The following is a 72,089-nucleotide window of genomic DNA, read 5'->3' on the forward strand; positions in this document are numbered from 1 at the left end:
GTTTTGGTTCAGCAAGCCATCCCCCCCAGTGTGTGTGTGTGTGTGTGTACATTGATTCTCAAACTGTGTGTATGATGCCGTCATTGTTTTTGTCTGAATGAGTGTTAAGGATTCAGCATGCTTCAGTTCGGCTGGCGCCTAGCCAAACTCGGCTAGGCGAACCGAATGAGTGTGCTCGCATACTCACTTAAAAGACCTTTGCTTGAAAACTTCAAAAAGCAGCAATAGTACTGTTTGTCAATTTGAGGTGCCATAGCCAGTACACACTTCCTTAAAATAGTCGGAATTAATCAAAGATAATTCAAGAAATCTGTCATTAATTGAGACTTTTTTGCAGAGGAGATCTTAGTCATGCAATTTTACATAGAAGATTTTTGGTGCAGTATTTCTCAATGAATACATGTGCATGAAAACGAGTCGTCTATGATTAAATAACAATAAAGACTTTATTGAAGAATCCCTACGGTTGACCAATCACTGATGAATGGGGGTTAACTTTGTCTCAGAACTTCGGCTTGCCTCTAGAATTTTTTGGATGTGTCAGAACAGCCGAAAAAACCCCACCGAAGTCCAAAACGAACAAAAACGTCTCATAAAGTCTTCATAATATATGCACAAACTCTTCCGAGCTGTTTCGGCTGGGAAGCATGCGGACGCCTTGAGTGTGTATGTTTTTCTGTCAGTTTTTTCTACAGAGTAACGTTATGCTATAGCAATATTGTCTTCACCCACTATTTACACAAATGACTGATGATTGGCTGAGAGAAATTGATGATAAAATTATTGTAGATTCTGTTTTGTTATGAGGCTTTTGACATTATCGATCATAGTCTGCTGCTGGAAAAACGTATGTGTTATGGCTTTACATCCCCTGCTATATCGTGGATAAATAGTTACCTATCTAACAGAACACAGAGGGTGTTTTAATGGAAGCCTCTCAAGCATAATCCAGGTAGAATCAGGAATTCCCCAGGGGGGCCCGTTACTTTTTTCAATCTTTAGTAACGACATGCCACTGGCTTTACTCAATTGCGGATGACTCAAGACTATACACGTCAGCTACTACAGTGACTGAAATGACTGCAACACTTAACAAAGAGCTGTAGTTAGTTTCAGGATGGGTGGCAAGGAATAAGATCGTCCTACATTTTTCTTAAACTTAAAGCATTGTATTTGGGACAAATCATTTACTAAACCCTAAACCTCAACTAAATCTTGTAATAAATAATGTGGAAATTGAGCAAGTTGAGGTGACCTAACTGCTTGGAGTAACCCTGGATTGTAAACTGTCATGGTCAAAACATATTGATAGAACAGAAGCTAAGATGGGGAAAAGTCTGTCCATAACAAACCGTTGCTCTGCCTTCGTAATAACAACACTATCAACAAGGCAGGTCCTACATGCCCTAGTTTGTCGCACTTGGACTACTGTTCAGTCGTGTGGTCAGGTGCCACAGAGAGGGACTTAGGAAAATGACAATTGGCTCAGAACAGGGCAGCATGGCTGGCCCTTGGATGTACACAGAGAGCTAACATTAATAATATGCATGTCAGTCTCTCCTGGCTCAAAGTGGAGATTGACTGCACCACTACTTGTATTTGTGAGGGGTATTGACATGTTGAATGCACCGAGCTGTCTGTTTGAACTAATGGAGCACAGCTCGGACACAGTTCGGACACCCATGCACAAGACATGCCACAAGAGGTCTCTTCAGAGACCCCAAGTCCAGAACAGACTATGGGAGGTGCACAATACTACATAGAGCCATGACTACATGGAACTCTATTCAACATCAAGTAACTGATGGAAGTAGTCAAATTTGATGTAAAAAACAGATAAAGTACACCTTATGGAACAGCAGGGACTGTGAAGCAACACAAACATAGGCACATACACTTTCATACACACACACAATAACATACGCACTATACACACACATAAACAGGGACTTTGTATTGTAGATATGTGGTAGGGGAGTAGGAGCCTGAGGGCACACAGTATGTTGAGAAATCTGTTATGAATGTATTGTAATGTTTTTAAAATTGTTTAACTACATAAATTTTGCTGGACTCCAGTAAGAATAGCTGCTGTTTGGCAGCAGCTAATGGGGATTAATAGTAAATACAAATGCACATTTAGAACTGATTTAGCCAAAAATAAGACCACATTTATTATACAGACTCAACTCTCAAAGGTGGGTTCTATTCTTGGAGAAAGACAAGCTTCTTACAGCTAGACAATCAAATTGTGTGATCAAACTATGAAGCAGTTTTGCTTTGGAGGACCTAGTGTCTTTCAGAGTAGCTTCAATCAAAAGAGTCACTAGTCAACACAGTGTCTAAGTGGTCTTGATCCTTGTCCTTTGTGTGGTGGCACTACAGAATTATTCACAAAATATAGCTGGGATGTTGAAAAAGTGATAATAGCCTTACTATCTTTTATTTCATGTGCTGTATTGATAAAACATATTTACCATGCCCTTTTCTCTGTTGAATAAACTGTCACTTATTTTAAAAAAAGTACTTCTTTGTCTTGCGTCTTCCCTCTACAGTATTCTTTTTTGAATGTTCCAAAAACATTCCCTGAGCCTGGTGATTCTTGGACCGATTTTAAGTCCAATAATGCTTTTTCTTGAAGTATATTATCACCCTGTGAGAACAGCTGGTTGCCACTTTACTGTGTTCTCTCTCTGTATTCCAGTGTGTGAAAATCCCCCATGGAGGCTCTCTCATATTGTCTTCAGGAGGCAGCTTTCACACAGTCACAGCTAGCCAGCCACTCCTCCTCCGGGCTGCCTAGCCCACCCCAGCATGCCTCTGTGGAGTGATAGACAGGTGACTGGGGCTATGAATTTGGTCCTTGATTGCAGTAATCATAGCGTAGTGTGATTACTACCACAGCGTGTTTGACACATGCAGAGCCCTTAATATTCACAACGCTGAAAAGCGCCTGTGATTAACAACCCACTTCAAACTGTGAGGAGCACTTCAACAACAATGTCCATTCAAGAAAGCATACTTTCAAGATGCCAGATTGTCAAAAACATTTTTACATCATAAGTATAATATTTGTAACTTTTTGTAATGGTCAAAATGTCCACAAGTTGACAATAATCTATCCAGGAAATTAAATATTAAATGGTGTCTAATGACTTGGGTAATAGCAACTTTATATTATCAGATAGTGGCATTTTTGTGAGAAATCATCTGGTTGAATGACTTATAATATAAATAAATCAGGGTATATGTACAGTACCAGTCAAAAGTTTGGACACACCTACTCATTCAAGGGTTTTTATTTATTTTTGACTAGTTTCTACATTGTAGAATAATAGTGAAGAAATCAAACTATGAAATAACACATATGGAATCATGTAGTAACCAAAAAAAGTGTTAAATAAATACAAAATCTATTTTAGATTTTAGATTCTTCAAAGTAGCCACCCTTTGCCTTGATTACAGCTTAGCACACTCTTGGCATTCTCTCAACCAGCTTCATGAGGAATGCTTTTCCCGGCAATATTGAAGGAGTTCCCACATATGCTGAGCACTTGTTGGCTGCTTTTCCTTCACTATGCGGTTCGACTCATCCCAAATCATCTCAGTTGAGGTTGGGTGATTGTGGAGGCCAGGTCATCCGATGCAGCACTCCATCACTATCCTTCTTGGTAAAATAGCCCTTACACAGCCTGGAGGTGTGTTTAGGGTCATTGTCCTGTTGAAAAACAAATGATAGTCCCACTAAACACAAATCAGATGGGATGGTGTATCGCTGCAGAAGGCTGTGGTAGCCATGCTGGTTAAGTTTGCCTTGAATTGTAAATAAACCACGGACAGTGTCAGTAGCAAAGCACTCCCACACCATCACACGTTGTCCTCCATGCTTCATGGTGGGAACCACACATGCAGAGATCCGTTCACCTACTCTGCGTCTCACAAAGACATGGCGGTTGGAACCAAAAATCTCAAATTTGGACTCATCAGACCAAAGGACAGATTTCCTCCGGTCTGATGTCCATTGCTCGTGTTTCTTGGTCCCAGCAAGTCTCTTCTTCACATTGGTGTCTTTTAGTTCTGGTTTCTTTGCAGCAATTTGACCATGAAGGCCTGATTCACACAGTCTCCTCTGAACAGATGTTGAGATGTGTCATTTACTTGAACTCTGTGAAGCATTTGTGACGACCCTCCCACTCTGTCTGCCGTATTCTCTCTTTGCTCTTGTTTCCTTATTAGGATGCTGGTGGGCAGAGTTGGGAGGGTCGTCAGCTACATGGGAAACACCTGGGCCCGGGTGTGTCCCAGGATAAATAGATCTCTGCCACATTCATGGAAGAGACTCTCTCCATGCAGACACACTATGTTTATTTGTATATAGGTTACCTTAGTTAATAAATATATATTTTGTTATTCCTTGTCTCCACGTTGTCTCCCTTTTGTTACGAACTTTGAGCCGGTTCGTGACAAGTGGGAGCTCATCCGGGATATTTGAACGTATGGTGTTGGGGGAGAACGTGGAGTTAATGTTAAATTCTGTAGGTGCTCTGTTTGCATATTTTGTTAGTTTGTTTGCATTTGATAGGCCCAGTATTGGTTGTGTTTGTTTGTTTGGTTTGTGTACTGCGTTGGAGAGTACATTGGTTAGTTTCCAGGCCCCTGCCCAGCCTGGAAACGCTTGTTCTACTCGCTGTTGGGACATCGGTCTGAGGTGAGTACAGTCAGCTGTGTACCTCGGTGGGAGATTTGGGTAGGGTAGTGAAACTTACTACCTGGAGCTATAGCCTTTCTTTTTCCCCTGATAGGCTTAGCGACGTGTTTCATTTTGGAATACGTTGGGCATGGGTTAATGTTTTTGTGTGGTGTCTGTGGACTGAGCAGTTGTCTTGGGGGCACATCCGTGGCTTGGTGGAATCTGCCAGCGTGCTGGGGGGTTTACTTCCTTGGCAGTGGGCTACAGTGCAAAATTACCAACCATGAATCCACACGAAGACTAGGGTTGAGTTATTGTAGGTTTTGGGGAAGCTCCATATCTCATCTCTTTTCTGTGGTGCCCAGTGATTTTCATTTCTCTTGTGGTCCGGTGTGCTCAGCAGAGGGGTTGAGCGAAATAATTTTTCAGTATTTACTAGTGACTATGAACCGTTGAGAAGTGACTATGAACCGTTGAGAGGTGACTTTGAACCGTTGAGAGGTGACTATGAACCGTTGAGAAGTGACTATGAACCGTTGAGAAGTGACTATGAACCGTTGAGAAGTGACTGTGAACCGTTGAGAAGTGACTATGAACTGTTGAGAAGTGACTATGAACCGTTGAGAAGTGACTATGAACCGTTGAGAAGTGACTATGAACCGTTGAGAGGTGACTATGAACCGTTGAGAAGTGACTATGAACTGTTGAGAAGTGACTATGAACCGTTGAGAAGTGACTATGAACCGTTGAGAAGTGACTATGAACCGTTGAGAGGTGACTATGAACCGTTGAGAAGTGACTATGAACCGTTGAGAAGTGACTATGAACCGTTGAGAAGTGACTATGAACCGTTGAGAAGTGACTATGAACCGTTGAGAAGTGACTATGAACCGTTGAGAAGTGACTATGAACCGTTGAGAAGTGACTATGAACCGTTGAGAAGTGACTATGAACCGTTGAGAGGTGACTATGAACCGTTGAGAGGTGACTATGAACCGTTGAGAGGTGACTATGAACCGTTGAGAGGTGACTTTGAACCGTTGAGAGGTGACTATGAACCGTTGAGAAGTGACTATGAACCGTTGAGAAGTGACTATGAACCGTTGAGAAGTGACTATGAACTGTTGAGAAGTGACTGTCATTGGGAGATGTAAAAATTAGGAAGGACCCTGAGATGTTCTTTTCGTTGGAGCTTGTAGTTGACGGTCTCTTGTGTGCCCTGTTCCTGAATGTTTACGTGACTGACCATTGTTTGGTAGTGTCAGGTTGTATCTCTCCTGTTTGTTCCCTCCTGGTCTCATTTTCTTCTTTCCTCTTAAACATTTCTTCCTGTGCGCAAAGGTTGCTGAAGTCTGGGGAGGAGGTTGGCTGGGGCAAGTGGAAGGTGAACATGTAACCCCTCGTCAATTTGGGAGGCAGAGGCTGTGTCAATTTGGGAGGCAGAGGCTGTGTCAATTTGGGAGGCAGAGGCTGTGTCAATTTGGGAGGCAGAGGCTGTGTCAATTTGGGAGGCAGAGGCTGGTACGTTGTTCCGGGGTCCTTGTTGGTCCCCGGTTTTATGGTGGGGGGTGTGACCCTCCCACTCTGTCTGCCGTATTCTCTCTCTTTGTTCTTGTTTCCTTATTAGGATGCCGGTGGGCGGAGTTGGGAGGGTCGTCAGCTACATGGGAAACACCTGGGCCCGTGTGTGTCCCAGGATAAATAGATCTCTGCCACATTCATGGAAGAGACTCTCTCCATGCAGACACACTATGTTTATTTGGATATAGGTTACCTTAGTTAGTAAATATATATTTTGTTATTCCTTGTCTCCCTTTTGTTACGAACTTTGAGCCGGTTCGTGACACATTTATTTGGGCTGCAATTTCTGAGGCTGGCAACTCCAATGAATTTATCCTCTGCAGCAGAGGTAACTCTGGGTCTTCCTTTCCTGTAGCGGTCCTCATGACAGCCAGTTTCATCATAGCGCTTGATAGAACGACTGCACTTGAAGAAACTTTAAAAGTTCTTAATTTTCCCGCATAAACTGGCTTAAATTAATGATGGACTGTCGTTTCTCTTTGCTTATTTGAGCTGTTCTTTCACCAAATAGGGCTATCTACTGTATAACACCCCTACCTTGTCACAACAACTGATTGGCTCAAACGCATTAAGGAAAGACATCGCACAAATTAACTTTAAACAAGGCACACCTGTTAATTGAAATGCATTCCATGTGACTATCTCATGAAGCTGGTTGAGAGAATGCCAAGATAGTGCAAAGCTGTCATCAAGGCAAAGGGTAACTACTTTGAAGAATATCGAATATATTTTGATTTGTTTAACACTGTTTTTTGGTTAATACATGATTCCACATGTATTTCATAGTTTTGATGTTTTCACCATTATACAATGTGGAAAATAGTTAAATTAAATAAAAACCATTTAATGAGTTGGTGTGTCCAAACTTTTGACTGGTACTGTATATAAGTACACTTCTTTAGAATAATAGTGTCCAAGGCATAAAGAATCAGAAGACTCTTGGGTCCAAAAGCTGGTTCTAGCATGGGCTCCCCATTGAGGACTTTCATTTTTGAAGTTGTCAACGGGGTGGGACTTCCTATGGGTTAAGGAAGGATCTTGTAATTGAATTGAGGTCATCAGAAGGGATCAGCCAATGAATTATACCCATGAGAACATTCCAGAACTGCTGGTGGCAGTAAATCATCAACCTTGGCTTCATACCTGTTTAAACACACTCCAGGTGGCAGTATGCACCCTTTAGTTTGTTTACCAACTCAGAAGTAGTAGAATAAGAACTTTGACTATGTCAAAAGGGAGATGGTCTCAATGGCGCTGCCTGTGTGCACACAGGCAGCATAATGGGACAGAGTGCTCTATCATGGTCCAAGGTCCCCCCACCTGCCATGTCTTATCATATTTTATTCTTAGTGTTTAACAGCAGGGGGCAGTAACGCCCCAGGTAAGGCAGATGCAAATAAGCCTGGCCTGCTTAGATCACACTCTCTTCTGGTCGTGATAGCTCAACTGCTTGGTCATAACCCACTGGGCACACACTGGTTGAATCAACATTGTTTCCACGTCATTTCAATGAAATGACATCGAACCAACGTGGAATAGACGTTGAATTGACATCTGTGCCCAATGGGAAAGGTGTGATTGGTTAGCCAGGTTAGGTATTAGGTCAGAATAAGACCATGCTGTTCTCCTGGACTGATGTGCCCTCCCATCCCTACACACATTCCAGGGCAAGGTCTGCAACACTCCTAATAAGAATGATAGTACTGTCATTTTATCTTGAACACAATTTCTATAGATGGCGCCTAAAGTGATTATATAATATATTATGATTGGGCAATACCATTTTGACCAAGCACTGCATGTACTTTGGGGATTTGTGTGAATTTATACACAATTATGACTTAAGAAAGCTATATTTTACTCAATTTTTAATCCCATTACATGAGTCATTTATTCCACTTTAAAAATATTTTTATCCTGGGTTAAGTCAGCCACCTGGGATGTGAAGGACAAATATGATCTGAAATCACATGGCCTTAAAAGGCTATACAAATCATAATAGCAGGAGATCTCGCACACACACACGCACACACACTCCTTTTAAGGGAAAAGTGCAGGGTATATTGTGGTCTTTGTGAATCCCTCTGGCAGTGGTGCAATTGTACAGATGTAGGACCTTAATTTGATCACCCTGTTGTAGGACAACTTTCCTGCAATGCAGAACATTTAAAACTTATAATGTATTTGAAGTTTAAAAATACTCCTGATGTTTGTCATTTCCACTTTGAAATTTAAGACTTGATTTTCCCTTACAAAAAATGTATCAATACCTTCAAAAATGTCCAATAAGTATATGCAACATGATTATTTTCCTGCTGTTGCGATCTGGCTCAAATTAAGATCCAACATCTGTACATTGACCAGTACTCTCTGGGCTCTTGATTATAATAAGGATTTTACATTTTCCTGGATCATGCTCTTACAGTAAGTGCTCCAAAGCTCTTTGGCTCAGTTTGAGCCAATAAGCTGAAAATCACATATACTTTTCACCCTCATACAGATATGGTTAAAACAGTAGTCATACAGATCAATGTACAGATGTAGGATCTTAATTTGAAGCAGTGTGCTCTAATTAATGGGTTGATACATTTTTTACAAGGGAAATTAAAGTGGAAATTATTTTTAAACCTCATACACTACAAGTTTAAAAGTTATTCTGCATCAGGGTGATCAAATTAAGATCCAACATCTGTAGGTACTAGGGAACCTACACCCCACATCTGTGTCTCACGCAGGAGTTAGTCACAACAAGTCACTCACTCATTTCTTTCCACATCTCCCTCCCTCCCTCCCTCTCTCTGTCTTTCTCTCTTTCTCTCTCTCTCTCTCTCTCTCCCACCCTCCCTCTCTTTCTCTCTTTCTTTCTCTCTCTCTCTCTCTCTCTCTCTCTCTCTCTCTCTCTCTCTCTCCCCCTCTCTCTCTCTCCCTCACTCTCTCTCCCTCCCTCCCTCTCTCTCCCCCTCTCTCTCTCTCTCTCTCTCCCTCCCTCTCTCTCTCCCCCCCCTCTCTCTCTCTGACACACACACCCACATAGCCCTCATTATTGTAACTCATCAAAGAGCTGTAGCTAATTGCGACCATTTGCAAAACATTTTTTTTTCATTGATGTAGATTATCATAATTTGTTCATACTCTGACTTTTCTGACAATGGTGATAATAGACATTGTGAGATGATTTATTGATTTATGAAAAACAGTTCAGGAGTGCTCACAAAAACAGAGCTCCTGGAACACTTTTTCCTGCCATCATTGTTGCCATGGAGACCACAGTCTTTTACCTTTCTGTTAAAGGCTGTGGGACTGAGAAACTCTCTCTCTAATGGTAAAGCTATCCAGCCACCATGTGTACAGTGGTAACCAATATCAAATTAATCACAGAGACTTCTGCACTACTTATTTGCACTTCATTTCTTTGCTTGGGGTAAATAGAGCTTTGGTACTTGCACACCATTTTAAATATTGACTGGGTTTAAGGACACACCTGCCTCTCATTCTCGATTCTGATAATGTGACTGGAAAGTGTGTGTGTGTGTGTGTGTGTGTGTGTGTGTGTGTGTGTGTGTGTGTGTGTGTGTGTGTGTGTGTGTGCATGCATGCGTGTGTGTGTGTGTGAATTTCACTACACCCACAATAACATCTGCTAAATATGTGTATGTGACCAATAAACTGTGATTTTGATTTGATTTGATTAGAAAGAGGCAAGGTATTGTATTGCACATTGACACATATACAGACAGGCTTGAGTAGAAGCACCAGTGTCCCCACCCGGCTCCCTCCTGGTAGAACTCTGTTCCCACCGCCCCTCTCCCTGTCTCAGACAAAGGGGTTCTGCTCTCCGTTTTAGCCCAATGTGATCCAGATGACGCTGGGTTTCCATAGGTCACCGCTAATTCACCACAGAGCTCAGCACACAGAGTCAAAACACACAGGACCCCTTCACAGAACAGCCCAGGAATGGATTTACACGCTACACCTTTATTCATTACCATATCATAGCGGCAACTCAGCTTACAAAATATCATTTTCATTTGCAGTACTGTTTGAAGTTTAATTTGTAAGCACGCAAATGCATATTCATCAGAGTTTCTTGTATATTTTTTTTGCACAGTAAACTTGACTTTTTAGGTATTCACTCTGATACCTGTCATTTTGCCAGGCCGTCATTGTAAATAAGAATTCTTAATTGACCTGACTGGTAAAATACAGATTCGATAAATAAAATAAAATAAATATGCTGTATGGATTGGAGTCCTACATCAGTTATGCATATGAGTGGTGTAGGGAGGGAGACATAGAGGAGAAAGACTAAAAAAGGAAAAGCATGTGGGCTAGAAATAATTATTAACATTGTCCAAATGATCTCATCTTGCAAGAATGTTTAAGATTTGACCAATTATTTTTCTTTCTCAGCTCCCTCCTTTTCTGCTTCTCTCCTCTTCTCTCCTCTTCTCTTCTCGGAATGCTTGTGTGTGTGTGTGTGTTTGTGTCTGTGTGTGAAGTGCAGGAGCTGTGCTCTGTAACCAGAGCCTCCATCACGGAGAGGCTGTCCACTGGAATGACAGCAGATCGCCTCAAACGTAATTTGTCTGTAAGCTGTTAAAGATGGCAAGGGAGGAGAGAGAAACTAAGCTTGGGAAATATTTATTTCCCCAACGCTCTAATCATTGTGGCAGTGCCTGGCTCTATAGTCTAAAATAGTAAATATGATCAAAGGCAGTTCAAGGGCTGAATAGCGATCACTCTCGCTGTATCTGTGAGGCTGCACGTGCGAGGCTGTGTGCATTTGTGCATGGGAGCTTGTAGGAATGTTTAAGGAATGCTTGTGATTTTGAATATCTATCAGCTTTATGCTTTTTATACACTATATGTTTATCTAGCAAACACATTGGTGATCATATCATATCAGAAACCTACAATACTCAGACTGTGTTTTGCGGTCTTTTCCATCCTAGAGGAGAAGCAGAAGCACAGTTCACTGTGTGTTTGATTAAGCACATATCTGTATTTTTGTTTGTGTGTCTCTCATTACCTCAGGCATTAGGCAAGGAAAAACAGGAGGGGGGATAAGGGAGGTGGCTTAGTGAGTGCAAAGGGAGAGGCGAAAGGAGTGCAAAGCACAGGCAAATTATACAAAACCTGTACTGGCGCATTCTGAAAACCTCAATAGTGTCATTCCTCGGTTCTCTAAAACAGCCAATAAACACAACATGTATGTGTTTGTGTGCCAAGGCTGTTTAACAAACATGTTTTACATTACAGGTTGTAACTCCCTTCTTAAATCCAGGAGTGCACTAAGTCTCAACAAGATTATGATGAAGCGTCTATGGTTTAATACACAGGGTTTAATACCATGGGCACAATGTTAATAGTAATGACCATGTTCCAGGGTTTTGATTGGTCACTCTGGGAGACTGGAAAATGTGCACACATAACCTATCACACTCTCAAATAAAACACATACCCTATCACACTCTCAAATAAAACACATAACCTATCACACTCTCAAATAAAACACATACCCTACCACAGAAACACTTCACATTTCAGTTCTCTACACTCGTAGAGAAAAGGGTTCCAAAAGGGTTTTGTAGCTGGTTCTAGGTTTTGGTTCTAGGTACAACTCTTTTGGGTTCCATGTAAGAAGCCTCTGTGGAAGGGGCTCTACATGGAACTCAAAAGGGTGTACCTGGAACCAAAAGGAGTTCTTCAACGGGTTCTCTATGGGGACAGTCGAAGAACCCTTTTTGGTTCTAGATAGCACCTGATTGAAAATGGTGGGATAAAAAAACAACATAAAAAAGAACACAATTCCATTTAAATCTGAGAACTACGTGTACAGATTAACCAGTAAAGTAACAACACATAATCAACAGACTTCAGGGCCGCCGACATGTTTAGGATTCATTAATGCTGAGACATTACCCCTCCTCTCCTTCCTCTCTCTGCATCTTCTCACAAGACGCAGCAACACACAAGCCTAGATATATCACCTCTAATAAATTCATTTGGATGCTTTATTTTTGACACTCCGTGTATTTCTACAGCCAAGGGGTATTCACACGCACACACACACACACACACACACACACACACACACACACACACTTAGGAAAGAGAAAAGGCATGTGCAGCCAAGAGCAATATATTCTGTGTTATATTATGAATAAAGGGAGAGAGAGAGAGCTATGTGTAATTGCAGACATGTCATTTGCAGTATTCTCATAATATCAAGTGTGATTATGCACGAATTCCAATCCCATGACATTGAGAAGCAAACAGCTTTTAAACGTTTAACCGCAAGAGTACTCTTTTAACATCTCACCCATAGAATAAAAATTCTCAACACAACAAAAGACCTGTTTTCCTTTAATTATTGTAAATGTTCTTATTGCTAGGTAATCTCATATTCTATCCTGTGTCAGAAATTCAGCCAAAGTAATCTGCAGGTTATTATGTTGCTAACGGATACATACTGAGCTCTGAGCCTCAGTGGGCAGTGGTCATATTATTTTGGGCTTTAAGACAAGAAGTATTAGGGAGGTTGAATGGGGGTGGGGGGAAATAATTGGGTCAGGGGTTGGAGGCTTTTTGGAAATACAATAAGGGCTTTTACACCAGGCCAAGACTACAGGTAAGGAGGTTCCTGTATGTGAGATGCGATGAGGGGAGAGAGAGAAAGAGAGAGAGAGGAAATCTCTGCGATTAAAAAGATTAAAAAAGGGTGATCTCTCAGTCTGGCTGCCTGTGTGTGACAGTGAAGGGCAGGTGTGAATGTGTCAGTGTGTGTGTCTATATGAATAGATGGACGGTGCACTTTGCATGACTTTAATGTGTTTTATCTGCATCAGATTTGATTGAGAAACTGTGAATGTCGGAACCACTGATCATAGAACTAAGCTACCTATACTTCCTGGAACATTAAACTCCAGGCTGTATCGCATCCGGTCGTGATTGGGAGTCCCATAGGGCTACGCATAATTGGCCCAGCGTCGTCCGGGTTCGGCCGGGGTAGGCCGTCATTGTAAATAAGAATTTGTTCTTAACCCTCCTGTTGTGTTTGTTTCATGTTAATTAATTCTGTGTTCCTGGTCCAAAATGACCGCCCTATTATAGCTGATTATAAATCCATAATAATCCATATATTATCACCTAATGTTGTGTTAGATCTTTTAATCAACTTAAAAGTTATTGTGAACGTTAGAAGATTTTAACTTCTATTTGCTATTCATGGCCTGTAGGCCTCATTGACCTGAGCTCATACAACTCATTTTTGAGTAAAAAAAAGCATAATGTATTTATTATTTTGACTATAGCAAATACTCAGATGAAACATATTGTGCTATTTATCACAGACTACTTCACTGTCAGTTTCCTGGCCTCTCTCCTCCTCACCAGTGTCATGATTAAAGATATGATCAAGAGCCTCACATACAGTATATCGTTTGGCCATTGTGCTGCCACATATGATTTGTGAGCAAAAAAAGCTTTATATACCAGAGCTGTGAGAAAAGTTCTATATATTATTGAAACAATGTTGCGATTGTTTGTGAGAATGCCAACAGGTGTGGTTCCCGCGAGGGAAAGAATCTATTGGGGAAAGGTTCTCGTGGGGGTTGACATGGAAGCCAAGAAGGGGAGTTAGGTGTGTGTGTGTGTGTGTGCTCAAACACACATGCATGTGGGGTCTGGGAGAGGAAGTGTGTCCATCTGATGAATGGACATGTGCCTGAACTCAGTTCTATACACTAATTGTAGTCTCACCCATGAATTTGTAATGACCAGTCATTTTTGACCTGGAACACCACAGGTGTACAAAAGTTAAATAAAACACCAAAAATGTAATGAAAATCATCAAATTGTATTTTGTGTGTTCAGATGCCCTGTGTGGACAAAGTCATGGAACCTTATGACAATCAGATTAAATGAACTACATTTTTCAGAGAGAAAACTTGTCGGTCCAATTCGAGCGGAACACAACAGGAGGGTTAACTGACTTGCCTAGTTAAATAAAGATGACATTAAAAAACGAATGAAAAAAACTCCACCTGTGGCTAAAGATGCTGCTCCAGAGCCAACCCCTACAATTATTTTCTTTCCTTTCCTTCCTCCTTTCCTTATCTCTCTTTCTCTCACTTTCTCTCTCTCTCTCTCTCTCCCTCTTTCTCTCTCTATTTCTCTCTCTCGCTCTCTCTCTCTCCCCTCATATTCTCAATTTTACCATTTGACACAATCTGTCAAATGGTAAAATGGTTTTATTTTACATTGTCTAACTTCCCCCTCCTCCCCCTGTCTCATTTCTCCACACCGCAGTCCTTTTGTGATATTAAAATTGTGATATTAATTCAGAGTCACAGTGCTTTTTAAATGGTCGCCTTAACCCCCGCCTCCAGCCAACATAGCGAGACTAGATAAGCGGACAGGCAGAGAGGCCCAATCTATCAGGCATGGCGCTGAATGATGGACAGTAATTAAAAGTTAGCTAATAACCTCTTCACACCTGACATTTCAACAGGGAGGTCCTGGACACCATTATCTACATATAGATTAAAAGGCGTAATTGGCAGGGAGATAGGTTTAAGAAGATCGCGAAAGGAAGGGAAAGAAATCCCAGGCCTTCACCAAACCATTAAGCTGAATATCTGAGTGACACTCTGATTTTGCTCCTCTGCCTAATGCAACCGGAATTGAGCTGAACTAAAATGCTAAATGAATGAAGCCTATCTCACCGCGGTTATTACCGGGGCAAACACTGGCAATGGAAAATAGCTTTAATTTCATAATAATTGCTAGATGGACGTGACTCGTTACAGACACAATGTTCAGAGTGGAAAGGGAAGGAGGGAGGACTCTAGAAAAACTATTCTATGATGCCGAGGAAGTGTGGAAGTATGTGTGTGTGTGTGTGTGTGTGTGTGTGTGTGTGTGTGTGTGTGTGCGTGTGCATTGCATCGCATCTTGGGAGTTGAGGACTAACAATGTGACAAGAAGAAAGGTTGTTTGTTGCCAGGTGAGATGATAGGGAGAGGAGAGTCCAATGAAAGGATTGTCTAATGATATGTGCTTCCTTACCTTCATACTCCCTGTGTGGAGGGAAACGGTTTCCTTGGAGACGGGTAACAAAAAAAATTGAACTGGAGAAAGATATGCTTTTTCCACATGGAAAAATAAAGTGTGGTGGTATAGTTATTTATAAGTTAATATGAAATGAATGATTTTTGGCCTAATCTCTACAAATGCAATTACCAATCAAAGGCAGAAACACCTTATCTGGCTGTCAGTATTTTATCTGGAGTTTCACACTTGTTCCACACTAGAATGTACAGGTTCACATAATCATATGCTTCAACTGAGACTTGGTACTTTTGATGAAAAAGTCCCACTAGCATCCATAAAACCATGACTAATTCCAACAGCTCTGTGTGTGCAGATGAAGCTCACATTAAAGTAATCACACAGTGCATGTTTGGCTCCTCTTAATTGTAAGTGCTAACACATTGCTCTTGGTATTCAGTCACGGGGCTCGTTTCAGCAAGGGGAGAGAAATAAACTAAAGATATTCTACAATATCTTCCAGCAGCATATTTACACTGATCTCTATCACATGTCTGGAGCAAATTATTATTTTATATATACTACTACAATATACTTTAGGCTGTTGTGGAGAACTGAAGTACTTCCTGTCATTGACTGTAAAGTGGCACTGCACATACATAAAGGTTGTTGGCATTGTTTTGAATAGATACAATGCTTTAGGTGTTCATTAATGAAATGCTTAAGAACCTGTGACATATCAAGAGCTGTTATTCTCCAAAGAAGTACAGTAACTGTAGACATTGGCTTCTCAAAATGTGATTCATTCAGGACCAGGTTGAAGTTGACACAGAGGCATTAGTTTGTTCCTGTCTTACCCCTGTCATTCGCTACTCACATGTAGTAGGTCCTGCGTGCTCCTGGCTCCACCACTAGATGTCCCTGTTGCCCCAGTCTTAGGCTGTGACCGTTGTGGTGGTGATCTGTGTAGTGGTGGTGATCTGTGTTGTGGTGACCTGTCTCCCCAGAGCCCTAGCTCACCCATCATGTCCAGAGGGCCTTGTCCCTCCAACACTCAAATCAGAATAACCCTCTCTCTATTTTACTATTTTTCCCTTCCTCTCTCTGGCCCTGTTTCCTCTCTCCGATAAAGCGATCAATTTACTGTTCACACTGCAGGATTGGGGTTGTTAACAGGTGTAGGGTGATGGGATCTCTACTGGCAGCCAGGCACTGAGAGGGTTTTACTCCCTGAGCCCCCTCTCTCTCCACTCCACCCTACCACCCTCCCTCCCTCCCCACACACACACACACACACACACACACACACACACACACACACACACACACACACACACACACACACACACACACACAACCGTTTGATGGATTACAACCACCATTCATCTAAATTATGTCATTGGCAATAAGCAATCTGCTTAATCTGGCCTAAACGAAGAGCAGGGTTTGTTACTGTTGACCCTTCCTCAGCACTCACTTCTCCTCCTGATTACTGTCAGGCCCTGTAGGAGTGACGGCTGGGCCCCCCACACAGCCAGCCACACAGCCAACTAGCCAAGTCAGAGGAAAGGAAGGGGTACTTCAGTGCTGTGAGCGCCAAGGCAGCAAGCTAAAACACCCAGCCTGGCTACCACTACTGACCTCTCTGTAGCTATGGTGCACCAAGATTAGGTTGTGAATGGCATGGCATATTCAACCTGTCTGACTTCAGCAGGTAAATGCGCTGGTGTTCCCTCACCCCTGCCATTTTGTTCCAGTCCTGCCATTTTGGCTCCTCTGTCCCCAAGGTCCCCCTTCCCTTTATGTTTAATTGCTTGTTCTCCTGGTGTCTCTTTCTCTCTCCAAAATCCTCCCAGCTGCAAGGCAGATGTTGAGACATTTTCTTTCTTTCTTTCTTTCTTTCTTTCTTTCTTTCTTTCTTTCTTTCTTTCTTTCTTTCTTTCTTTCTTTCTTGTGGACTGTGTTCAGTCCAAGACCTCATAGTGCTGACCACACAGATTGCATCAGTAATGGTGGGCAGCAGCAGAATACTGATCTCTATAATTGCCATAAGGAAAATCACAACATATATAATCAATCTGTAGGACACAAGCCAACAAAATAACTCAGAACCAGGAAGGTTGAAACAAAATCTCACCAAATCTCACTTTGCCCAACATTTGTCATTATTTTACATTATTTCAGAAAATAATGAAATGGTCCAATTTGTCATGCATAGTCTTTATTGCCCCAGTATATGTTCTTGGCAGAGCCGGTTTGCAATAGGTGACCCCCCAGACAAAAAGGAGGGGGTCAAGAGTTTATCAACATGTGGAGCCAATTAATCTTAGTTTATGGCTTTGTCTTCATAGAGTGTAAACATTTAACAATCCACTCCTGGACAGAGTTACTGGCAAAGGGCCGCCCACCCTCATACATCCCTCCCTCCCTCCCTCTTTCACTCTCTCTATTCAATTCAATTGAAAGGGCTTTATTGGCATGGGAAATAGATAATAAACAAAAGTGAAATAAACAAATAAAAATTAACACTCACAAAAGTTCTAAAGGAATAGAGACATTTCAAATGTCATATTATGGATATTTACACTGTTGTAACGATGTGCAAATAGTTAAAATACAAAGGGAAAATAAATAAACTAAAATATGGGTTGTATTTACAGTGGTGTTTGTGCTTCACTGGTTGCCCTTTTCTTGTGGCAACAGGTCACACATCCTGCTGCTGTGATTGCACACTGTGGTATTTCATCCAATAGATATGGGAGTTTATCAGAATTGGATTTGTTTTCAAATTCTTTGTGGGTCTGTGTAATCTGAGTGAAATATGTGTCTCTAATATGGTCATACATTTGGCAGGAGGTTAGGAAGTGCATCTCAGTTTCCACCTCATTTTGTGGGTAGTGTGCACATAGCCTGTCTTTCCTTGAGAGCCATGTCTGCATACAGCAGCCTCTCTCAATAACAAGGCTATGCTCACTGAGTCTGTACATAGTCAAAGTTTTCCTTCTGCCACAGTGTACTCTCTGTTTAAGGTCAAATAGCATTCTAGTTTGCTCTGTTTTTTGTTAATTACTTGACAAATTGGAAATAATTATCTTTCTGTTTTCTTATGATTTGGTCAGGTCTAATTGTGTTGCTGTCCTGGGACTCTTCAGTGTCTTTTTGTGTTTGTGAATAGAGCTCCAGAGTCAGCTTGCTTAGGGGGCTCTTCTCTAGGTTAATGATGGTGATGGTTTTGTTATGGAAGGTTTGGGAATCACTTCCTTTTAGTTGGTTGTAGAATTGAACATCTCTTTTAGCAGGTATCGTCCTAATTCTGTTCTGCATGCATTGTTTGGTGTTTTACGTCGTACACTGAGGATATTTTTGCAGAATTCTGCATGTAGAGTCTCAATTTGGTATTTGTCCCATTTTCTGAATTCTTGGTTGGTGAGCGGACCCCAGACCTCTCAACCATAAATGGCAATGGGTTCTATAACTGATTCAAGTATTTTTTGTCAGATCCAAATTGGTATGTCAAATTTGATGTTCCTTTTGATGGCGTAGAAGGCCCATCTTGCCTTGTCTCTCAGATCGTTCACAGCTTTGTGGAAGTTACTTGTGACGCTGTTTAGGCCGAAGTATGTATCGTGTTTTGTGTGCTCTAGGGCAACAGTATCTAGATGGAATTTGCATTCGTGGTCCTGGCAACTGGACTTTTTTGGAACACCATTATTTTTGTCTTACTGAGATTTACTTACAGTGTCCAGGTCTGACAGAATCTGTGCAAAAGATCTAGGTGCTGCTGTAGGCCCTCCTTGATTGGGGACAGAAGCACCAGATCATCAGCAAACAGTAGACATTTGACAGATTCTAGTAGGGTGAGGCCGACTGGTGCAGACTGTTCTAATGACTTGCCAATATGTTGATATATATGTTGAAGAGGGTGGGGCTCAAGTTGCATTCATTGTTTTTTCCCCAACACCACTTTCTGTCAATTTGTATGGCAGACCCTCATGTCAAATTGAGTCAAAAGCTTTTTTGAAATCAACAAAGCATGAGAAGACTTTGCCTTTGTTTTGGTTTGTTTCTTTGTCAATTAGGATGTGCAGGGTGAATACGTGGTCTGTTATTTGGTAAAAAGCCAATTTGACATTTGCTTAGTACTTTGTTTTTACTGAGCAAATGTAAGAGTTTGCTGTTAATGATAATCCCATGGTAGTTATTGGGATCAAATTTGTCTCCACTTTGTGGAATGGGGTGATCTGTCCTTGGTTCCAAATATTGGAGAAGATGCCAGAGCTGAGAATGATGTTAAAGAACTTAAGTATAGCCAATTGGAATTTGTGGTCTGTATATTTTATAATTTCATTTAGGATACCATCAACACCATAGGCCTTTTTAGATAGGAGGGTTTGTATTTTGTCCTGTAGATCATTCAATGTAATTGGAGAATCCAGTGCATTCTGTTAGTATTTAATAGTTGATTCTAAGATTTGTATTTGATCATGTATATGTTTTTGCTGTTTGTTCTTTGTTATAGAGCCAAACATATTGGGGAAGTGGTTTATCAATACCTCTCAGTTTTAGAAAGATAACTCTTTGTGTTGTTGTTTGTTTAGTGTTTTCCAATTTTCCCAGAAGTGATTAGATTCTATGGATTCTTCAATTACATTGAGCTGATTTCTGATTTCTGATGTACTGTTCCTTTTTTCTCTGTAGTGTATTTCTGTATTGTTTTAGTGATTGGTGTAGGCTCAGGTTTTCTGTGTCTGTAGGTTTTCTTAGGTTGTCTGATTCACATTTTTTTAATTTGATAGGGAAGCTGAGATGTCAAATATGCTTTTTAGGTTTTCTACTGCCAAGTTTACACCTTCACTATTACAGTTAAACGTTTTGTCCAGGAATTTGTCTAAATGGATTGAATTTGTTATTGCCTAATTCTTTTTTGGTAGGTTTCCACACTACTTTCCTTCCATTTATAGCATTTTTTTATATTATTCAATTCCTTTGGCTTTGATGGCTCATGATTGAATACTGCTCTGTTCAAGTAGACTGTGATTTATCTGTGATCTGATAGGGGTGTCAGTGGGCTGACTGTGAACTCTCTGAGAGACTCTGGGATGAGGTCATGGATAAAGTAGTCTACAGTACTACTGCCAGGAGATGAGCTATAGATGTACCTACCGTAGGAGTCCCCTCGAAGCCTACCATTGACAATGTACATACCGAACGTGCGACAGAGCTGCAGGAGTTGTGACACGTTTTTGTTGGTTATGTTGCCTTTGTTGTGTTTAGGGGAGCATATGGGGGAGAGAATGCTGCCATCTCTCTCTCTCTCTCTCCCTCACTCCCTCCCGCTATCCCCTCGGTCCCAGGATACAGTAAGATTCATTGGCCAAATACCTAAAGCTGATTATTTTACCATTATCCTCATGTGGGTTCATTCATCATGTACAGCTTGCTAATGTGAGATATAGTATGTGACCAAACTGAAACACACCTTCTGATGTTGACTTGTTAACTAGAGGGAGGAGGGGAAAGGTACATCTCTGGAAAAGCTAGCGCTACAGTGAGGGACAGATAGGAAAAAGAAGACACCCTGAGGAAGAAGAGCAGCTTTGATGCCCCTAAAGCACAGGTTCTACAAGTCTTTCCTAAGTTCATTTTATAAACCTGGTTTATTATGCTAATTTTCCTACAGTATACTGCACCAAATGCCTCCCTGTTTTCTCCCATGAACAATCCAGCAAAGGTTTTACAATATTTTATTATTGCAATATTAAATGTTTTGTCTCAGGGGGACACAAATAAACCATACTCTGTAAAGACAAGTAATCATATCAAATCCACCAGGATCATTGCTTTTTTTACTGGAGAGACGTGTGGGATTCTCACCCAAAACAAGAAGCTATAAATACAACTGTATTTATTAATAGACGTAATTATCAATGTTTGGTTTATTGTCAAAAAATCTCCAAGACACGTCCCCCAAGCGTCTACATGTATATTTTATACCCAAATGCCTGACAGTTATCTTGTTCAATCATAAAACATACCACAGAAAGCCCTTTCACAACATCTGCATCATTCCTTTGATGTCTAGACATTTTGTGGTTGTCTTTTTTTTATAATCCTTCTATGCATATAAAACCTTACATCTGACGGTCTAGTATGTCATCTCCTAAGAGTGCAGTACTTGACTGAAGTCACTAGACAGTACAAAGCGTCTTCATTGGTCCATATTCATGAAGGTGTGGATATAAATAGGAATAAATCACCAGTAGGGAATGCAGGGGGGCTTGTGAAGAGGGGCATTTTTCTGTCCCCCCCAAATAATCCTAAAGATATAGAAGCTGTACAGTTTCCCTCTTCCTGGTTATAACTTGGGAATTGGTGGTTGGGGAGGAGTGGACTGGGGGGGATGCATGTCAGAAGTGAAAACATAAACACACTTAAACTTGGAGAACAACAGAAAAATGTAAAGCAGAGAGAGAGAAAGAGAAAAAAGAAAGAGAGAATGAGAGAGAGAGTTTTTTTATTGTGCACTCAGCAGTCTTGGTTCCCAGTCTTTCCGGCGATAGATAGTGTTGTGATGTCTGGAGCTGATGAAGTATTTCTGGAACAGTTTGTCAATGTCTGGCCTGTGCCTTCACAGTGTAGTCTCCTCTCCCAGCCTGGCGGCAGAGCAATACGAAATATACTAAACGCGTGTATTCATGGATGCCAAGGGAAACCAGTTTTCACCAAAACATTTACAAAGAAAAAAACATAAAATATCTTTCGTCTCTCTGTGTTTGATCATTTTCCTTCAATTCTCAAGAGGCTGAATGTATCTCACCAGAGAAAGCATTCAAGCGAGCAAAACAGTGCCCGTTATCTGATGCTATCTGGTCAAAAAGAGAATATCAAATCAAATCAAATCAAACCATCAAATCAAATTTATATAGCCCTTCGTATATCAGCTGAAATCTCAAAGTGCTGTACAGAAACCCAGCCTAAAACCCCAAACAGCAAGCAATGCATGTGAAAGAAGCACGGTGGCTAGGAAAAACTCCCTAGGAAAAACTCCCTAGAAAGGCCAAAAACCTAGGAAGAAACCTAGAGAGGAACCAGGCTATGAGGGGTGGCCAGTCCTCTTCTGGCTGTGCCGGGTGGATTTTATAACAGAACATGTTCAAGATGTTAAAATGTTTATAAATGACCAGCATGGTCAAATATAATAATCATAGTAGTTGTCGAGGGTGCAACAAGCACGTCCGGTGAACAGGTCAGGGTTCCGTAGCCGCAGGCAGAACAGTTGATACTGGAGCAGCAGCATGGCCAGGTGGACTGGGGACAGCAAGGAGTCATCATGCCAGGTAGTCCCGAGGCATTGTCCTAGGGCTCAGGTCCTCCGAGAGAAAGAAAGAAAGAAAGAAAGAAAGAAAGAAAGAAAGAAGGAGAGAATTAGAGAGAGCATATTTAAATTCACACAGGACACCGGATAAGACAAGAGAATACTCCAGATGTAACAGACTGACCCTAGCCCCCCGACACATAAACTACTGCAGCATAAATACTGGAGGCTGAGACAGGAGGGATCAGAAGACACTGTGGCCCCATCCGATGATGGAATAACATTGTTGCCGCCCATAGCATTGAATAACATTGTTGCCGCCCATAGCATTGAATGCAAGGGAAGCCTTGGCCTCCCTTGATAAAAAGCGTATAAAATTATAGCCAATCTATCTAGCTAAAATTGTCTCTTTCCGAAATTAGCCATGGATGGAGATAGGGATTTGGACTTGTCGTTTTCACTTAATTCTCCATACTGGCCAATGATTATAATGGAGATTCTGATCCAACCATAAATTCATACATTGTACCCTGGCCTGAGAAGATAGAAGTTCAATATGTAGCTAGATGTAGTAGTGTAATGTTAACTAGCTGGCTTATAGTTGCCCATGAAAGGAAGTTAGGCTACATTTACATTTGACATTTTAGTCATTTAGCAGACACTCTTATCCAGAGCGACTTACAGTAGTGAATGCATACATTTCATACAATTACATACATTTTTTTTAGTGAACAAGCATTTTACACAGGTAGCTTAGGACAACAAAAACCAAAAGCGTGTACCGCATGACAGAGTCATAGACTGTTTTGTTAACATGAAAGAGAGGAGGATGGCATTGCCTTTCTCTACATGTAGGGGGAGTCAACACACACACACACACACACACACAGAGAGAGAGAAACCATTGACAGCCAAATCATAAACTAAATTGTTTTTGGTATCTTTTAGTTGTCACTGTATTAGACTAAGCATAGGTGATTTGATGATGTTAAAATGTTGAAGTTGAAATGGTGCTGGAATATTGGAGGCAGCTCCTGTTTTCTTTGTGACTTGCGGTAACTCTCCGTGGATCTCAATCAATAGCTGTTTAATAGTCCGAAAATTATGGAAACATTACATGCACAATGCTTTGTGGACTGATGTTGCTCTCCGGTTTTGTGATGAAACAAATGTGTGGAGTAATATATTCTGCCAGTGTGTCTTCTCATTGTCTCGGCCTTAGGCCTATATATCACGGTGGCAAGGCACATGAACTAACTGGTTATAGAGCAAAAAAAACGCAATTATCACAACACAGGTTGTAGGTTGTAATATGGCTCTTTTTATAGCTTCCCCGGTGATTTTACTCACGCACTGCTAACAGACTTTACATATTTCTGAGCACTTCCAATATGTATTATACCTAATAATGTGAGAGCTTGGGACTACAAGGTTCTATTTGCAAAAAGATAATTCTGAGGTAATTGGCTTTAAAGGCCCAGACCCTTGTTGGTTTGAATGGTGTCAGCAATTTTTACATTTTATTATTTAAAATGTAACAACATTAATTGGGGTATTTAAAGTACTATATAGGTAGAGAACATTGAACAGAACAAGGCCATGTCAATAACTACATTTCGACAAAAATGCAGATAGAACATTGAACAGAACCGGGCTATGTCAATAACTCAATTAACCTTATAGTCCCAAGGTCTCGTATGGTCTAGAGAAACAAAAGTAGGGAGGTTGGCCCGGGAGGATGGGTGAGGGTAATCCGCGACAGTCTAGCAGTCCAGAGGTTGCATGTTGTAGTCTTGTCAGGGACAACTGTAGTGTTTTAGCAAACCTACTACTTAAATTCACTTAACCTTTGTTGTTGGTTCCCCTAAACACCAACGTAAATTCTTCCCATAATTCTGATTTGTTGTTGCTGTGCAACAAGCAACCTGGTCTCAGATAAAGACGTACAATACTATACGTCCCCATTCATAATGTGACATATCATGCTAAATGGAGTCACAGATTTAAATACAGAATAATATGAATTGCCCTGAGACCACGTTGCCTTTGCAGACATATAGGAGGTTAGACCCCCACACTATAGAACCAAAGTCCACAGCTCGCAATCCACAGCCCGTAGGCCCTAACGGTTACCACTCCGGCAGAAATTGCACTCAGTGGACAAAACATTTTGGTTGGAAAATGATGGGCTATTGATTGTATCATGGGTTGGTCTGATTACAGTTGATTATATTACATTATAGATTGCGTGTGTCATAGATTGTTTGTGGGTATGTGTGCTCTGTCATTACAGACCACTGCTCTTCATGCCGATACGCCTGCTCCAGTTGGATGGCATTGAACTTAGAGGTGACTACACAAAGGTCGTTAGCTGGAGCACACACTCCCAGAGGTTATGGAAGTGGTGTGTTTGTGTGTGTGTGCAGATGGGGTCTGCAATCCGTCGCTGGGCCTGGGTATTCCTCCACTGCCTCATTAGGACTGATTTACACCACAGCAAGGTGAGTAGGTAGGCAGGACCCCCCCCCCCCCCACCACCACCACTCACACTGCCCTGCCTTTGTACCTCTCTCCTTTATTCTTTCTGTCCCTTTCTCTCTCTCATTCTCCTCCCGTGCACAGACAATGGGCCCCTGGAGAATACCGGCTTGTGCTGAATTATTCAAATCAGCATTGGCAGAAAGCTGGAGAGCGAAGGATAGAGGCAAGGAGAAAGAGGAGGGAGAGAGGGAAGGGAGAGGGAGGGAAGAGCAAGCAAGCAAAGGAAAGTCAGAAAGTGCAAGCAAAAAAAAGAGAGAGAGAGAGAGAGAGAGAGAAACAGAGGAAAAAGGCATTGGTGGAAGTGGTTTTCTCTCTGCATGCAAATAGCATCCTGCTTTCTTTTCACCTTCCCTGATGTTACTTTCTCTCCTTCTTCCTCCCTCTCTTTCTCTCTCTGTGAGTCACCCCCTGCCCTTCACCACTTCATTAATACACATCTGTACCCCAGCTCTCTCCACCACTGTATGCCATACTTCCTGAGCTAGCAGTGAGGAGTCAGGAAGAGGGAGAGGAGAAAGGGGGTGGTGGTGGTGGGTGCTCGACAGCCGCACGTGGTTGGCAGGAGGAGAATGCACCGGTAATTAGCCAGCACCAGTACAGACAAAAACCCAAGTAGAAGAAGAAACTAAAAAAATCTGCGCTATGAAAACAAGGCTCCTGCCAGGCTATGTTCCCTAGAGGGCAGACCTGGACATGATGGTGTGGTGCAGTGTGCTGTGGTGTGCAGGCCGGGAACAAAGGAAGGAGAGGAGTGCTAGAGATGAGACTATCGGATGAGGAGTGGGCCTGTCATGCCAAATAGTGTCCCCCTGCCAAAAGTGTCCCCCCCGCGTCACAATGGAATTTGATGAGTTCTAGCTTCTGTTTATAGGGCTGTTGCTAGAATTTACAAAATTCTGACCAGATTACGAAATGAACCAAAGTATCCTTTGCTATGCTGGTTGCTTGGCTCTATTTGACCTTGTAGCGGTTGCGAAGGAAGGAGGATGTGGACAGTACTAGTTCTAATTCACCGAATAAACGCTCGCTTAGTCCGCCTCAGAATTGCTCTCCAAGGACAGTGTTTTTGACAATACCAACCTTCTGACTACCTGCTGCTTCAGAGGACCGAAAAGACTGGAAAGAGAACACTCTTTCTTTACCATATAGTTGTTTTTATATAAGTAAATGTTGTTAAATAGGAACAAATCATTTAAGCTGATTTTAGATTGACATTGCTAGCTAACCTACTGTACTTCTTTACCTCAGCCTGCCTAGTCAGCTTGCCAGCTATTGTTTTATTTAGCTAACGTTAGCTAGCTAGCTAGCTACTGTAACTGTTATTGTAGCTTTTTGTTTGTATGTAGCTTGCACTTCAATGGCATCCCTCGAGCAGATTTTCTTTTATCTTTCCATCCAGGCGAAGTACTATGAAGGCACCACTTATCTCGACAAGAGGCGCAACATTCAGAGAAATTCACAATTCAGGGTAACGTTAAGCAGTTAACTTCTATTAGATAACTGTATGGATTTAGCTATGTACAACCATTTTTCAACAACCATTTTCCATTTAGCTAGTTGGTAATCTACATGTTGCTAGCTATACATATAGTTCAGTGGAGGCTGATGAGGGGAGTATGGCTCATAATAATGTCTGGAATGGCGTAAATGGAATGGTATCAAACACGTGGTTTCCATGTTGTTGATAACATTCAATTGACTCAATTCCTACCATTTCATGAGATGTCCCTCCCACAGCAGCCTCCATTGATATTGTCATATGTCTGTCAAATTGAGGTATCTAGCTATGGGGGGGGGGGGGAGAGAGAGTGGAAGACAGACATGGAGAGAGAGAGAAACAGAGAGAAAAACATTAGTGTAAATGTACTTACACTTATTTCAACAACTCTTTTCTTCCAAATTGTTATGCAATCACATGTCCTTATGGGGGAAGAATGGCCAGCCACACAGGAGGGTGATTTTTACTAAGGAGGAGAAGGAGGCCATTTCCGAGTGAAGCGCATGATTGCAAAAAGCAACCTATGCTTGCCTCTCCCGTACGGCCTCGGGAGAGGCAAAAGTCGAGAACTGTGCGTCCTCTGAAACACAACCCAACCAAGCCGCAACCTAGAAGCCAGCCAGAAGCCATACTACTGGCGACCATGTCAGCGTGCACTGCGCCCGGCCCGCCACAGGAGTCGCTAGTGCACAATGGGACAAGGACATCCCTACCGGCCAAACCCTCTCCTAACCTGGACGAAGCTGGGCCAATTGTGCACCGCCCCATGGGTCTCCTGGTCACGCCCGGCTGCGACAGAACCTGGACTCAAACCCCAAATCTTGAGGGACACAGCTAGCACTGTGATGCAGTGCCTTAGACCACCGCGCCACTCAGGAGGCCCAACCTACGCTTCTTCTGACGGGGAATTGTCAAAGAGGTGAACAGCTGGGCAAGTCAAGAACCTTTTGTTTATCAATCACATTCTATTTTATCTGAAATTATTATGATCTCAATAAATGTCATATCAGAGAGCACACAATGTTTCAAGTTGTCACTTTTTGCTTAAAGGTCAGTACCCTGTCTAGCCTGCCAGAAGTTTGAGAGGGTGAAGACTGGCGCTGGAGTTGAAGCCCATAAGTTGTTTCACCATGGCACATGATCGGTAAGTGTCCCAATTCAAATTTAGCTCTGATAAGTTGTTTTGTAATGGTTGCTTCATTTGACCACAGCAGAGTTCAATATTATAGAATGTGTGTTTGTATGAAAATATGCATACTGTATGACACAGATACGGGTAAGAATAAAGTACTCTTCTCTCTAAAACTTTAAATGTTAGGGGTGGACTTCATCAGACCCTTCACGAAATCCAGGAATGGCAACAGCTCGTGTCTGACGGCGACCGATTACTTTACCAAGTGGGTGGAGGCAATTCCCATTAAAGTCAGTAAAGGAAGAGTGCGTGCTTAACTCTAAAGTCCCTTCTGTAACCCATAAAAAGGGTGCTTGGAACCAAACATAGATTTTTGTTTTGTATAATACCCATCAAGGACGAGACTGGCGAGGCCACCTCCAAGGCGATGGTGGACATCTTCAACACCCACGGTTCTCCTGAGGTCATCTTGAGTGACCGAGGTCATGAATGCTGGAACAAGGTACGGATGTTATGGGTTATATTCTGTCACCAATGGTTTGTTTTATTTATTTTTTACAATTTGTTTTTGTTTTCCCATGGTACATAATCAGACATATTTCAATATCTAACATTGTCAATAGATATCGCTTTCTTACCCCCTCCTCCAGGTTTGGTGAATGTACCAACCAGACCCTCAAGACTGCCATGGGCAAGTCCCTTAATTGGTACCAGGAAGGGTGGGAGAACAACCTGAAGGTCATTTTCTTTGCACCCAACAGCAGCATCCAGGCCTCCACATATTACGGACGGGAACCACAGCTGTTGACTGAGATAAACAATGCAATTGTATATACAATTATTGCATATATAGTAGTCTTTCAAATGTGTGATTGACTTAGTGATGTTGTTTGTCTATTGCTATTTTTGTATAACGTACTTTCAGATCACTGAAACCCCACCTGATGTGCTGGAAGTCGTCAAACCAGACCAGAATTCCTTTGAGGACCACCCTCAGACACCGACTGAGAAGGATGTGGAAGTTTTTGACCAGGTAAAAATGATTATCCGCTGTTAATTTATTTTCTGGCCCTCCAAGAGATATTTTAAATATGAAATTTAATTGCATTTATTCCTTTTATCAATGAAGATGAGACTGAACATCGACAAGGCCCAGGAGAAACAGAAGGAGAGCTCCCGGAGCAGAATCAAGAAGGGGACCAAGTGCTACGAGATCCGGGCGAATGACTTGTTTTGGAGGAAGGACAAAAGGAAGGCGAGACCTGGGAAACCTTACTGCTCTTTCGCTCCTAGCTGGGGTCACTATCTGTTAAAGTGAATATAAAAAATCTCAGATAATAACTATTTGCATTTGCACACCAAATAACCTGAAGCTAGTTTTAGTTTCCCTAACACTGATAGTTTTCTCTTTGTCTTCCTAGGGTTACCTCGGTGGAAGCCAACAATCTTCTACAGTTGGAGCAGTTGGACGATCGACCACAAAACGCACTGACGCTCCTCACTTTAGTGAAGCCCAATAGACAAAGTATGTTAAGCTTTGGTTGATATTTGATTAAGCATGGTATCCCAAATGGTAGTTATGCTGAGCTCATACAAATGTACCGCTTCAATTTACCTCTCCAAATTACTTTAGGACCATCGACTGTCCGAGCCCAAGAGGTATCCCTTGAGGTAGGCTATACCTTCTGAAAGTGTTGAAAATACATATCTCCCATTTATAACACTGCGCTTATCCATCACATTTTCTCACAGTAAAATGTAACCTGTGTGTTTGATTGTTTACGTCTCTGTCTCCCAACCTGTTCCCTTTAACTCTGCTCCTGTTCTCCAGGAGCTAGGGGTTCTGCCCAACACCCAGACGTGGATCCACATGATGTCCTCCATTACTAACCACCCTCCAACTTCTCATTACATCATCTACAGCTACTGTTGTTGTCATTATCTGCTTATAAAGTTTTTTGCTCTATTATACTGTGCACATAATATGTGAGATACACAGATTAACCAAAAACACTAGCACTGCAAACACTCAGAACAAAGAGAGCAGCCGTGCCTGGACTTTGCAGTCTCCCTCTTCAAGTCCCCTTTCCAAGACTGGCTGCCTGTTGAGAACAAGTGACAGGCAGAACCTCCCACCCACACAGCAACCACCTTCTCTATATTCCACACATCAGAAATCAGTATTTTAATCAATGATTGCCATGTGAGTGTACAAAAAATCTGTGAAAATAAATTAATGACACTACTGTACCAGAAATGATCAAAGTTTATGTATTAAAATCTTAAATATTGCCAGGTTGCTTTACACAGCTGTTTCACAAGGTGTTCATTATTGTAAGGTATCCTTTGATTGTATTTATTTGTTTCACATTATTCATTGTTGTATCCTAGGACCTACAATAGATACATATATAATCAACCACAAGGGAGTACTAATGAGCTATGCGAGATATACTTTAAAAAAAAATCATAGTAAAGGACGAGTGAAATGATATTATTTCAGTGTAGATAAGGGAAGGGCAGGTTAAAATAAAAACATGACAGCCAGACAAGCCAGTGTATGTATCAAACTTATTTGCATATGAATGGGTTGGAAATTAGCTGACTTCGTGATCTGTAAGGTAAGTAACTTTAATGTGTCAAGCAGATCTTTGCCATTTCCAAAACGTAGCAATGCTTAAGACATGGATTTCATGTTGTAATGTTAACAAGGTACCCAAAAGTAGTTCAAATTAATGTTTTCATTTTATTACCTAAACAAAACTTGTTGTGGAAATCAGCCTAGTTCGCATAGTGATGATGAAATAATAAGCTCAATGCTTGCTAGATATGGTATAGCCTACATCATTTACGCACTGTCAAGAGTAAAGGTTCATTGAGTTCAAATGCTACATCAACATTTGAAATGTAAGGAGACCTCTGGAATCCAAAACAAATAGATGATGTAGCCTGAGATCAGCTAATGATGTCTCCCGAGTAAATCAGAGAAGGTTACAGTGTGATTGTCCACCATGGTTTGATATGAAACAGGTATTTGATCTACTGGCAGAGTGAAGGTTCATGAACTTAAGTCTAATGGAGAGACTCCCTCCTGTCCCAACTAATTCACTCTCCCCCTCTGAGTTTTACTGCCCCAGTTTGAATAAGGACGGAGAACATTTGTGTGTGTGTGGGTGTTTGTGCATTTCAGTATGTATACTGTATATGTGTGTGTGCATGTGTGTATATATGTCTGCAGGTATGTGTGTGTGTGTGCTGAGCCAAGGTTTGATGTGTGAGCCCAGTGCTAGCCTCATTAGTGAGAGGGCTTGGTTCGTTAATTGATGTGAGTGAGGAATTTGGGGCCAGGCCAGGTCTCTTAATTCCACATCAGGAATTATCCACCATCAACACAGCCTTTTGATTGTTTTTACTCTTTCCTGTAAAACCAGAGATCATGTCATTCTCCATGTAGTAAAAGACAAAAGGACAGCTCAGCGTGAGGCTCTCTGCATTGGGTACTATTCCTGATGGATAAATGTCAGTGCTGGTCAGTGAAGCCATTTTCTCCTTCTGTTCCTCCCCCACCTGAGCAGGGTGGAATAACCTCAGTATAATCTCTTCCAATGGGGTCACACACACACACACACACACACACACACACACACACACACACACACACACACACACACACACACACACACACACACACACACACACACACACACACACAGCAGAGCAGAGACTATTGATAACAAGCTGCTCTTGTCAAGCAGAACCCATACGGGAATTGTTTTTCATAAAATGGATGTAAAGCCTTAAAATGTATTCCAGAGATGCATGTACATCAGTGGAGGCTCCTTAGAGGAGGAAGGGGAGGACCATCCTCCTCAGTGAATTTCATAAAAATAAAAATAGTGAAATATTAGAAAGGTTATTCTTTTTAGATAAAATTATATTAAATATTTTCACGTCACCAAATAATTGAATAAAATACATTGTTTTGCAGTAGCCTCAACAGCACTCTGTAAGGTAGAGCCATGGTGTAGCCAGAGGACAGCTCAGCCTGGTCTCATAGACTAGATGTAACATAGTAAATGTAAATCCGGGAAACCAAATTAGTATGATATGTTATGTTTGGTATGGTTACATAAGACAGATGGTTACTTAAGGCAAAACCTAAAGTAGGGTGGTTGTTCGGGGTAGATGGGTGGGAGTATAATTTGAACGTCTAGCAACCCAAAGGTTCTGAGTTCAAATCTCCTCAAGGACAACTTTAGCAACTTTTCAACTACTTATTACTTTTTAGCTACTTTTCAACTACTTAGCATGTTAGCTAACCCTTCCCCTAACCCTTTAACCTAACTTTTAAACGTAACCTTAACCCTGACCCCTAACCCTAACCTTAACCCTGACCCCTAACCCATAACCCCTAGCCTAGCTAATGTTAGCCAGTTAGCTAACGTTTGCCACCTAGCCACCTAGCTACAATTCATAACATATCAAACGTTTTGCAAATTCGTAACATATTGCACGTTTTTCAAATTCGTGACATTTGCACTTTTCGCAAATACGTAACATATAGTATGAATTGTAATTTGTAACATATCATATGAAATGGGTGATGGAAATCCACAAATGAATACATAGCATACGAAACATAACATATCTTATCATACAGAATAATATGAAATGCTCTAAGACCAGGTTGTACAGCTAGCTTCCGTCCTCCTCTGAGTACATTAACTTCAATACAAAACCTAGGAGGCTCATGGTTCTCACGCCCTTCCATAGACTTACACAGTAATTATGAGAAAAATAATTATACCACAAGCAAAATTATCTTGCTGTTTTAATATGGCTGCTATGAAATACGGCCATGCTCATAAAAAATATAAATAAAGTAACTTTTGTTTTGGTCCACCAACTTCAAACAGTTGTAAAAACAAAATGTTTTGATATTGAAAATATATTTCACAGCAATTTTGGTGTTACAATGACTCTCTACAATACTACATTACATTTAAATTGACATTTTAGTCATGCTCTTATCCAGAGCGACTACAGTTAGTCCATTCATCTTAAGATAGCTAGGTGGGACAACCACATATCACAGGCATACAAAGTACATTTTTTCTCAATAACGTAGCTGTCAGTAGAGTCAGAGCTGGGGGGGGGGGTCAAGTGAGAGTGCTGGTTAAGTGTATATATATGTTTTTTGGTGAGGAGGATGATTATTTAAGATACTGTTTGAAGATGTAGGGATTCAGATGTTTTCAGAAGATGGGCAGGGATTCTGCTGTCCTAACTTCAGGGCGAAGCTGATTCCACTATTGGGTTTCCAGGACAGAGAAGAGCTTAGTCTGGGCTGAGCAGGAGCTGCCCTCCCGTAGGGGTGGGAGGGCCAAGAGACCAGAGGTGGCAGAACGGAGTGCTCAGGTTGGGGTGTAGGGTTTGAGCATAGCCTGAAGGAAGGGGGGGGGGGGGGGGATGGGGGGCAGCTCCTCTTGCTGTTCCGTAGGTAAGCACCATGGTCTTGTAGTGGATGCAAGCTTCAACTGGAAGCCAGTGGAGTGTGCAGAGAAGTGGGGTGACATGAGAGAACTTGGGAAGGTTGAAAATCAGTGCTTGTTTTCTCACATAACCTGAAATTGAGCGAACAGTGTAGAATTTTTCCAACCAGAAAATGACAGAGCGATTTCCACTAGAAAACACAGCCACAAAGTCAGAACAACTTTCTCAGTTTGACAACAGATGCTGCTCCGGTAAGAGAAATCAATAAGTGAATATCACAGCCAATCACAACACTGGCGGGTAAGTAATATTGTGAAACCCTCTCATTTCACTATTAGCGCCAGATATATCATGGACATTTCTCTGAAATTACAATGCAAAAATGTAAATCCTTTTTTTTTAAATAAGGTTTTTGGCCAATTTGTTATATTTCATATGTATCCTAAAAAATGTATCTAAGAATATATTTAAAATGTATTTTTTTCCATATGGGAAGACAATGACAATGAGACAGTTTGAAAATGAGAGGCCAGGGGAAAAGACGAAACAAAGAAAGCTCCAGGGAAAAAAGAGGAACGTATTGATGTGTATAGTATGTTCGAATTACAGACAAAACACACTACAACGGTCCAACCACTCCACTGCACTCCACTTAAAACAGTCCTACCACACTGTATCACTGATGCATTGTGGCCTACTATGACTGCATGGGCTGAGGATCGATCCAGTCGCTGTGCCTGAGAGAGGCAGGCCAGTCCAGCCAGGCAGAGCCCCGGGAGAGCCCGGACACAGGCTGGCTTTTTTGACACGCTCCACTCTCCATGCTCCCAGCAGCACAGCAGCCAGCCTGCCCAGCTTTCTCAGTATCCCCAGGCTCTGTCTGGAGTGTCAGCCCAACTGGGCCTACCGGGAGCTAGGTTTGGCAGTGCCGGCCACGGGGCTCAGATGGACTGCTGATGGGTCCTTCTGCCCAGCAGCCCCACGAGGAAAGGGCAGGCAGAGACAGGTGTGTTTATGTTCCGCCTGTTGCCCCTCCAGGGGCCAGGCAAGTTTCCCATTGCATGGGTTTTTGGAGGAGGCAGAGAGAGACAAAGAGAGAAGAAGAGGGAAGGAGAAAGAGATAGAGGTATTGTTAGGTATTGAAATGCAAAGATGTTGGCTGTGTCCGAATACCCATACTTGCGTTGTAAATAGTAGGCATTTTAGGTATGCAAAAATATAAAGTTGTATAGTATGTGAAATGTTGAAAATCTAGTATGCTTTAAATACCAGTATATTGTACTAATTTCGGCTTTTAGGCATCTAGTAGAATTTGCTACACGCTTTTGACGAAGAGAATCGTCTTTCCACACGTAAGTGTTTTGGACAACAGCTGATAATCAGCTGATAATGAGATAAGAGGATGCACTGCATGCAAATTAACAAATGGCGGGAATCAGTGCAATTGCACTGGACAAGTATCTAATGTTACAGGAATAGTACCCAATGTTACAGGAATGTTGTCCAATGTTACAGGAATAGTACCTAATGTTACAGGACTAGTACCTACTGTTACAGGAATAGTACCTAATGTTACAGGAATAGTACCCAATGTTGCAGGAATAGTGCTCAATGTTACAGGAATAGTACCTAATGTTACAGGAATAGTACCCCATGTTACAGGACTAGTTCCCAATGTTACAGGAATACTGGACTAGTACCCAATGTTACAGGAATAGTACCTAATGTTATGGGAATAGTACCTAATGTTACAGGAATAGAACCCAATGTTACAGGAATAGTACCCAATGTTACAGGACTAGTACCCATTGTTACAGAAATAGTACCAAATGTTACAGGACTAGTACCCAATGTTACAGGAATACTGAACTAGTACCTAATGTTACAGGAATAGTACCTAATGTTACAGGAATGGTACCTAATGTTACAGGAATAGTACCTAATGTTACAGGAATAGTTCCCAATGTTACAGGAATAGTACCCAATGTTACAGGACTAGTACCCATTGTTACAGAAATAGTACCAAATGTTACAGGACTAGTAACCAATGTTACAGGAATACTGGACTAGTACCCAATGTTACAGGAATAGTACCTAATGTTATGGGAATAGTACTTAATGTTACAGGAATAGAACCCAATGTTACAGGAATAGTACCAAATGTTACAGGAATAGTACCCAATATTACAGGACTAGTTCCCAATGTTACAGGAATACTGGACTAGTACCTAATGTTACAGGAATAGCACCCAATGTTACAGGAATGTTGCCCAATGTTACAGGAATAGTACCTAATGTTACAGGACTAGTACCTAATGTTACAGGAATAGTACCCAATGTTGCAGGAATAGTACCCCATGTTACAGGACTAGTTCCCAATGTTACAGGAACACTGGACTAGTACCCAATGTTACAGGAATAGTACCTAATGTTATGGGAATAGTACCTAATGTTACAGGAATAGAACCCAATGTTACAGGAATAGTATCCAATGTTACAGGACTAGTACCCATTGTTACAGAAATAGTACCAAATGTTACAGGACTAGTACCCAATGTTACAGGAATACTGAACTAGTACCTAATGTTACAGGAATAGTACCCAATGTTACAGGAATACTGAACTAGTACCTAATGTTACAGGAATAGTACCCAATGTTACAGGACTAATTCCCAATGTTACAGGAATACTGGACTAGTACCTAATGTTACAGGAATAGAACGTAATGTTACAGGAATAGTACCTAATGTTATGGGAATAGTACCTAATGTTACAGGAATAGAACCCAATGTTACAGGAATAGTATCCAATGTTACAGGACTAGTACCCATTGTTACAGAAATAGTACCAAATGTTACAGGACTAGTACCCAATGTTACAGGAATACTGAACTAGTACCTAATGTTACAGGAATAGTACCCAATGTTACAGGAATACTGAACTAGTACCTAATGTTACAGGAATAGTACCCAATGTTACAGGACTAATTCCCAATGTTACAGGAATACTGGACTAGTACCTAATGTTACAGGAATAGAACCTAATGTTACAGGAATAGTACCTAATGTTACAGGAATAGTACCTACTTTTACAGGAATAGGAGCGAATGTTACAGGAATAGTAACCAATGTTACAGGAATAATACCTACTTTTACAGGAATAGGAGCGAATGTTACAGGAATAGTAACCAATGTTACAGGAAATGTACCCAGTGTTACAGGAATAGTCCCAAATGTTACAGGAAAAGTACCCAATATTACAGGACTAGTTCCCAATGTTACAGGAATACTGGACTAGTACCTAATGTTACAGGAATAGTACCTAATGTTACAGGAATAGTACCCAATGTTACAGGAATAGTTCCCAATGGTACAGGTATAGTTCCCAATGTTGTAGTAATACTGGACTAGCACCTAATGTTACAGGAATAGTACCCAGTGTTACAGGAATAGTACCTAATGTTACAGGAAATTTACCCAATGTTACAGGACTAGTACCCAGTGTTACAGGAATAGTACCTAATGTTACAGGAAATTTACCCAATGTTAAAGGACTAGTTCCAAATGTTACAGGAATGCTGGACTAGTACCTAATGTTACAGGAATAGCACCCAATGTCACAGGAATAGTACCCAATGTTACAGGAATACTGGACTAGTACCTAATGTTACAGGATTAGCACCTACTGTTACAGGAATAGTAGCTAATGTTACAGGAATACTGGACTAGTACCCAATGTTACAGGAATAGTACCTAATGTTTCAGGACTCGTTCCCAATGTTACAGGAATACTGGACTAGTACCCAATGTTACAGGAATAGTACCTAATGTTACAGGAATAGTACCCAATGTGACAGGAATAGTTCCTAATGTTTCAGGAATAGTACCAAATGTTACCGGAATAGTACTTAATGTTAAAGGAATAGTACCTAATGTTACAGGATTAGTACCTAATGTTACAGGAATAGTACCCACTGTTACAGGAATAGTACCCAATGTTACAGGAATAGTACCCAATGTTACAGGAATAGTACCCAATGTTACAGGATAGTATCCAATGTTTAAGGTTTATTACCCAATCTTACAGGAATAGTACCCAATGTTTAAGGAATATTGCCCAATGTTCTTGGAATGTCCTCTATATGCTGGGTTGTGAGCCAGGAGTTTGGTTGTTTGGCTCGGCGGGCTGCAGGGCTCGGGGTAATCAGGGTTTGGGGAGTTTAATCAGACCAATTAAGTCCTAATTACAATGTAAACACATTTTGCTGCCAAAACCAGGGGCCCCCAGAGTGAGTTCTCTGCACCAGGGCAGGCCATGCAGCTCAGTGTCCAGCCTCCCGCTGCAGAACAACATGTCCTATACACACACAGCCATATGACACAGCACAACCACCCAGACCTACTCTGTACAGTGACAGGACCACACTCAGTCACTTAGCTAGAAACACTGACTTACTGGACTGTACATGCACTCACTCATATACATACAGCCCTGACATGCATACCCGGACGATTACCTCTCAAGTCTAAATATGTGAAGGACATCTATTGTAGCCCATTGGTGAAGGGACAAATACGGTATAAGGGAATGTAAAAGAGATCCAGACAGGATAGTGTCAGCCGCCTCCTCTCCCCAGCCCCTGGTGCTGTGAGATGGGAGAGATAGTGTGTCTGAGCCCTCTGGAGAGGGAGCAGAGAGGTGATGAGATGTCACTATGCTGTCAGCTCCCTGGATCGTCGGTTACACAGGGGCGGAATGGGAGAAGCTGTGCTATGTCTCAGGTCAAAGTGTCATTACGATCTGTTGTTCCTTCAGAGGAAGAATAAAGACTTCCACCTCGTTCTTTTTCTTTTGCTCCCTCTGACCTCCCTCTCTCTCTCTCTCTTGCTCTCGGTTTCACTCTCTGTCTCTTTCTCTGTCTCTCTCTCTCTCTCTCTCACACACTGTCTCTCTCTCTCTCTCGCTGTTTCTTTGTCTGTCTGTCTGTCTGTCTGTCTGTCTGTCTGTCTGTCTGTCTGTCTGTCTGTCTGTCTGTCTGTCTGTCTGTCTGTCTGTCTGTCTGTCTGTCTGTCTGTCTGTCTGTCTGTCTGTCTGTCTGTCTGTCTGTCTGTCTGTCTGTCTGTCTGTCTGTCTGTCTGTCTGTCTGTCTGTCTGTCTGTCTGTCTGTCTGTCTGTCTGTCTGGTCTCTGTCTCTGTCTCTGTCTCTGTCTCTCTCTCTCTCTCTCTCCTAAATGATGATCCCATGATTCTCTTTAGCAGTGAGTGATCTGTTCCACCATCATTGTTGTCTGTAATGTATCCCATGACTCCTCTTGGCAGCCAGCTCTTCTCTGACACTCTCACATTGGGGTGTGGCCTGGCAGGTTCAGCCCCTCATGGCCCTGGCCCTTCATCCTGGGCCTTGGCCGCCCTCTCGAGCTCAGTCAGCCCACCGCCAGTGCCACATAACCAGCCTAATTGTCATGCCACTTCCCATTACCCATGTCATCCCTCACTCCCCGCTCCCTTGCACATGTGCTAGTGCCCAGCCAGCTGCTCCCCAGGTGGGGGTAGGTGGGGGCAGGTGATGACAGGGCAAGGTGTTGCTGTCCACAGTCCCCCAAGAATCTCAGAATGATATGATCACTATGTCTATCTGTAATGGGAGGCATACATAGGAATGTTCCTCTATTGCTTTGCTGTATGTGAAGGTGCTATACTCTGAGGTGACTGACGACTAGTGTTAGGACAAAACCGGTGAGAGACCTATGAGGAAAGATAAGATTTAACCAACTTCATATTTTCAATAAAAATCTTTTAATGGTAGTTTATAGGCACAGCATGCCTCTAGCGTTCAGTCTCTCAATGGCAGCAGCATCTCTGAAACTAAAGCTGAGTTAATTAAGAATACATTTGAACAGCTTGATAAGGGACAGCTTTGGTTCTGTCTAATTTCTTTGGTAAATGTAATCCTCAGCCCAAACAGATTCCACTCTTCTGGCTCTCTCTTCCTCCCCTCGCTGTGGCTGTATATATTTCTAGATTTTTCCATTCACAAAGTACTGTAGCTGGGCTTGACAACACCCAAACCCCCAACTTTACAACGCTAAAACTATATTCAGTAAATGAGCCAGGGAGCGGCGACCATGGTTGACTGGTCGTGTAGCTGAAAGTGAGACGGTGTCCAGGGATGAGCAAGGGAGGGGCTAGAGGTCTGGGAGAATGAGAGCCTTTCACAGCCGCCATGACCTCACTTCCTGTTAGGGCGGCTCTGAGACGTTACCTCATGTCTTGCTGTAGGTTTACATAGAGGTGGGGCCAGGGAGGAACAAGATGTTGTTGGTCTACATTGGAAGTTCCTCCATCGGAGCATCGTATGAACATCAAGAGAAAAATAACATATTCAGTTCTGTTTCATTTCCATTTGCAATTAGCCATTCGTATTTCTATGGCACTACATTATAATCAATCAGCTGGACCCCCCCCTCCTCCCAACACACAAACACGCTTCACTCACACTGAAACACAAAGCGTAATGCAATACACATCCATTGAAAGATGAAAAGAGGGGATTGAAAAGAGAAAAGTGACAGGGGTCAGAGAGGAAATACAGTAGGAGGGGCAAAAATGACCATGTGACATGGTCAAGCTCAACATGCTAAATCATCCATGGATTGGTGTGTGTGTGTTTGGTTTTAATATCCTTGTGGGGACCAGAAGTCCTCACAAGGATAGTAAAACAAGGAACATTCGGACAAGTGGGGACATTTCACCGGTCCTGTCACGCCCTGATCTGTTTCACCTGTTCTTGTGATTGTCTCCACCCCCTCCAGGTGTCACTTATTTTCCCCAGTGTATTTATCCCTGTGTTTCCTGTCTCTCTGCACCAGTTCGTCTTGTATGTTTTCAAGTCAACCAGCGTGTTTTCCCGTGCTCCTGTTATATATTATTTTTTTTCTAGTCTTCCCGGTTTTCTGGACTCCGTACCCGCCTGCCTGACCCTTCTGCCTGCCCTGACATCGATCCTGTCTGCCACTCTTTACCTCTTGGACTCAGAATCTGGGTTTGACCTTTTGTCTGTCCACGACCATTCTCTTGTCTACTCCTTGTGGATTATAAATAAACTACAAAGACTCTAACCATCTGCTTCCTGTGTCTGCATCTGGATCTCGCCTTGTGCCCTTATAGGTCCCCACAAGGAATACGGCTATTTTTGGTTTAGCGGTTAGGTTTAGGGTTAGAATAAGGGTTAGGGTTAGAATTAGGGTTAGGGGTTAGGTGCTAGGTGTTAGGGTTAGTGGCAGTTAAGGTTAGGGTTAAGGGTTAGGTGTTAGGTGTTAGGGTTAGTAGCAGTTAAGGTTAGGTTTAGGGTTAGGGTTAAGGTTAAGGATTAGGTGTTAGGTGTTAGGGTTAGTAGGCGTTAGGGTTAGGTTTAGGGTTAGGTGTTAAGCTTAGGGTTAGGTTAAGGCTTAGGTTTAGGGAAAATAGGATTTTGAATGGTAATCAATTGTTTGGATAGTAAAATAAATGTTTTCTGACGTCACAACAGTGGTAGGCCTGATCACTGACAATGGTGAGACAGACTATAGGGAGGAGGTCAGAGACCTGGCAGTGTGGTGTCAGGACAACGACCTCTCCCTCAATGTGAGCAAGACAAAGGAGATGATTGTGGACTATAGGAAAAGGAAGGCCGAACAGGCCCCCATTAACATCAACGGGGCTGAAGTGGAACGGGTCGAGGGTTTCAAGTTACTTGGTGTCCACATCACCAACAAACTATCATGGTCCAAACACACCAAGACAGTTGTGAAGAGTGCACGACAAACCCTTTTCCCACACAAGAGACTGTTCTACAGCTGCACCATTGAGGCTCAGTTGGTAGAGCATGGTGTTTGCAACACCAGGGTTGTGGGTTCGATTCCCACGGGGGGCCAGCACAGAAAAAAAATGTATGATATGTATGAAATTGTATGAAATGTATGCATTCACTACTGTAAGTCGCTCTGGATAAGAGCGTCTGCTAAATGACTAAAATGTAAAATGTAATCCTGACCGGTTGCATCACCACCTGGTATGACAAATAATTGGCATCTGACCATAAGACGCTACAGAGGGTAGTGTGTACGGCCCAGTACATCACTGGGGGCAAGCTTCCTGACATCCAGAACATACAGGTGAAGTGGGAAGTTTACATACACCTTAGACAAATACATTTAAACTCAGTTTTTCACAATTCCTGACATTTAATCCTAGTAAAAATTCCCTGTCTTAGGTCAGTTAGGATCACCACTTTATTTTAAGAATGTGAAATGTCAGAATAATAGTAGAGAGAATAATTTTTTTCAGTTTTTATTTCTTTCATCACATTCCCAGTGGGTCAGAAGTTTACATCCACCCAATTAGTATTTCGTAGCATTGCCTTTAAATTGTTTAACTTGGGTCAGACGTTTCGGGTAGCCTTCCACAAGCTTCCCACAATAAGTTGACAGAGCTGGTGTAACTGAATCCGGTTTTGTAGGCCTCCTTGCTTGCACATGCTTTTTCAGTTCTGCCCCAAAATGTTCTATAGGATTGAAGTCAGGGCTTTGTGATGGCCACTCCAATACCTTGATTTTGTTGTCCTTAAGCCATTTTGCCACAACTTTGGAATTATGCTTGGGGTCATTGTCCATTTGGAAGACCCATTTGCGACCAAGCTTTAGCTTCCTGGCTGATGTCTTGAGATGTTGCTTCAATATATCCACATTATTTTCATTCCTCATGACGCCATCTATTTTGTGAAGTGCACCAGTCCCTCCTGCATCAAAGCACCACAACATGATGCTGCCACCCCCGTGCTTTACGGTTGGAATGGTGTTCTTCGGCTTGCAAGCCTCCCCCTTTTTCCTCCAAACATAACGATGGTCATTATGGCCAAACAGTTCTATTTTTGTTTCATCGGACCAGAGGACATTTCTCCAAAAAGTACGATCTTTGTCCCCATGTGCAGTTGCAAACCGTAGTCTGGCTTTTTTATGGCTGTTTTGGAGCAGTGGCTGTGTTGGCTGTTTTGGAGCAGTGACTTCTTCCTTGCTGAGCGGACTTTCAGGTTATGTCAATATGAGACTCGTTTTATTGTGGATATTGTTACTTTTGTACCTGTTTCCATCAGCATCTTCACAAGGTCCTTTGCTGTTATTCTGGGATTGATTTGCACTTTTCACACCAAAGTACGTTCATCTCTAGGAGACAGAACACCTCTCCTTCCTGAGCTGTATGACGGCTGCGTGGTCTTATGGTGTTTTTACTTGCGTACTATTGTTTGTACAGATGAACGTGGTACCTTCAGGAGTTTGGAAATTGCTCCCAAGGATGAACCAGACTTGTGGAGGTCTACACTTTTTTTTCTGAGGTCTTGGCTGATTTCTTTTGATTTTCCCATGATGTCAAGCAAAGAGGCACTGAGTTTGAGGGTAGGCCTTGAATTACATCCACAGGTACACCTCCAATTGACTCAAATGATGTCAATTAGCCTATCAGAAGCTTCTAAAACCATGACATAATTTTCTGGAATTTTCCAAGCTGTTTAAAGGCACAGTCAACTTAATGTATGTACACTTCTGACCCACTGGAGTTGTGATAGAGTGAATTGTAAGTTAAATAATATGTCTGGAAGCAATTGTTGGAAAAATGACTTGTGTCATGCACAAAGTAGATGTCCTAACCGACTTGCCAAAACTATAGTTTGTTAACAAGACATTTGTGGAGTGGTTGAAAAACGAGTTTTAATGACTCCAACCTAAGTGTATGTAAACTTCTGACTTCAACTGTATAGACTTGGTGGAGTCAGAGGTAGGCCCCAAAAACTGTCAAAGACTCCAGTCACCCAAGTCATAGACTGTTCTCTTTGCTACCGCATGGCAAGGAATACCGGAGAGCCAAGTCTAGGACCAAAAGGCTCCTTAATTAACAGCTTCTACCCCCAAGCCATAAGACTGCTGAACAATTTATCCACCCGGACTATTTACATTGACCCCCCCCCCCTTTGTTTTTACACTGCTGCTACTCACTGTTTATTATCCATTCATAGTCACTTTACAAATTTACAAGTTACTTCGACTAACCTGTACCCCCGCACATTGACTCGGTACTGGTACCCCCAGTATATAGCCTCATTATTGTTATGTGATTTTCTTGTCTTACTTTTTGATTTTATTTATTTCTTTTCACTTTAGTTTATTTAGTAAATATTTTCTTAACTTTATTTCTTGAACTGCGTTGTTGGTTAAGGACTTGTAAGTAAGCATTTCACGGTAATGTCTACACCTGTTGTATTCAGCGCATGTGACAAATAACATTTGATTTTATAAAAAAAAATTTATACCATTTGTTGCAGTTGTTATTGGTTTGGCATAGTTTCTATACAGTATTATTCTTATTATTATTCTATAGGATTAATTTGTTACTTTAAATTAACTTTGCATTATGCAAGAACAATATCCCATTGTGCCTGCAGCTTGGCAAAACCAATTTGAATGAACTACAATCTATAATCTGGTTCGTAAAATCAAATTGTCATCATATAAAGACAGTAATACATTTTTGTGACTGAGGAGTATATAGGAGGTGAGATAGTAAAATGAAGGATCTGCCATTGCAGCGGTGTCTCGTCTCAGTGGTGTGATTCTCCTGTATAGTTACTTCCAGTTTTATGGCTTGACCTTTGTTTTAATTGGCTGCCATGTCTTCCATTGGGATTCTGTTGGCCACCCAGCCATGTGAATGGCTCCTTCCTTTAACCCATCAATTGGAAGCGCTTTAACCTTTCTTGAGTGCTCACTTTAAAGTGCACTCCTTATTATTTTATCATGCACACTGACTGGATTCATCTGTCTGAAAAGGCATGGCAAAAGAGCATTTTTAATGTGAAACTTCATGTCACAAAGTTTGTTACTTTTCATACTTAGAATCAAGAGAAATGTACTATGTATACATACTTAGAATCAAGAGAAATGTACTATGTATACCTACTTAGTATCAAGAGAAATGTACTATGTATACCTACTTAGTATCAAGAGAAATGTACTATGTATACCTACTTAGTATCAAGAGAAATGTACTATGTATACATACTTAGTATCAAGAGAAATGTACTATGTATACCTACTTAGAATCAAGAGAAATGTACTATGTATACATACTTAGAATCAAGAGAAATGTACTATGTATACATACTTAGAATCAAGAGAAATGTACTATGTATACCTACTTAGTATCAAGAGAAATGTACTATGTATACCTACTTAGTATCAAGAGAAATGTACTATGTATACATACTTAGTATCAAGAGAAATGTACTATGTATACCTACTTAGTATCAAGAGAAATGTACTATGTATACATACTTAGTATCAAGAGAAATGTACTATGTATACATACTTAGTATCAAGAGAAATGTACTATGTATACATACTTAGTATCAAGAGAAATGTACTATGTATACCTTGAGGGAGTTGCTTAATTTGATACAGGCATAATAGGCACAACATGTCTTCTTTAAGCAAATGCAAACAAAAACACTATCCCTTGTAGTCAGAGAGGTAAATATAAGTATTAACTCCTGATTATCATCACTAATCATTTATTTACCCTAAATAGCTAATGATGCACTAGTCAGTGTACAAAACATTAGGAAAACCTTCTTAATATGGAGTTGCATCCCCTTTGAACTTCAGAACAGCCTCAATTCGTTGGGGCATGGACTCTACAAGGTGTCAAAAGTGTTCCACAGGGATGCTGGCCATGTTGACTTCAATGCTTCCCACAGATATGGATGTCCTTTGGGTGATGGACCAATTTTGATACAGGCAGGAATCTGTTGAGAGTGAAAACCCAGCAGCGTTGAAGTTCTTGACACACTCAAACCGGTACGCCTGGGACTTACTACCATACCAAATTCAAAGGCACTCACAGTCTTTTGTCTTTCCCATTCACCCTCTGAATGGCACACATACACAATCCATGTCTCAATTGTTTCAAGGCTTAAAAATATTTTTTTAACCTATTTCCTCCACTTCATCTACAGTACACTGATTGAAGTGGATTTAACAGGTGACATCAATAAGGGATCATATCTTTCACCTGGATTCATATGGTCAGTTTATGTCATGCAAAGAGCAGGTGTTCCTAATATTCTGTACATTCACTGTAAATGTTAGGTACTATACTGATTGGGAATCATTTTCTTCCTGTGTGCCGTTTTTCAATAAAGAGTTATCGTATATAAAACCAATACGCATTCATCCATCAGCTATGTATTAGGCTTAATAGGGTTTATAATATATGTGTTAGAGTCTAGATATGTGCAGAGTGTGTGGATATATTTCATATATTGATATGTTTATTTCAATTTATTTCAACACCTCATCCCTCGTCTCTGACCCCAAAATCCATAACTTCATTTATGGTCCAACATCTTCAATCAATTCTCCCTTCCCTGATACAATGGTCTGCCTCAGACTGGACACATGTTAGCAGGGCTCCAGCCCTGTTTTTCCTGCTGGCTGGCTGGCCCCTGTGTTGCTGTGCACTGAGAGGTAACTGCCTATTCAAATCCTAGATTGGATGCAGTGATCGTCATCTCACGCTGTTCTGTCCCTGTTGCCTTCCCTCCCCTCCACCCCGCTGCCCTTCTCTTTACTCTCCACCCCGCTGCCCTTCCCTCCCCTCCACCCCGCTGCCCTTCTCTTTACCCTCCACCCCGCTGCCCTTCCCTCCCCTCCACCCCGCTGCCCTTCTCTTTACCCTCCACCCCGCTGCCTTTCCCTCCCCTCCACCCCGCTGCCCTTCTCTTTACCCTCCACCCCGCTGCCCTTCTCTTTACCCTCCATCCACCCCGCTGCCCTTCTCTTTACCCTCCACCCCGCTGCCCTTCTCTTTACCCTCCACCCCGCTGCCCTTCTCTTTATCCTCCACCCCGCTGCCCTTCTCTTTATCCTCCACCCCGCTGCCCTTCCCTCCCCTCCACCCCGCTGCCCTTCTCTTTACCCTCACCCCGCTGCCTTTCTCTTTACCCTCCACCCCGCTGCCCTTCCCTCCCCCCACCCCGCTGCCTTTCTCTTTACCCTCCACCCCGCTGCCCTTCTCTTTACCCTCCACCCCGCTGCCCTTCCCTCCCCTCCACCCCGCTGCCCTTCTCTTTACCCTCCACCCACCCCGCTGCCCTTCTCTTTACCCTCCACCCCGCTGCCCTTCTCTTTACCCTCCACCCCGCTGCCCTTCTCTTTACCCTCCACCCCTCTGCCCTTCTCTTTACCCTCCACCCCGCTGCCCTTCTCTTTACCCTCCACCCCGCTGCCCTTCTCTTTACCCTCCACCCCGCTGCCCTTCTCTTTACCCTCCACCCCGCTGCCCTTCTCTTTACCCTCCACCCCCGCTGCCCTTCTCTTTACCCTCCATCCACCCCGCTGCCCTTCTCTTTACCCTCCACCCACCACGCTGCCCTTCTCTTTACCCTCCACCACGCTGCCCTTCTCTTTACCCTCCACCCCGCTGCCCTTCTCTTTACCCTCCACCCACCCCGCTGCCCTTCTCTTTACCCTCCACCCCCCGCTGCCCTTCTCTTTACCCTCCACCCACCCCCGCTGCCCTTCTCTTTACCCTCCACCCCGCTGCCCTTCTCTTTACCCTCCACCCACCCCGCTGCCCTTCTCTTTACCCTCCACCCCGCTGCCCTTCTCTTTACCCTCCACCCACCACGCTGCCCTTCTCTTTACCCTCCACCCCTCTGCCCTTCTCTTTACCCTCCACCCCGCTGCCCTTCTCTTTACCCTCCACCCCTCTGCCCTTCTCTTTACCCTCCACCCCCGCTGCCCTTCTCTTTACCCTCCACCCCGCTGCACTTCTCTTTACCCTCCACCCCGCTGCACTTCTCTTTACCCTCCACCCCGCTGCCCTTCTCTTTACCCTCCACCCAGCTGCCCTTCTCTTTACCCTCCCCCCACCCCGCTGCCCTTCTCTTTACCCTCCACCCCGCTGCACTTCTCTTTACCCTCCACCCCGCTGCCCTTCTCTTTACCCTCCCCCCACCCCGCTGCCCTTCTCTTTACCCTCCACCCACCCCGCTGCCCTTTCTCTTGTACCCTCCACCACCCGCATTACCCTTCTCCTTGTACCCTCCACCCACCCCGCTGCCCTTCTCTTTACCCTCCCCCCGCTGCCCTTCTCTTTACCCTCCACCCCGCTGCCCTTCTCTTTACCTCCCCCCAGCTGCCCTTCTCTTTTACCCTCCACCCCGCTGCCCTTCTCTTTACCCTCCACCCCGCTGCCCTTCTCTTTACCCTCCACCCCTCTGCCCTTCTCTTTACCCTCCACCCAGCTGCCCTTCTCTTTACCCTCCACCCCGCTGCCCTTCTCTTTACCCTCCACCCCGCTGCCCTTCTCTTTACCCTCCACCCCGCTGCCCTTCTCTTTACCCTCCACCCCGCTGCCCTTCTCTGTACCCTCCACCCCACCCCGCTGCCCTTCTCTTTACCCTCCACCCCGCTGCCCCTTCTCTTTACCCTCCACCCACCCCGCTGCCCTTCTCTTTACCCTCCACCCACCCCGCTGCCCTTCTCTTTACCCTCCACCACGCTGCCCTTCTCTTTACCCCCCACCCCGCTGCCCTTCTCTTTACCCTCCACCCCGCTGCCCTTCTCTTTACCCTCCACCCACCCCGCTGCCCTTCTCTTTACCCTCCACCCCGCTGCCCTTCTCTTTACCCTCCACCCACCCCGCTGCACTTCTCTTTACCCTCCACCCCGCTGCCCTTCTCTTTACCCTCCACCCACCCCGCTGCCCTTCTCTTTACCCTCCACCCCGCTGCCCTTCTCTTTACCCTCACACCCCTCTGCCCTGCTTCTTTACCCTCCACCCAGCTGCCCTTCTCTTTACCCTCCACCCAGCTGCCCTTCTCTTTACCCTCCACCCCGCTTGCCTTCTCTTTTACCCTCCACCCCTCTGCCTTCTCTTTACCACTCCCCCCCCGCTTGCCCTTCTCTTTACCCCTCCACCCCCGCTGCCCTTCTCTTTACCCTCCACCCCGCTGCCCTTCTCTTTTTACCCTCCACCCCCCCGCTGCCCTTCTCTTTACCCTTTCCACCCCGCTTGCCCTTCTCTTTACCCCTCCCACCACCCGCTTGCACGGTTCTCTTACTCTTTACCCTCCACCCAGCTGCCCTTCTCTTTACCCTCCACCCCGCTGGCATTTTTTTTGTGTTTTTTTAACCCTCCACCCCGCTGCCCTTCTCTTTGCCCTCCACCCCGCTGCCCTTCTCTTGCCCTCCACCCCGCTGCCCTTCTCTTTACCCTCCACCCCGCTGCCCTTCTCTTTACCCTCCACCCCGCTGCCCTTCTCTTTACCCTCCACCCCGCTGCCCTTCTCTTTACCCTCCACCCCGCTGCCCTTCTCTTTACCCTCCACCCAGCCCTGATCTGTTTCAATGTGTGAGCTAGCTTGGATTCATAATAAACAGTCATTAACGTTCCTGTAGTGGGACGGTAGGAGCAAAACAATCACATACAGAGTTCAGTCTCCCACTATCTCTTTCTTTCAGTCTTTCTCAGTGACATCTATTTATGATCTTATTTGGCTGGATCATTGATGCAATGTGTAGATGTGGCCTATCCTCCCTGTGGCCAAGCTGCAGTATTAAGCTCTTATCAACGTTAACACCACTCTTAGTGTTCAGACGACAGGGCCTTGCCTGGGCCCGGCGGAGCTGTTTGAGCGAGACACGCCATCAGTTCCCTTTTTAGAAACGCACGAGCTAGAAAAAATGTGTTAGGGGTTTTATCCCTTTAAAAAACAGAATGAGCTGGTGGTAGCTCTCAAGCAAGCTTTTCCATCCACTGGATTTATTAGCCAATTTCCAATACCATTGTCTTTCACTTCAATCTCAGAAGTGAGGGTGCACCAGGCGGAATATAGGGCCGCAATCATCCGAGTGTGTGGCGACAAAACCTCCAGCGCCCGCACCTGAAACTCAATAGATATTCATGAACATTCTCGTATTTAGAGAAGGAAATAACTTAATACCGACAGTGTCGATGGAATAATAGCCATTTTCTGCCTGACTTGCAGCCCCTCAGAAAATGAGATTGCGCCGGCCGTCATTTTTCTTGTCTGCTGGGTGTTTCCAGCGCAGAGGTCTATGGCTTCAGCGACACCCTCTGCATCCGCAATGAGGGAGAGATAGAGAGGGGGAGGAGAGTGAGAGAAGAGGGAGAGAGAGAGATGAGGGGGGAGAGAAGATGACACATCAAGGGGCACAGAGGGAGGAGAGCGTGAGACAGAAAGGATTGTTGTCAAAAGCTCAGAATAAAAATAGTATTATTTTGTCTGAATAAACAACAACGGCAGCAGCAGCAGCAAGAACAACAGATATCATCATCATCATACAGAGATTTTGGACAGGGCTGCTGTGTGTCTGAGCCCTTAGTCATCATAGTGGAGACAGGAAGGTGCTCTCATCCCATGGCCACTCCCTTGATTAAGATTTATTATCACTGCAAGGGGGAAAGAGTCTGCAAGGAAAACAGAGAGAGAGAGAGAGATAGATAGAGAGAGACAGAGAGACAGAGAGAAAGAGAGAGAGAGAAAGAGAGAGAGAGGAAGAGAGAGATAGAGAGAGAGAGAGAGAGAGAAAGCATGCAGGGCATTCAACGCCATTAAAAAACAAATTCAAATTCAAATTTGGCTAAAACGAATTGTTGTGTCATTGAACCAATTGCACTTTATGCCAGCGAGGTGTGGGGTCCACTTGCAAAACAAGATTTCACAAAATAGTACAAACACCCCATTGAAACCCTGCATGCAGAGTTCTGTAAGATTCTCCTACATGTCCAGAGGAAAACTACAAACAATGCATGCAGGGCAGAATTAGGGCCTGCATGCATTAGAATCAGAATAAAAACTCTAAAAAGAGCAATTAAGTTTTGGAAACATCTAAAAACAGTGACCCCCTCTCATATCATTACCAAGCCCTGCAATGCCAAGAGCTGAGCAAAGAAAAGAGTCCCCTCATCCAACTGGTCCTGGGGCTGACTTCACAAACCTGTTCTACTAACACACTGAAGCCTCAGGACCAGAACATCCAATCAATCAGAATAAAACAAATTACAACACAGTAAAAACTAAACTACATTGTGCTTGTGTTTCCCAATAAGCAAAGCAAAATGCAGTGCTATCTGGCCCTAAATCGACAGTACACTGTGGCTAACTATTTGACCATGGTTACTGATCAAAACCTTAGAAAAACCTTGACAAGGTACAGACTCAGTGAGCACAGCCTTGCCATTGAGAAGGGTAGACACAGGAAAACCTGGCTCCCTGTAGAGGAAAGGCTGTGCAACCACTGCACCACAGCAGAACCTGAGACAGAGCTGCATTTCCTGACAAAATGTCAAGAATATAAAACAATTAGAGAGTGTCATTTCCCCAAATTTGAAACCCTTATTCAAGGTTTCAAAGACCTCTCTGATGAGAATAGGCTACCCGTCCTGTTGCAGGAGGACGCAGAGAGCTGTGGGTTGGCAGCGCACTACATTGCTGCCTAATATAAGATGAGGGACAGTGTCTGACAGACCAATCAACCTGCACATGTCCTCTACTGTATGCTTATTGTTATTGTTCAATGTATGGTTATTTTGACCCTTGGTTATTGTTGTTACTGTTGTCCCGTTGATAATTTTGATTCTTATTATCTTAATATTGTAAATATCCAAAGTAAGCTTTGGCAATATGTGCATTGTTACGTCATGCCAATAACGCAAATTGAATAGAATTGAATTGAATTGACAGAGAGAAAGAGAGAGCGAGACAGAGAGAGAGAGTGATAGATAGATAGATAGAGTGATAGAGAGAGACAGAGAGAGAGAGAGAGAGAGAAAGAGAAAGAGAGAGAAAGAGAGAGAGAAAGAGAAAGAGTGTGAGAGAGAGAGCGAGAGAGAGAGAGAGAGAGAGAGAGAGAGAGAGAGAGAGAGAGAGAGAGAGAGAGAGAATATGAGACATAGACCTTAAGGGGATGCAGTAATCTTCAGAAAGACAGTTCACTCATACCTGCAACAACAACTTCTACAATCATATTGTTGTTGTTGCACTGCTGAGAGGTGAGCCTGCCAGTAGGCAGTGCATTGTACTGTGAACACCACATGTATATCCTGTGAATAGGCCAAATAAACGTTGATTTGAGATTTCTCTGGAGAGAGAAAGAGCACAATGGAATCCATATTGAGATCTGCGTCCAAAGTTGATCTGAGAGACTCATTGAAGGGATTCATTGAAGCCTCACCTTCTCTCTGTCTCCTCTCCCCAATACCTGATCAGTCACGTTATACTGGCCAGCCTCACTATGAATTAAACATCCCACAGAGGAGCGCCCACTCTCTACTTTCCAACTCCACCGCTCTTCTCAACACTTCTTCCTTTCCTTTCCTCTTTTCTCCTCTCTTCCATGTTTTCTGGTCTGAGAATATCAGGAATGAGTATAACCTGCTCCTCTCTTTTGTTTCTGTCACAACCCAAATACTCTTCTCTTTCCATATGAGTACAAACTCTCTCCATCCTGCCTGTTGCTGTGGTTTTCGGACACTATTTTTTAGGGGAAAAGCCCAGTTGTAATAGTCACCCAGGTTCCCAGCATAGTAAATAGTCATAAACACTGCATAAATATAGGAGGATGGATTCCATTGTAAAACATGTTGGGGATTGGTGCTTTGTGTTTGTGGTAAATTGCCCAAAGGGATCCTCAGCATTGGATGACTTAACATTTTTCTCTCCTTTATTGTTATGTGAGTCCAGGCTTTCCCAGAGTGTCCCAGAGACCTGTCTCTTTCAATAGGCTGTTTGTGGCTGTGGGTGGCTGTTTGTGGCTGTGGGTGGAGGCCAGCATCCTGTAGGGTCCCGTATAGACAGACAGACAGACATACGTACATACAGACAAGCAGTAAGACTGGGCTCAGACCCTCTTCTGTCGTTTCTGTCTGGGCCTTGGCCATCTCAGTGTCAGTCTCCTAGGGGTTGGTGCTGGACAAGACTCTCTGGCGTGAACAGACAGGAAGACAGACAGTAATGGTTTAAAAGTGCTGTTATTGTCACAACGTCTACGGAAGGTGACGCCTCTCCCCGTTTGGGTGGCGCTCGGCGGTCGTCGTCGCCGGCCTACTAGCTGCCACCGATCTCCTTTTCATTTTCATTTGGTGATGTCTGTTTTGTGTTAGCACCTGTTTTGAGTTAGTTCGTTAGTGGGGGTATTTAGTCTGTCTGTTTAGGTTTAGGGTTGTGCGGGATTATTTCTGTCTACTATCGCCGGGTTGGGGATTAGTTTTTTCTCTGCCTTTCATTCATTTTTGCATACGGGTTTCCTGCGCTGTGTCCCGACTCGGTTTGGGTGTTTTTGCCTATTGTTGGATTCCTTGTTCCCTGCCTTGTGTTCGGCAATTTTGGACTGGTGTCTATTAAACGTGTTTTCACGTACCTTGGTCTCCTGCACCTGACTTCACCCCTCCTGCGTTTATAAAGTTCCTGACAGTTATACTTGGCAGATATCAAGAGAAGTGGAGACAAGCCCATTGGTGAACTAGCTCCAACAGCAGTCTGTGTTTGAATTAGTTAATTATTGTGCTTGTTGTGTGCGTGTGCAGAACGGCAACCAGACATTTTGGTCTGCTCCATTTTAACACAGATAACACATCTTAACACAGATATAGCCCTTGATTCACTCCAGACTTGACTGCCCTTGACCAGCACAAAAACCAGCACAAAAACATCCTGTGGCGTACTGCATTAGCATCGAATAGCCCCCCCCCAATTTACACAGGCAGCAAAGGCTAGCTTTTTCAAACTTTTCCCAAAAGTTTTGAGACACTGTAAAGTCCATGGAGAATAACAACACCTCCTCCCAGTTGCCCACTGCACTGAGGCTAGGAAACACTGTCACCACCGATAAATCCACGATAATTGAGAATTTCAATAAGCATTTTTCTACGGCTGGCCATGCTTTCCAACTGGCTACCCCTACCCCGGCCAACAGCTCTGCACCCCCCTCAACAACTTGCCCAAGCCCCCCCTGCTTCTCCTTCACCCAAATCCAGATAGCTGATGTTCTGAAAGAGCTGCAAAATCTGGACCCCTACAAATCAGCTGGGCTAGACAATCTGGACCCTCTCTTTCTAAAATTATCCGCCACAATTGTTGCAACCCCTATTACTAGCCTGTTCAACCTCTCTTAAGTATCGTCTGAGATCCCTAAAGAATGGAAAGCTGCCACGGTCATCCCCCTCTTCAAAGGGAGACACTCTAGATCCAAACTGTTATAGACCTATATCCATAATGACATGCCCTTTCTAAAGTCTTCGAAAGCCAAGTTAACAAACAGATCACCGACCATTTTGAATCCCACCTACCTTCTCCACTATGCAATATGGTTTCCGAGCTGGTCATGGGTTTACCTCAGCCACGCTCAAGGTCCTAAACGATATCATAACCGCCATCGAAAAAAAAACAGTACTGTGCAGCCGTCTTCATCAACCTGGCCAAGGCTTTCGACTCTGTCAATCACCGCATTCTTATCGGCAGACTACAGCCTTGGTTTCTCAACTGACTGCCTCGCCTGGTTCACCAACTACTTCTCAGATATTCAGTGTGTAAAATCGGAGGGCCTGTTGTTCGGACCTCTGGCAGTCTATGGGGGTGCCACAGGGTTCAATTACCACAGGGTTCTTTTCTCTGTATATATCAATGATGTCGCTCTTGCTGCTGGTGATTCTCTGATCCACCTCTATGCAGACGACACCATTCTGTATACATCTGGCCCTTCTTTGGACACTGTTGTCGTGTCTTTGGCTATGCCGGATTAAGTGATATGACATGCTAACTTATACAATTATTTCTCTGTAATTAATATTACCTGATTAAGCTAATCATGTAAATGTAATTAACTAGAAAGTCGGGGCACCACAGAAGAACGTTTATAGAGCTGTTATCTTCCGAATAAACTCTTAAAATACTTAGTAATATTTTACATCGATAGCAGTCAATATTAACCCTTATCTTATTTTCAGTCTCATCATGAAAGTTGTAAATTCTTGGTTATCTTCACGAACCCTGGCTAACAAGTTGAATCAGCAATACAAAATTGGGTTTAATTATTTATTTACTAAATACCTAACTAATCACACAGAATTACAAATACACAGAATACAATGATGTCATACAGAATTCGCCCTGGTGAACGGAGCCTGTATCATGGCTGGTTACACAAAGGAAAGGGGGGTTGGGCTTGAATGAAAGAGCGGGAAGATTTAGGAACAAAGAAACAGCAGCTATGCTATCGTAAATACATGATCTTATGCATTCTAAATTACCGCCCATTTGGAAAAGGAAAATGCAATAAATATTTACTCTGAGCTGCGCTTCGGTAGATTGGTCGTAGATGCTGGCCGGGTTGGCCACCAGATCTTCCTGTAGTGGTAATGGATGTCAATAGTGGTAAATTGGGTACGTGGTGGTATCTTCGTCTGGTTGTTAGACTGGATCCGTCGTCTGTCCTTTCCTAGCCCACGTTAGCAGCGGCTAACTCAACGGCTAGGAAGTATCACTTCTGTAGTGAATAACTCAAAGTTCATACCATTCGCCATCAAAGCTCACGCCGAGGTTGGCTTAGTTCTGTTCTTGATATGTGTCTGTCCTTCTAACGTAGAGGCTGCAGTCCTCACGTACTGGAACACGTGAATGTCTTTTCGTCAAAGACTTATATAGTGGAGAGGAGGGAAGGAGGTGTTTCATCGTTTATAACCCCATGTCTCTACAAAGGGTTGGGCCACTGATCGGCACGGCACTTTCCTTATGAAAACCCAATTCTCTCATTTGGAAGCTAAATTATATTTAATCTCCTAACAAACAATTTCAATATCAAACATTTCAATTGCATAACAATTCCATGTGACTCTGATAACTAGAGGGTGTATACTTTCTCAGGTACAGTTTACGTCATCCTGTCATCAATCATAATGTCTCAGATAACAATGAACTGACATACATACTCATTACGTTATCAAGCATATTTCCAACTGGTTTTATTATCAAAAGATGGTTCCTTTCCCCATTTGTTTGATGTTCCCGGACTCTCTATATTTAACACAGGCTATTCAAGTCCTTCAGTAGGGTCAGAGAGAGAGGGGAAGGGAGAAGGTATTTATAGGGGGGTCATAAACCTTACCCACAGGCCAACGTCATGACACTGTGTTAACAAACCTCCAGACGAACTTCAATGGCCTCCAACTGCTCTTAAATGCTAGTAAAACTAAATGCATGCTCTTCAACCAATCGCCGCCCGCATAGCATCACTTCTCTGGACGGTTCTGCCTTAGAATATGTGGACAACTACAAATACCTAGGTGTCTGGTTCGACTGTAAACTCTTCTTCCAGACTCACATTAAACATCTCCAAACCAAAATTAAATCTACAATCGGCTTCCTACTTCGCAACAAAGCCTCCTTCACTCATGTTGCCAAACATACCCTCGTAAAACTGACTATCCTACCGATCCTTGACTTTGGCGATGTCATTTACAAAGTAGCCTCCAATACTCTACTCAGCAAATTAGATGTAGTCTATCACAGTGCCATCCGTTTTGTCACCAAAGCCCCATATACTACCCACCACTGCGAACTGTACACTCTTGTTGGCTGGCCCTCGCTTCATATTCGTTGCCAAACCCACTGGCTCCAGGTCACCTATAAGTCTTTGCTAGGTAAAGCCCCGCCTTATCTCAGCTATGGTCACCATAGCAACACCCACCCGCAGCACGCGCTCCAGCAGGTATATTTCACTGGTCACCCACAAAGCCAACTCCTCCTTTGACTGCCTTTCCTTCCAGTTCTCTGCTGCCAATGACTGGAATGAATTGCTAAAATCACTGAAGCTGGAGACTTATATCTCCCTCACTAACTTTAAGCATCAGCTGTCAGAGCAGCTTACCGATCACTGCACCTATACACAGCTCATCTGTAAATAGCCCACCCAACTGCCTCATCCTCATATTGTTATTTATTTTTGCTCTTTTGCACCCCAGTATCTCTACTTGCACATCATCATCTGCATATCTATCACTCCAGTGTTTAATTGCTAAATTGTCATTATTTCGCCACTATGGCCTATTTATTGCCTTTCCTCCCTAATCTTACTACATTTGCACACACTATATATAGATTTTTCTATTGTGTAATTGACTGTACGTTTGTTTATGTGTAACTCTGTGTTGTTGTTTTTGTCGCACTGCTTTGCTTTATCTTGGCCAGGTCGCCGTTGTAAATGAGAACTTTTTCTCAACTGGCCTACCTGGTTACATAAAGGTGAAATGAAATAAATAAAAATAAAAACACAGGCCCACACACATCTGAATGCACACACACACACTCAGACTGAAAGAGGTAGAGTGAAGGAAAGAGAGAGTGGGGGGATGTGAGGAGGAGCGTTAAATGAATTTGATCTGGGATGCCTCAGAGACCGGTCCAGTGAGAGCGAGCCATGCACCCCGACAGATACCCGAGCAGATTGCACTGCTGCTTTGTATTCCAAATTAATTGGCCTCTGAAGATCGCCCTCTTCCACCCCTTACAACACCTCCCTATCCACTATATTCATTCCCCCTCAATTAAAACTAGAAGTATCCACGCTCTCATGTGCTGCTCCCTCTCTCCTCGCTCCCAAAGACTTCTCCTCCCCCTTGTTACTGGGAACAAACTGGGCCCTTACACCACGGATCCATGCAGGGCTCCTGTCAAATAGGCTGGGGGAAGCAGCAATGCTAATGTAATTGAGGTATGTAATATGTGGAACAAGATGATGTTGGTGTGCTGATCACTCTCTTTTCAAAGGGCCCATGCTCAGACTAGCTTGATGGCAAAATAAATGGCTGAAAACTGTGCTTTAGCATTTGCCATCAAAACTCATAATTCACAGTTTAGTTTGGATCAGGATAGCCAGCTATCCTCCTGTTACTTTGAGTGACTGCAACCAGATCTGACACATTTCAGTTGAATTAATTGAATTGTGAGCCAGTTTTACATCCATATCAATTACCAGGCTTTATGCAAAGTGCATAACATGGTACATGTGGTGGGTATAACATGAATTACTGGCAGTGGTGTTCTTTATGAACTGTGAAAACTCCCTTCACAGCAGGAGACCAATTCACAGCGACACCTGTGAAACACACTGCCAGACACCACTCCCTAACCACAACACACCCTCACTTCCTATACTAAACCACAACAACAACAACAAAAATCTACTACAACAACAAGAAGAAAAAAACAACAAGCAGAAATATGTCAACCCCCTTTTACATCCAAGGTCTATATGTTTTATCTTGAACTGTATTCAGTAAGCCATTTATAGAATGGCTTAGAAATACCCTTTCTTGAAGTAAAAATAATGTTTGCACTTGACACGATTTATTTTTGAGAGGGCAGCTGAACACTTGTGAAAGGAAGTAAATAACACAAAATAAATCTATTTTGAACAAAGGACAACACAACAGCACACACATCACGGGAAGAGGCTCTACATGCCAAGATCCAAGATGTTTCTGTTAGGGGACATGAGAAAGCGCTCTCAGAGGAGAATTTCCCCTACGGACGACAAATGCCAAAACAACTCTGACAAAGAAAGAGAGGAGGAAAAGAGGAGTGAACAGAAGGAACAACAATTATTTATGTAAATAATGTGCCATCGCTGCTTATGATTAGTAGAAAAATTAAGCAAAAGGAAAGAAAAAACAACATCATGCATGTCTAATTTTCTTATGCAAATGAATAACTGAAATTATAAATGGAAATAGTGTTGTTGTGGGAGACAGAGAGAGATGCCCTGTTTTTTCCCTACTGTTTGTGATTCATTAGCTGTGAAAACAGCAGCAGATGCAGATTCTATTTGACATGGAGGGCGAAGGTGAAGGAGGCAGGAGGAGGGAGACAAAGTTAAAGAGCTGCTGATGTTGAGAATGAGGAGTGTAGTCATACACTAGGTTTGATGTTAGAGGACAGACTGGGAATATTTATACAGCCACTATTACAGTAGAACCACTTAGATTCCTCCTCTCCTGCCCCCAGAACACTTGCTGCAGTTCCCTCATGTCTTATTATCATATAGCGCCAAGACCATAAATTACTATACAGATGTAGGATCCTGATTTGATCACACTTTTGTTGCTGAGAATTTTCCTGCACGGCAGACTTGATTTGCCCTAATAAAATGTCCATTAATTATAATCCACAATAATTCACATTTCCTCTTGCTGCAGGATCATCTTCCTGCTGTAGCAAACTGGCTTAAATGAAGATCCTACATCTGTAGCGTTATACAATATAATGCCATTTATTCCACTGGAGGCCTTTCATTTTAGAGTCCCCAGAGACACAATACAATACGTACAATGTGAAAGTGCATATACACTGATGCCTTCACCCTTAGGCAAAGCACACATGTATCTGACAGACATGGTACTGTTTATCTCAACAGCAGAGTGTGTAAAGTACAAACAGACCTGTAATCTATGGCTATGTCCATGACACTGTGGTACACATCTGTCTGTCCCATGTAGTGACGTGCTGACACAGATATTACAGAGAACAGCAGCAGCTCTCTGGTCTCCCAGTGAGATGTGCTGGTTGTAGCGATTGCAAATGGAGTGTCAATGACGGTGTGATAACTGACTCCCCTCGCCTGCCGCCTGTGAAGAATCTACATGTCGCCTGTCTGCATGTCTCCCGTGCCTGCTCCTCTCCTCCACTCTCACTCTCACCACCATCTCCCCACCGACATCGCCTCAGCCCCAGCCTCAGACATACAGCGACCTGCTTCTTTCCTCCCCTCAGTTTTTTTTGGGGGGGGTGTTTTTAAAGAAGAGGGAAGATCAAAAGCAGGCAGGAAATGCCTGTTTGGCGTTCAGCTGACAACTCTGCATTCTGAGCCCTTTTTAAAGAGAAAGCAGAGAGAACAGAGAAGAGAAAATAGGACATGTTTACGCACAATTTATGCAGCGTTAATTTTCCTGCCTCAGAGTACACTGTTTCCAGAGTCCTATGCATCTCAAAACCTCCCTCTTTTGCTCTCTCTTTCTCTCTCACTTTTTATCCCACCCCTTTCACTTTTTGCCTTTTGTGTTATTCTGCCTTTTTTGTTTTGTTTCTCTGTCACCACTGAGTATGCACTCCCATGGGTTGGCTAAATTTACATGTCTCCACATGACAAATAATAAACACAAACAAAGCAACAAATAAACATGAAAAGAAGTAGAGCGAGAAACTGAGAGAGAGAGAGAGTGTGTGTGTGTGTGTGTGTGTGTGTGTGTGTGTGTGTGTGTGTGTGTGTGTGTGTGTGTGTGTGTGTGTGTGTGTGTGTGTGTGTGTGTGTGTGTGTGTGTGTGTGTGTGTGTGTGTGTGTGTGTGTGTGTGTGTGAGTGAGTGAGTGTGCGTCATTACACTTTAACGCATTGGCAGGAACCAGTCACAACAAATGGCCTTATTCATCACATATCTATCTCCGACTGGCTCTGAAGTCATATTTTGTGTACTGAGTAACAGCACTAACCCAGAGTCCTGTAGCCAACTGTAAGCAACAACAGGACAGATGGAGTGAACCAACTAGAACCTCAGCCCCAGCCACCCCCCTTTGTGTCACCTGTCCCCCCCCTCCTCTCCAGAGACAGCCCTGAGCCCTGCGACCAGGTGGAGAGTGTCTGAGCGTGAAGTCTACAGTACAGTTACTACACCCCTCTCCCCTTCCGCTACCCCCCTGGAGTTTACCAAAGTATTTCACTCATGAAAATTCATGTATGGAACAGACACAAAGCACCTAATGACTAGAGTTCTGTTGTTTCATGCTTGTGACGGTGTGAGTGGATGTATTCATGAGGGGGGGGCTTGTCAGTTGGGGACTACATGCAAGTATTTGTGTACAGCGTGTGTGTGTATGGCAGTGTGTGTGTGTGTGTGTTTATTTGTGTGAGTATGGAGAGCAGCTTTGTGTCAGTGGCTGGTGGGGAGCTGGATCAGTGTGTGTGTGTGTGTGTGTGTGTGTGTGTGTGTGTGTGCGTGTGCGTGTGCGTGTGCGTGTGCGTGTGCGTGTGCGTGTGTGTGTGTGCGTGTGCGTGCGTGTGCGTGTGTGCGTGCGTGTGTGTGTGTGTGTGTGTCCATGCGACAAGGAGAAGGAGAAGGAGTCCTGGCGTGTCTCTGCGAGTCCACTCTGATACATGATTAATTAGGCGTCATTTAGAGTAACGAGCGGAGCGTTTGAGAGCCCTCTCCCCTGCCCCGTGTGACAGGCTCCCTGGGAATGTGCTGTGTGACCGCAGATCAACTCAATCAAAATCTAATGTTATTTGTCACATGCTTCGAAAACAACAGGTGTAGACTAACAGTGAAATGCTTACTCATGGGCGCTTTTCCAACAATGCAAATCAGAGGGATCCACAATCCCACCCCGCATCAATCCCACCCCGCATCAATCCCACCCCGCATCAATCCCACCCCGCATCAATCCCACCCCGCATCAATCCCACCCCGCATCAATCCCACCCCGCATCAATCCCACCCCGCATCAATCCCACCCCGCATCAATCCCACCCCGCATCAATCCCACCCCGCATCAATCCCACCCCGCATCAATCCCACCCCGCATCAATCCCACCCCGCATCAATCCCACCCCGCATCAATCCCACCCCGCATCAATCCCACCCCGCATCAATCCCACCCCGCATCAATCCCACCCCGCATCAATCCCACCCCGCATCAATCCCACCCCGCATCAATCCCACCCCGCATCAATCCCACCCCGCATCAATCCCACCCCGCATCAATCCCACCCCGCATCAATCCCACCCCGCATCAATCCCACCCCGCATCAATCCCACCCCGCATCAATCCCACCCCGCATCAATCCCACCCCGCATCAATCCCACCCCGCATCAATCCCACCCCGCATCAATCCCACCCGCATCAATCCCACCCCGCATCAATCCCACCCCGCATCAATCCCACCCCGCATCAATCCCACCCCGCATCAATCCCACCCCGCATCAATCCCACCCCGCATCAATCCCACCCCGCATCAATCCCACCCCGCATCAATCCCACCCCGCATCAATCCCACCCCGCATCAAACCTCCCGCGTCAAACCTCCCGCGTCAAACCTCCCGCGTCAAACCTCCCGCATCCCACATTCCAGGAACACCAGTGACTCTCTCCCAGGCTATTAGGCATTATCCCAAATGTGATCCTGGATGTACAGCAATACCATCCCCATCCATTTGTTTACTGACGTCAACGTATATTTTATTTTACTGAGCAAATTACTTTATGTTCGTATTCTTATCTTTTATTATTTCAAATTGTTGTTGCGTTATGGAGAAGAAACCTGCAAGTAAGCATTTGGTTGGACAGTGTATACCATGTTTATCCTGTACATACGACTAATAAAACCTGAACATTGAAACTTGATAGTACTGTAACAGCTAGCACAAGTGTCCAGATTAGAGATTACAGTTTACACTTGTTAAGATATTGACATTAAGGTGAATTCTGCTGTGTGAGTCAAATGCATGTAATTCTCAAAATACTTTAATTCATTTGAATAGCTTGAATGTTTGTGTGTCTGATGATTTCCATGTGATTTTCTGTGATTAGGTAAGCTGTTGAAAGCCCACTATCCATGGAATTGACTTCCATTTTGGATTTGTTTTAATGTACGTACATTAATCATCTTCTATTGTTTCTGTGTATGTATGTGCATGTGTGTGTGTGTATGTACAGGCAGAGCAGGGACTAAGGGGAGTTGAATGAGTCACTAAGGTGACAGGCCATGCGATCCAGCACAAAGACGATCAACAGCATGCTAATGAAATATAAATCCATCTATCTGCTACTGCTGCTGCTGTCTCCTCTCCTCTTCCTTCTCCCCTCTCCTCTCCCCTCTTCCCTCTTCCTTCTCCTCTTCCCTCTTCTTTCTCCCCTCTCCTCTCCCCTCTTCCCTCTTCATTCTCCCCTCTCCCCTCTTCCTTCTTCCTCTCAAACAGGTCATGTACATTTTAGTCATTTATCCAGATGCTCTTATCCCGAGCAATTTACAGGAGCAATCAGGGTTCAGTGCCTTGTTCAAAGGCACAGACAGATTTTTCAGCTAGTCTGCTGGGGTATTTGAACCAGCGACCTTTCGGTTACTGGTCCAATGCTTTTAACCGCTCTTAACCACTACCTGCCGACACACACACATACTGACAAATAATGCAAATACATCCCCCCTTCCTCCCTTTTTTTCTCTAGCCCCTCTGTCTTACCTCCATCCTATTCCTTCTCTTACACTTGTCTTTGCCTAACTTTTTCTCTCTCCCCTTTTCCTCACATTCATATACCATTCCCTTTTCTCCCCTCTATTGTTCTTTACTTTAGTCTCTCTCTCTCTCTCTCTCTCTCTCTCTCTCTCTCTCTCTCTCTCTCTCTCTCTCTCTTCTCTCTCTCTCTCTCTCTCTCTCTCTCTCTCTCTCTCTCTCTCTCTCTCTCTCTCTCTCTCTCTCTCTCTCTCCTCTCTCTCTCTTGCCCTTTAAATCCTTTGGGTCTGGCTGAGTCTGTTATCTGACTCATTACTGATTGTTCAGCCATTGGGTTTTCTGAAACAGGTGCTGTGCTCACACCCTCCCTTTCATACACTAAATGACCAAAAGTATGTGGACACCTGCTTGTCGAACGTCTCATTCCAAAATCATGGCCATTAATTTAATATGGAGTTAGTCTCTCCTTTGCTGCTATAACAGTCTCCACTCTTCTGGGAAGGCTTTCTACTAGATGTTGGAACATTGCTGTGGGGACTTGCTTCCCTTCAGTCACAAGAGCATTAGTGAGCTCGGGCGGTGTTCCAATTCATCCCAAAGGTGTTCGACGGGGTTGAGGTGAGGGCTCTGTGCAGGCCAGTCAAGTTCTTCAACACCAATCTCAACAAATCATTTCTGTATGAACCTCGCTTTGTGCACGAGGGCATTGTCATGCTGAAACAGGAAAGGGTCTACCACAAACTGTTGCCACAAACCATGAAAAACAGCCCAAGACCATTATTCCTCCTCCGCCAAACTTTACAGTTGGCACTATGCATTGGGGCAAGAAGCGTTCTCCTGGGGTTCGCTAAACCCAGATTCGTCCGTCGGACTTCCAGATGGTGAAGCGTGACTCATCACTCCAGAGAACGCGTTTCCACTGCACCAGAGTCCAATGGCGGCGAGTTTTACACCACTCAAGCTGACGCTTGGAATGGAACATGGTGATCTTAGGCTTGAGTGCGGCTGCTCGGCCATGGAAACCCATTTCAGAACAGTTCTTGTTCTGACATTGATCCCAGAGGCAGTTTCGAACTCGGTAGTGAGTGTTGCAAGCGATGACAAACAATATTTATGCTTCAGCACTCGGTGGTCACATTCTGTGAGCTTGTGTGTAATACCACTTCGTGGATGAGCCGTTGTTGCTCCTAGACATTTACACTTCACAATAACAGCACTTACAGTTGACCGGGGCAGCTCTAGCAGGGGCAAAATGTGACCAAATGACTTATTGGAACGGTGGCATCCTATGATGGTGTCACGTTGAAAGTTACTGAGCTCTTCAGAAAGGCCATTCCACTGCTAATGTTTGTCTATGGAGATTGCATGGCTATATGCTCGATTTTATACATACATTATTCATACCAGTCAGCAACAGGTATGGCTTAAATACCCAAATCCACTAATTTAACGGGGTGTCCACATACTTTTGTATATGTAGTGTATTATGTTTGAGCACGTCACACATGCAAGGGAACACGCACACACACACGCACGCACGCACGCACACACACACACACACACACACACACACACACACACACACACACACACACACACACACACACACACACACACACACACACACACACACACACACACAAACACACAGTGCTTGAATTTACATGTATCCAATTCATAGCCTATGCGATATTCAGTATGATACAGATGTTGCTTCTATGCTCTCTGCAGTAGGTGTGATGATGCAGAAGGTGGTGTTGTAGTGTCGCAGAGGAGCATGGTCGGCAGATAAGATTTAGCATATATTTTTCCAGAGCTACTCAGCAGAATGTAAAAGCACCTCCATACAGAAGTGTATGTTAGAGCGACTGCCTGTGATTCCACAGCACAGATGATGATGACGCAACCAATTCCTCTTGGTGACGGATAGGCCATTTCACCAGCTGCCTCGCCTCAACTCTGGGCTTTCCCCCGTCGTAATAAATGTGGTAACTAGGGAATTACTGGGATTATCCCCCCACTTGTTCCTCTCTTAAAAAACTTGCAGAATGCTCTCAATGGGACTATGTACAGCATCAAGACAAAGTTTAGTCAAGATTTGCTTTTACATGAATTTAAAATGAGTCATTCTCAACCACCAAGGAGTGGATGCTGGACACTGCTGCTTCTCCGCACACTACCACCACCCTCCCCTTCCCTGAGGAGTGTTGTGTCTAATAGGGCCCGGGTCTAAACCCCACAGGACAGGAGACAGTGCTAGCCTCATTCCCTCACGAGTAGCGGTGCGCGGGGAAAATCACTGAGCCAAGCCAGTAAAAAAACCTGCAGCATGGTCAAGCAAGTTCATGTTTTCCACAGTTTACTAAAGAACTACTGTTTTAGAACCACAGAGTTACCGCAAGTCAGCACAAAGACCACATTATCACTACCTCTGCTATTTCAGCACCATTTACACTGAAAAATTTAAACATCATTAAATCAACAAAGCTATATATGCTTAGTTTAATACAATGAAAACAAATTTAAAGATACCAAAAACTATTTAGTCCAATCAATGTTGCTACTGTAAATACTATGTGGCTGTCCATGGTACTGATTTCTCTCTCTCTCTCTCTCTCTCTCTCTCTCTCTGTGTGTGTGTGTGTGTGTGTGTGTGTGTGTGTGTGTGTGTGTGTGTGTGTGTACAAGTAAAATGAAAATGTTGAATCACCCTACTTGTAGACTAGTTGAACGCCAATGCCATCCTCCTCTCTTTCTTGTTGGCTAAACGGTCTATGTCTCTGTCATACAGCACGCTTTCAGTTTTTGTTGTCATAGGCTACCTAGCTAAAACGCTTGCTAGCCTAACTTCCTTGCATGGGCAACAATGAAGCAGCTAAGTTAGCTAGCTAGTTAATGTGAGTCTACTACAATACATCTAGGCTACATATTGAACTTCAATCGTCTCAGGCCAGTGGCACAACATATTCATTTATAGTTAGGTCAGAATCACCATCATAAAAATTGGCCAGTACAGAAAATGAAGTCAAAATCCCCATCTCCATCCATTACTTAGGAAAGGGACGATTTAGCAAGCTAGCTAATGCAGGACATCGACACAAGCAAACCAAGCAAAACAGACACTTTTTTCTGAAAATTACATTTTTCTTAGGATGTGATTTGATTGGCGTGAAGCCAAATCCAAACTGGCCTCCTTTGGGAGGCGTTTTGCTGCACCAGGACAACCCACAGTTGAACAGCTGACGCTGATTGGCTAATTATTTTCTTATTTTTTTATCAAGAGAGGCCAAATACTTGCTGGCATCCATCAATCACGGCCTCAACATGTCATACTCTTTTGGTCCAGACAGCATCAGAGACATGGGCTATACATACTGAGACAGAGGGATGCTGTTTCCCTCGCTCAGATGATTCCATCTCAGGCCCCAAGCAGTCAGCGAGTTAACTTACGCCAACAGCAGGTTACACTTATCCAGTACAGCACACTCCATGGAATTTCAGCTGGAGAGCCAGAGAATTCCATCTGGAGCCTCAATGTTTTCTCTTGTTGGTTTCTCAGCCTGGTATTTTCTTCACCCTGGTATTTGTTTTTCACTCTTTTTGAGTGTGTCTAAGGAGAAATTAAGCCCAATAGGATGCAGTCGTGTACTCAAAGTTTGAGGACCTCTCCATATCCTGCGCTAGGACCAACATTAGCTCAGACCTGTGGAATGAATCTAGCCCTGTGTCCCTGGCTGATGGTACCCTCTGAGTGAAGGAGATCCAAAAACACCCAGTAATACCAACATGTACTAAGAAACATATGGCTATTTGGTCCCCATCAAATGTTTACCAAGGCAGACACACACACAGGCCACGGTGCTCCGCACATACACACTTCATTATCTCCATCCCTAGAGCGGTTCGGAGGGGCACACTGAGTGCCCAGTCCAAGCCAAACATGGTAGGAGGCCGTAGGCCACAGCCAAATGGGCCAAGTGCCTGCCCCTGGTGTCAACAACCCCCCATTGGAACTCAGCACCAGGCTGCCCCCCTGAAGGAGAGAGGAGATGGAGGGGCCAGATAGAAAGCCATCTCATTATCTGCTCCCTGGGGCTGCGACCGAGTGGGAGGCGGAGGGAGGGGGCTGAGGGAAGGTGTGGGGGCCATGTCACCAGTGAGGATGGCCCTCATGAACTGCAGCAAATTGAAATCTGATATATCTCTGAGCCTGCTCTTGGCACAGACCGGCTAACCACACAGCAGGACATGCTATACAGTGCCAACATTACAAAAAAATCTCTCTCTCTCTCTCTCTCTCTCTCTCTCTCTCTCTCGTTTTAATTTACCTGCTGCTTCTTGAAGTGATTCAGCCTAGTCCAGAACCCTAACCCCTATCTAACTGCCATGGCCCTGTTTATCACTTAGACTCACTGGGATGTCTATGGGATGCTTACTAACTGGGATTAGTCAATAACACCTATCAAAGAGAATCGCAAAAATGCACACATACATTCAAAGTGAAGATCATTGAACATATGGAGGCTCATACCAAACATACCATGTTAGTGTGTGAAGCCCAGAGAGGTGGGTCACGTGGGGAGGGGGACCAGTTGGGGATACAGCCAGTAAACACACATCCACTCAAATCAGTGCTGGTAAACTGTCCAGGGCCCCAGGATAATCCAGCCTCTACTTTATCCCTTTAATATTTAATATCCTGGTTCATGGAAAGGCAACACTCCGGCCAAACGCCTCCGCGAAGGTGCTGGAATATGGATGAGAGTGCACGTTTCCCGCTTACCTGGCTGTCAGACAGACACAACTCTAAACAATCACCCCTCTCAACCCCCCCACACTCACCCCTCCCCACCCCCCGCTCTCACTCCTACTCACCCCTATGCCCCAAGAGTCAGCTTGTTAGAGCGAGGAGGAAGGATTGAAGGGAAAAGCAAAGAGATACAGAAAACACAGCAAAAGGAGCCACACACAACCACACAACATACATGTGGAGTGCATGTGAGGCTCTCATGTGTCATGTTTGTACGTGAGAGATGGGGATTGTGGGGTGGAGGAGATTGGAGACTGTAAACTGGTTTGACAGATGCACATCAGAACATATAGTACCTCCGATTATAAATACAGTGAGGATCTTGCCTGTTTCCTCCATTGAACAACACAATGGCTACCACCTCACAATGTGGACCATGTCTGATCAAGAGATTATTACACACTAATTATATATTACAGTCCTCATGTATTGGAGTTGGGTTGAGCTACTAGCTTAAGTGTATTTAGCATAAACTAAGATGGTGTATCTGTGTGTTGAGAATGTGCACCATCTGACTCAAGAGGTCACGGTTCCTGAACACGTCTATGATCTCCATGTTCTTTTGGAACCATAGGCTGAGCCTGCTGCAGCCGCCATGCATGACTTCAATTAATGCAATTACAGTGAGTTTAATTGTTCCTTAATATCTATGGATAAAGCCAATGTGTTAAGTAGAGTAATTACTGGTAATGACTGCACTGGGAGGGGGGCAGGCAGTGGGGGGGGGGGGGGGGGTATTGAAAGCAACCACTGAATTCATTTCTGTCTAATAGGCCTCTTGTTGAATTGGTACAGTCCGCGTGTGATAAGGACGTTAAACATTTATGATTTATAACTGTTGAGCCAGCAATCACACTTTAATTAGACAGTAATTTATTATAATTTGTCTTCTTTCACAGTGGTGCAGTTAATAATTGTAAATTAGCCGATGACGATTTATCCTTTGAACATATACTGAAATGGTTAACTCCCAGCTAAGGCGAACACAGGCCCATTTGGAAACCCACATATGAGGTCGTGTTCAGCAATCAGAGAGAGAGAGTGATAGAGAGAGAAAATTAAGAAGAGTAAAACAGAAAACAAAGAATTTTACGTCTGTGTGTACCACCTTTATGTGGTTGGCACAGGGCCTCTAACGTTAGCAGCCTTTCTGGGTATCTGTCTGCCAAGTCCATCAATCTGGGCTTCAGTCTGCCAACACAGTAGGAGCAGGAGAAACAAGAACACCCTTCTCAAGTAATCATGCTGGCTTTACTCAAGCTCTGTATAAAGACCCAACACACGGAGACAAAGGAGGAGGAGGAGGAGGGAAATGTACTTTTTTAGGGAGCTCTTTATGTGGGCTGTTAAACAGTTGAAAGTAGCTGAGATATGTTGTCTGCAGGTGTCTGGCACTAGATAACAGGACTGACTCTCGTTCTAATGCTGCGCATACACTACACAACCTCTAAAATCGTAACAACTTGGACGTGCTCACATTTACCCGATTTCCTCACATAACACAATGATTCTCTAGTTGATCCTGCCCTGCGTTTCTTTGTTGTCGTAAGAAAAAAATGCCGACACGCAAACATCGAGCTGTTTTATTAGTGTGCACATTATTATATGCAGAAACATTTTTTTTAAAAAGAGACAGAGGTGCAGGACATGGACCCGCAAATGGTTTGGCAGATGTGGACAATATGGACTTTCTATTCTACAGAGGGAATTGGAGTTAATATAAACCTCTTAATTAATTAATGAATCCTGAGTACTAGCCAGATTTATGGTGTCTATGCTAATTTCCACTTTGCTTATCAAGCTGCTGAAGGGCAGAGGTTATTTCATTCCAGCCTTCATCTCCACCAATCTGTCTTCCATCACCTCAGTCCACACTCTGCCTGTTGTTGTTGCTTTCCTCTTCGCCATCATTGTTTTGATCTCACATGCTGAGTGCTAATTGGCTATTGGGAGTAGTCTTTGCCCAATCGCGTCGTAGCACTGCTCATACTGCAAGATCACAACCAAAATCGCTGACATGTCAGAAGATTATTGGGACATCTGACAGGGGTCTGGAGAACAGAAAAAACATAATCGGTGCACCCTTGAGCCGCTCAAACTACGTGAGTCCCGGCGTAATGTATAGTTCATAGCAGAGGTGTGGACTCAAGTCACATGACTTGGACTCAAGTCATACTCGAGTCACAAATATGATGATTTGCAACTCGACTTTGACTTTAACACCAATGACTCGTGACTTAACTTGGACATGAGCCTTATGACTCTACCTGACTTGATACCCTCCCCAAGACGAAATATTGAAAATTATGCTATTTAAATAAGTGTGCAGTGCATCAACTCTTCATTTAACGGATTACAGTTTGAATCGGACAGCAGCCAATCAAATTGTGCCAGCTGAGAAAAAGTTGTGCGTGGCAGTGCAGAGGAACGTCGGCGCGTAAATTCAGATGGAGCCCTTGGAAAGATGATATCCAAAATTATTATTTTCGGATATAAAGACGACGCTGTATCAACAAAAAATGGATTGCAACTTGCAAAACATGCGGGAAGAAAATTACAGACGGAGGCGCAACAATTTCCAAATTTGTTCGACATTTGAAGCTGCACAAAGAACGGTAAGTCGTGGCTAATATAAAAAAAACAATTTCATCAATTTTAGAATAAGGCTGTAATTTAAGCAAATGTGGAAAAAGTCAAGGGGTCTGAATACTTTCTGAATGCACTGTATATCCCACCTTGCGCGACGAGCATCAACTTTGCCTGGCTGGGGAGCTGTGCGCATTGTGATTGAAGTGAAGATTCATCTTTTGAATCGCTGCACACAGGCATAAACGTTTTTCTAATTTACTCTAAAGTCAACTAAAGGGAGCCTTTGTCCTTGTGTTTCTTGACTATTTACAGTGCCTTCGGAAACTATTCAGACCCTATGACTGTTTTGTTACGTTACAGCCGTATTCTAGAATGTGTTAAAATGTTTTTCTTCCCCATCAATCCACACACAATACCCCATAACGACAAAGCAAAAACAAGTTTTTTAATTTTTTTGCTAATAATAAAAAGAAAATAAAAAATATCACATTTACATAAGTATTCAGACCCTTTACTCATTAATTTGTTGAAACACCTTTTACATTGATTACAGCCTTGAGTCTTCTTGGGCATGACGCTACAAGCTTGGCACACCTGAGTTTCTCCCATTCTTCTCTGCAGATCCTCTCAAGCTCTGTCAGGTTGGATGGGGAGCGTCGCTGCACAGCTATTGTCAGGTCTGAGAGAGATGTTCGATTGGGTTCAAGTACGGGCTCTGGCTGGAAATTCAAGACTTGTCCTGAAGCTACTCTTGCATTGTCTTGGCTGTGTGCTTAGGGTCGTTGTCCTGTTGGAAGGTGAACCTTCGCCCCAGTCTGAGGTCCTGAGCGCTCTGGAGCAGGTTTTCATCAAGGATCTCTGTACTGCTCTGTTCATCTTTCCCTCGATCCTAAATAATCTCTCAGTCCCTGCCGCTGAAAAACACCCCACAACATGATGTTGCCACCACCATGCTTCACCGTAGGGATGGTGCCAGGTTTCCTCCAGACATGACACTTGGCATTCAGGACAAAGAGTTGGCAAACTCCAAGTGGGCTGTCATGGGCCTTTTACTGAGGAGTGGCTTCTGTCTGGCCACTCTGCCATAAAGGCCTGATTGGTGGAGTGCTGCAGAGATGGTTGCCCTTCTGGAAGAGTCTCTTATCGCCACAGAGGAACTCTAGAGCTCTGTCAGAGTGACCATCGGGTTCTTGATCACCTCCCTGACCAAGGCCCTCTTCCCCCGTTTGCTCAGTTTGGCCAGGTGGCCAGCTCTAGGAAGAGTCTTGGTGGTTCCAAACATCAGCAAAGGACCTTGTGAAGATGCTGGAGGAAACAGGTACAAAAGTATCTATATCCACAGTAAAACGAGTCCTATATCGACATAACCTGAAAGGCCGCTCAGCAAGGAAGTAGCCACTGCTCCGAAACCGCCGTAAAAAAAGCCACACTACGGTTTGCAACTGCACAAGGGGACAAAGATCATACTTTTTGGAGAAATATCCTCTGGTCTGATGAAACAAAAATAGAACTGTTTGGCCATAATGACCATCGTTATGTTTGGAGGAAACAGGGGGAGGCTTGCAAGCCAAAGAACACTATCCCCAACCGTGAAGCACGGGGGTGGCAGCATCATGTTGTGGGGGTGCTTTGATGCAGGAGGGACTGGTGCACTTCACAAAATAGATGGCGTCATGAGGAATGAAAATTATGTGGATATATTGAAGCAACATCTCAAGACATCAGTCAGGAAGTTAAAGCTTGGTCGCAAATGGATCTTCCAAATGGACAATGACCCCAAGCATACGTCCAAAGTTGTGGCAAAACAGCTTAAGGACAACAAAGTCAAGGTATTGGAGTGGCCATCACAAAGCCCTGACTTCAATCCTATAGAAAATTTGTGGGCAGAACTGAAAAAGTGTGTGCGAGCAAGGAGGCCTACAAACCTGACTCAGTTACACCAGCTCTGTCAGGAGGAATGGGCCAAAATTCACCCAACTTATTGTGGGAAGCTTGTGGAAGGCTACCCGAAACGTTTGACCCAAGTTAAACAATTTAAAGGCAATGCTACAAAATACTAATTG

General features: G+C 43.5%; 1 protein-coding gene and 1 long non-coding RNA gene across 6 annotated transcripts; both read left to right on the forward strand.

Moving 5' to 3' along the window:
* The first annotated feature begins 24,929 nt into the window (after window positions 1-24,929).
* Window positions 24,930-27,383, forward strand: LOC115200140 (uncharacterized). The gene is made up of 3 exons (XR_003879480.1): window positions 24,930-25,135; window positions 26,575-26,643; window positions 27,109-27,383. It is a non-coding gene; the product is annotated as an uncharacterized LOC115200140 (long non-coding RNA).
* Window positions 27,384-27,728: 345 nt separating this feature from the next.
* Window positions 27,729-29,865, forward strand: LOC115200138 (uncharacterized). Of its 5 annotated transcripts, none has more exons than XM_029762914.1 (9): window positions 27,729-27,817; window positions 27,992-28,110; window positions 28,203-28,307; window positions 28,456-28,633; window positions 28,731-28,838; window positions 28,935-29,119; window positions 29,227-29,330; window positions 29,439-29,476; window positions 29,637-29,865. In XM_029762914.1, exons 3-9 carry the CDS (start codon window positions 28,291-28,293, stop codon window positions 29,793-29,795), a joined length of 789 nt encoding a protein of 262 aa, XP_029618774.1. In that variant the 5' UTR covers window positions 27,729-27,817; window positions 27,992-28,110; window positions 28,203-28,290; the 3' UTR covers window positions 29,796-29,865. The 5 variants fall into 5 exon arrangements, with proteins under 5 accessions (XP_029618774.1, XP_029618776.1, XP_029618777.1 ...); XM_029762916.1 differs by having other exon boundaries at window positions 27,992-28,095; XM_029762917.1 differs by having other exon boundaries at window positions 27,992-28,070.
* Window positions 29,866-72,089: the final 42,224 nt, after the last annotated feature.

Source organism: Salmo trutta, chromosome 9, assembly GCF_901001165.1.
Source record: "Salmo trutta chromosome 9, fSalTru1.1, whole genome shotgun sequence".
NCBI lineage: Eukaryota > Metazoa > Chordata > Actinopteri > Salmoniformes > Salmonidae > Salmo > Salmo trutta.

Bases quoted from the DNA above. Each gene is read 5' to 3' on its own strand.
- LOC115200138 (XM_029762913.1), top strand. The intron at 29,120-29,226 runs GTGAATATAAAA...TTGTCTTCCTAG, and splicing joins TGGGGTCACTATCTGTTAAA to GGTTACCTCGGTGGAAGCCA. The intron at 29,477-29,636 runs GTAGGCTATACC...CCTGTTCTCCAG, and splicing joins CCCAAGAGGTATCCCTTGAG to GAGCTAGGGGTTCTGCCCAA.